Below are 53964 nucleotides of genomic sequence, written 5' to 3'. Positions count from 1 at the left end.
AACATAAATAAAAATAATAAGGCCTACCAAGAACAAAAAGTGTGGTGTTTTCTATTACATATAAAAAACAACTGTGTGGTAGGGTAGATACAAATCTGTTTTGGGGGTTTGACATTTCTATAGCCTGAAAATATAGGGTGGGATGATAGTCATTGAACTTTTTCTCTCTATTTTGCATGCATTAGTTAACATGTGAATCATTCTGCACTTCTGACCAACTTACACAAAAATAAAAATAAAGTTTATAGTTTTCACTATAGAAGAGGGGGGGGGGGTGCTTGAGCGTAAGGAGGAGATTCTACCTTCTCTTTGAGCATGGTGACTTCTTCCTTGCTGATCTTCCAAGGAAACTTCTCCGTGGTCTCCAGGCTGCTTCCTCATCCAGCATCCAGGGTTTGGAGAGCTCCTTGATGATTGTGTTGGTCTTGATCTTACCCAACCAACAGCACAGAACTCCATCTTGGGCAAAATCTTGTCCTTGTACCAGCCTTCAGAAAAAGAAAAAAAACCAGTCAATTGTTATTTAATGATCGTTAACTTGGTTATATCGTTAAGATCGGAGTAAACCTGAAGTTAACACAACCTAGATATACCTCACGGTATACCAAACGTTAAATCTGACACCGTGGCAGCAAGGAGATTTCCACCTCTCTATGAATATGCCTTTGAATGAGCATGACGACTATTTATAAAAGATATAGACATATATCATACTCGGCAATAGGGATAGTCAGTGGAAAGAACTTGGGACAGGTGTGTACAAAGTTACGCGCAAGACTCAGACTTGTTTTAAGCGAATTACTGAGAAGACGACCATAATTATTGGTATGAGGATACTTTTATTATGGAGTAGATTAACCATCTTGGTTAGGGGGATATTTTTTAGAGGGGAATTATGGAGGAGACTAACCATCTTGGCTAGGGGATATTTTTCTTAGAAGGGAACTATGGAGGAGACTAAACCATGCTTGGCTCGGAGGGTGCTTTTTTTGAAGGAAATTATGGAGGAGACTACCATATTGGCTTGGAGGATATTTTTTTTAGGAGGGAATTACTAAAGGGACTAAACATCTTGCCTAGGAGGATATTTTTTAGAAGGGAATAATGGAATAGACTAACCATCGTGGCTAGGAGGATATTTTTTTAGAAGGGAATTACAGAGGAGACTAACCATCTTGGCTAGGAGAATATTTTTTAGAAGGGAATTATGGAGGAGAGGAACCATCATGGTTAGGAAGATATTTGTTTTAGAAGGGATTTATTGAGAAGACTAACCATCCCGGCTAAAGGACATTTTTAGAAGGAATTTATGGAAGAAACTAACAATCTAGGCTAGAAGGACATTTTTTTAAGAAGGGAATTATGGAGGAGACGAACCATCATGGTTAGGAAGATATTTGTTTTAGAAAGGATTAATGGCTAGGAGGATATTTTTAGAAGGAAATTATGGAGAAAGCTACAACCATCTTGGCTAGGGGAATATGTTTTTAAAGGAATTAATGAGGATATTAACCATCTTGGCTAGGAGGCTATATTGTTTTTTTTCTTTTTTTGTGAAATTGTTTTATAGAAGAATATTTCATCAAGTATTAAATATCGTGACAAAGGACGAATTAGTTATAATGCAGGCTAGGGGGCTTACTTTGTTAATGAGGAAAAAGGATTTTGATATCTGAAGGAAGGAGGTTAATGGAAACATTTTCCAGATCCCAAACCATACCTGACATCGCACCCCCCTCCCCCAGCCAAAGCTAGATCCACCCCTGTTTAGGATTTCACGCTAGTTTCTGCTATAGTGAGTAGGTTTGCGTAATTGTGAAGTAAGTGCCCTTAGATTAGCCACTCATTATTTTCATGGGAATCGCCAACACTACAACAGACATTTTTGCATGACACTTAGAAATTACAGCTTTTGCAAAAGTGTAAACAATCAGTTACAGGGGATAACTTCTGTGCTTACAGGGATAGCGCAGGATTTCGGTGCTAGTGTGCTAGATCATCAGCACAGAATTGTGTGCTTAAACCATGAAATTGAGTCTATTGAGTTAGTAGTGGCTTTGTGTACTTACATGACAATGAGCTGAGCCTCCTGGGAATGTTGGAGAAGCAATTCACGGATCCGCATCTGTCTGTTGGTCTAAAAGAAAAAGAAAGATTTCAGGCGAAAAAATGGAGTGATTTATTGATGTTTAATAAAGTCGAGTTCCATGCACTTGGCAAATCAAATGAACTGAGAGTTGTACGGAAAAATGGATTGAAAGTGATCAATCTCATTACTGAAAATCACCCACCAGAATGTCAAAGGTTGGACACAATTAACAAATGTTGCAAGACTGGACTTATCACACAAACCAGGGACTAAGCGTAGAGTGGATACTGGGAAAGCTTTAAGTGTATTGTCTCCATGCATGGACAAAAGAGGGCGCTTTATAGTCAAACTAGCAGAAGCCGGAATGAGGGACACTTCACTGGTTCACTCATGCTGGTTATCGTGTATTTGGTACCAGCATTTATAAGCCATGATGGCGCCCAAACGGCCCTCGTTTATAGTTTTCTCTGTGGAGGGGGGGGGGGGGTGCTTGAGTGCAAGAAGGAGATTCTACCTTCTCGTTGAGTGTAGTGACTTCCTCCTTGCTGATCTTCCAAGGAAACTTCTCCGTGGTCTCCCCTGCTTCCTCATCCAGCATCCAGGGTTTGGACAGCTCCTTGAACCGTCTCAGGCTCTCAGTCCTTGGGCTTCTTGTTCAGGTCCGGGATGACCTCCACGTCCGAGCAGTTGATGCGGAACTTGCTGAGCATGTTGGCCATGTTCATTTTCTCCCTGTCCATTTGCTCCTTCTTGCCCGTGGTGGCAAAGACGCGCAGCTTGCATTTCTCCCAGTTGGATTTCAAGGAGATGAGGTTGGGATGAGTAGGGTCAAGCCTGGGGGTGGGGGGGGGGGTGGTGGTGGGAGGTGGGGGCTGAGGGGGGGGGGGGTTCACAAACAAAAATTATACAGAGCATTATTTCCCTTTGACATAAAGCATGTGTTTCCTTCGACATGCAGCCATCCAGAATAACCTGAGAGATCTCTGAAAGGCTCCCTGAAATGAATAGGACACTGAAACAAAATAATAAAGCCAACCAAGAACAAAACGTGTGGTGTTTTCTATTACATATAAAAAAAAAACAACTGTATGGTAGGGTAGGTAAAAATCTGTTTTTGGGGTTTGACATTTCTATAGCCTAAAAATATAGGGTAGGATGATAGTCATTGAACTTTTTTTCTCTATTTTGCATGCATTAGTTAACATGTGAATCATTCTGCACTACTGACCAACTACCTGATTCTACCTTCTCTTTGAGCATGATGACTTCTTCCTTGCTGATCTTCCAAGGAAATTTCTCCATGGTCTCCAGGCTGCTTCCTCATCCAGCATCCAGGGTTTGGAGAGCTCCTTGATGATTGTGTTGGTCTTGATCTTACCCAACCCACCAATCTAGACGGAAACCAATCAGGAAGGAAAATTTGAATGCATTTGCTCTAAATAAATTGTCAGCTACATGTAGGTCTTGGAAAAGACCAAAGTTAGCGCTGCAAAAAGCGAAAAACCTGGACAAATCTGGTTTAATGATCTTGTTATACATTTTGCAACTTTGACGTAATTTTTTAAAGACCTGCTTAAATTTTACTCAAACTGTTCATCAAAATTCATTCCGCAAAGTCTTTTTCAAGTTCTCAACTGTGAGTACACATTTCGGTACTCAAAATACTCATCGAAATATTCATTAAAATAATTCACCAGAGGTACACAAGACTTGTAAAACGGTACTCAACTAATACAAAACCTCAGGATTCATTAAAAACAAATGAATCGACTCATAAAGTAGTACTCAGTAAAAAGTAGTCTACTTGTCAAAAAAACTTACTCAACTCATACTCGACTTATCGCAGACTGCTTCACTCGTCAAGCAGACTCGACTTAAAAGACCGGAGTTATCAAACAGTACCTCAACCCATTTAAAACTGGTGTTTCAGAGTCCCTAACTTAACTCAACTAAACTCAACTTAAATAGATTCAAGTTGCAAACACGGGCAAAGTTTTTGTATTCATTTTCCATTGATTAGACGCTGGAGTCATTCTGAACGACTGCAACACTCAATCTTTGGACGACTTTTATGTGTAGTTGCTCCTCAATGTTTCAAACGTCAAACTTAATTCAACTCTTTGGAATAATTTAGTTCGGCACTTCTCTGAATGCTAGTCTGAAACGCGTGTAGTTGTCAAAAGGTACACAACTCATCAAAATGCAGAAAACTTGAGCTATCCACGCATACTCAGGTCTGACCCTGATCCCCCTCATAAGCCTACCTGCATGAGTGCCTGTGCCCCGGTTCTTAGCGTCGGGTTTGCTACCATGGCTGGGAATGCCTTGATCTTCTGAACATCCACCCATTTCTCCTGAGAGTCTGTCAGAAGCTCCATCCAATGTGGACTCTGCTCACCCTGTATGAAAGGCGGGACAAAATTTCCCCTTAAAGCTTAGCATCTATACTTTACTAAAGAAATTAATACTCTACTAAAATAATAATTAAAAATTGCCCAGTCTGCCTACCGTCAGTATTATAGCACAGAGACAGCTTTACTTAAGATAAGAAATGATTTATTAATGGCTATGGATGGACAACAGGTTTCTTTGTTAGTTTTCATTGATTTGAGTGCCGCCTTTGACACAATTAGACCACAACATTTTACTAAATACCCTCCAGAGTAAATTTGGTATTTATGGTACTGCTCTTAAAATGGTTTCATTCTTACTTGTCTGGTAGATCCCAACGACTGTTTCTATAAATGGTAATTTCTCTCAGCAATTTAACATTGATTATGGCATTCCACCAGGCTCTTGTCTTGGGCCTTTGTTATTTATTTTGTATACAAGCCCACTGTTTGACATCATTAAGACCCATCTTCCACAGGTTCATTGATATGCTGATGATACCCAGCTGTATATTTCTTTTAGCACTGACAACTCAGAAAACTCAAAGATTGTCCTTAGCAGCTATGGAGAGCTGTATTCAGGATTTACGTAACTGGTTGTTGGCTAATGGTTTAATGCTGAATGACAGCTAGTACAACTGAGTTTATGATTATTGGGACCCACAAGCAGTTGTCTAAAGTTAACCTTGATTCCATTCATGTTGGTGATTGTATGGTTACACCTGCACCCATTACTCGTAACTTAGGCTCATGGTTTGATGTACAATTGTTAGTCAATACAGAGGAAAATTAGTGAACTTACATGTATATGGAAATCTTTCCCATTCCGGAATCGGACTTTAAGCGCATTTTATTTTGTATACTTTCAGTCACTGCTCAGTTCATTGAATTTGAAAATGATTGTAGGTGATCAGGGAAAATATGGTAATCCTTACTTTTAGGACACCTCTATTTTGTACGAGTTCTGTTCAAAACTGACTTTTGCAGATGACTGTCCAGTAGTACCAAAGTGACTTTGGCAGGCTAAAGAAGTCTTTTTTCTTCAGACAAACTCATGTTAGTTATAATTTTGAAAGCACTTTCAAAGAAAATGTGACTTTCCTACCTTTTTTGCAGTTTGCCATCTCAATTGCTTTTTAAATTTATTTTCTGTTTGTCATCGTCGTCTTTAACCCCTCATAAATCAAAACCCTGCCCTCTTTCTACAAAATCAAACCTGCTGATATTCAACAGGTGTCATTGCCAAATTATCAAATGTGTCAATAAATATCAGAATGTAACTTTTGAGTGTCATTCAGCTGTTAATTTTGGTGAGTCTTTTAACCTTATAATATAGGAATGGGGTCCTAAAAAAAAGTAAGGATTACCGAAAATATTTAGTTGGTGGGTTTTTTCCAATTTGGTACAACTATAGAATGTAATATTGGCTCTTATCTGCTTTTTTTTTAGCAAATGTACTCTTCAAATGCTCTGCCTATAATGAATTGACTAATTGAAGTGTGAATAAAAAGTCTAGACGTGATGACTTACATGTACGTTATCGATCGAGTTGTCTGCTACATGAGCCTACTGCATGACTGCGGACAATAATGGGATATCATCAAACAACAGGCGGCGCCCTCTTCACAATTAACGGTGTGAAAAGTGACAATCTCATAACCCGTAAATTCCCGGTCGCATTAATTCCTTCCTAACGAAACCATTTCCCAATTCCTAAGCAAACAGAAAAACGGATAACGAAACCCACTTCCCAAATTCCTTAGCAAAAAGAAAAACGGATAACGAAACCAATTCCCATTTCCTAAGCAAAATGAAAAACGGATAACGGACTTCGAATCGAAAATCCATTCTCGACAGCAAAACGGATAACGAATAACGATTCCCACTTCCCGACTCGAAAGCAAAACGGACAACGAATAACGATTCCCCACTTCCCAAATCCTATCGAGAAAGGAATTTGGATTTCTCAATGCATGATGGGAAAATTCGGATTTAGAAACTTTTTCGCAACTTCGTCCCCAGGGATAACTTTATTTTGTAACTTTCTTTCCTGTATTAAGTACCTGTCAGTGCGTACCGCTCAACACTACGTAAACGAGATTGTATTTGACACCGTTAATTGTGAAGAGCGCCACCTGTCGTTTGGTTATCCGACATCAACATTATGGCACGTATGGATAATGTAGCGGTAGGCTAGGCCTGTACATCAGGTAAGTCTGGACTATTTACTTGTCAAAATTCAACTTCCTTTCGGCGTACTGGAAAGATTCGCATATCTGGACATTACTCAATTTTCCCTTCAGTGATTTATGCCACCATTCCTGTTTAAAACGTCCAAAAATATTGGATTTAGCAGGGAAATTTGTTACCAAAAAACTATAGTCGGAGTCCTTACTTTAGTTACCATCGCGGTAATCCTTACTTTTAGGACCCCGTTCCTATATAGGAAGGGAAAGACTCACCAAAACAGTTGACTAAATGACACTCAAAATTGACATTCTGATATTTCTTGGCACATCTGAACAATTGGCAATGACACCTTCTTGAATATGAGCAGGTTTAATTTTGTGGAAAGAGGGCAGGGCTTTGATTTATGAGGGAAATTCAGGGGTAAAAGACGACAATGACAACCAGAAAACAGACTCAAAAACCAAGAAGGCAAATGTGAAAGCTCGCTGCGATGAAAGCTCGATGCTGATTGGCTGATAAAAAATAAACATCTTAGTCCCTATTTATTTTTAGTCTGGTTCCCAAAAGATTCAGGGGTACAACTATAGAATGCAGGGCCACTTTACTCTACATCCGCGCCTCCGTACGGCTGCGTGGAGGTGTGGAGCCGCAGTCGACCTACCTCCGAAAATCGATTGCCGCAGTCGATCTACCTCCGAAAATCGATCGTGGAGTCGTGGGATCAAAATAAGGACAGCACATAAAAAAATAAAACAGCACACCGTGTAAACTCAATGGCGCCCCCAATCACCAATCAGTAGATAGATTTGTCACAGTAATTTTCTTCTCCTTTCGGGGAAGGGCAGGGTTTTAAGAAATCATCCTGCAGGGATATATAGTCTTTCAAAGTTTAATCAACTTGAACGTTACAGGGAAAATATCAGACTTTATTCAGGGGATGTTTTGGTAAAACATTCACTATGAAAAAAAAAAGTTGAGATTATTATAAAAACCACAATTCCCACATACCGCGATAATGGGGAGTCCACCTCCATTCGCACATTCCGAGCATGTCTATTTTCACAGGCATTTGAAAAGGAAGAGTTATACAACCTAAGAGACAGGACAATTTGGGAAGGTTGGCGGGCAATCTCTATTCCAAACAAGAAACGTGATAAGTACCGTGATAATACGGTGTTCCATCCTACATGCTTACTGCCACTGCCAGCATCCTATCTGAAAAAAAAACACCACGGAGACATATATAAATGTCCAGAACTCCAGGTATGGAATCTTTCTGGAGTATTTTTTAACCCTAACCCACCTCACTCCTCCAAAATCCTCCTGGCGGTTTAGGAGGATTCTAGAGGATTGAGGATGAATGGTGATTGAATCAAATGAGGATTCTGGAGGATTGAGGATGAATGGTGATTGAATCAAATGAGGATTCTGGAGGATTGAGGATGAATGGTGATTGAAGCACAAGAGGATTCTAGAGGATTGAGGATGAATGGTGATTGAAGCACATGAGGATTCTAGAGGATTGAGGATGAATGGTGATTGAAGCACATGAGGATTTTGGAGCCGGGAAGTTCCTCCATGAGGGTGAATGCATTTTGTGGCAGGACTGTCTGATGATTTTGAAGGATTTGGCGTTGGGTTATCCTTCATTTAAACACGAGTGCAAAATTTTGGGATGAGGTGGATTTTGGAGGATTGACGATGAATGCATTTTGAGGCAGGACTGAAACATTTTGAAACATTTAGGCGGAGTTGCAAAATTTTGGAGGATTGAGGATGGTTCTGAGCAAAAAGGGCCTAGGGGGTTATTAATGCTTCAATTGCATACATTGTTAGACTTTCTTTTTGTAGCTCCATGATTGTATAGTCATTCTTCCAGAACTGTAAGTGTAAGGGTTTTAAACTAAGTTCAGGAAGTATGGTCAGGCCCTACAGGCCCCATTTTTATCGTTTGTAAATTTGTCAATTTTTTGGGAAATTGTTCTCAAATTTCACAGTAATTATTGTCAACCAAATTCTTCAAACAATGCCCTTTCCAATAATAGCAGACGAAAACAATATTTGAACTAAACCTTATGAATTAGAAGGTTAAGATGTTAAAATAACTTGCTTTGCTTTGTTTCTTGAAGTTGACAGAGTTTGAAGGTTCTACCAAGGATGTCAACTGTGGAGCACATACAGGATGCAGAGCACAGTGATGACGTATCACCATGGCAACACGTATCGCTCAAGATCACTTGAATGAGATTGTACCGTACCTGACATCATTAATTGTAAAGAGCGCCACCTGTTGTTTGGTTATCGATCAACATTAATGCAGCAGATAATGCAGCGGTAGGCTATATAGGCCTGTACGTCAGGTAAGTCTGGACTATTTATTTCTCAAAATTCAACTTCTTTTCGGCGTTCTGCAAAGATTCCCATTTATCTGGACATCACTAATTTTTTCTCTACAGTGACCTATATCACCATTAAAAGGGATAATATGTCCAAAAATGTAGGATTTAGCAGGGGAAAGTTGCTACCATGGCATGCCTACTGAGAAAACATGTCAAAGGACATTTCCTAGTCTTTGTTGGTCAGTGACGTCTGAGGTATGGGAGTCTCTCCGGAGTATTTTTGAATGCTTTGCATACATTGTTGGGTAAGACCTCTTTTTATCCCTCCATGATTGTATAGTCATATAGTCAGCAGGGCCAGGGCCTATTGTTTTTAGTTCACCGCACCTACCCCAATTAACATGATTAAGAACCCAGTATCAATGCACACATATAGTGGTGTTCCCTAACGTGGCGCACTGCGACGTTTCTCCTGACTTTCCTCATGCACGGTTGCCAAACTTCTTTGTTGATAAACTTCAAATTCATTCAGTTATTACTGGTACTTTTTCAGTAGTGTTTGCCATTTTAACTTCTGTAAACAATTTCACTGTCATACAATTTTGAGCAAAATTTCAAAACGGTGGCGTTCGGAAATTCGCCAAAAATCAGCTTAGTGTTCCCTAACACAGCGCACTTGCATAAATCTTGGAAAATTCCAGGTTAACGCTAAAAAAGTTATTTAAAGTTAGCAAATTCTTAATTAATAATAAATATATCGCTACTTTACCCAACTAGAAGTATGTCAGAAAATTATTTTCTTATTTTTGGGTGAGAATATCAGTGGTGAGTTGAAGGTAGATTGTTTCTTGATTATAATTTGAGTTAGAAATGTGATTCGGGTTTGTAACTTCAGGGGTTGCCCTTCAGGAAAATCAAGTTTGGATTGATTTGGGGGTCAAAATGTCAAAGGTCAATGTCATTGGTCAAGGTCTAGGTCATTGTTTTGACCAGCAATTATCCTACTATACATGAACTTGTAATTTCACACCTTATATCAACAAACTCAGGCCGAGGGGTTTCAACAGCACCGCTATATTTTTTTAGGAAAGTTGCAGTAATGTTTATTGATTCATTCTATTTCATTAACAGCTTTGAAAATGGAGTTGAGGCCAGACAGACAGGGGGCATAGGACTGCATATTTGCTCGCAGGTCATTTTATGTAATGCATTTAATGTTAGACACTATTCGTTTGTGAACTTTTCTCCAAAAACCTGACAATGTTTATTGCCAATCGCCCTCTAATATTCAGGACCAATTTTTTTGAATTATTCTTGACCATTTATTTGGTGAACAATTTTGACCATCGTCTGACTAGAGGCGTTTGCATGTTGATATTAGTGCTCAGGCATCAAATTACGTCAGGTATCGACCACTAGTCTCGCCCCAACTTGCTCATAGTTGTATCTGTGGCATGGTTTAGCTGTATTGGCCCTTTTGGGGGAAAAAAACTTGAGTAGTGCAGGTGGGAAAATTATCACAAAAACCAAGATGACATTTTGTGTGTTTACGTTTCTAGAGTTACTTCAACAACGACGATAGGTTCAACTACAACTATGCGCAGGCCAAAGCCACAGCAGGCAGCTACAAGGAAGCACAGGAGGTAGGTTGGACTCCCGGACCCAATTTTCGTTGTTGCGCCCTCAATAGTTGGCCAGTCATGGCGCAGTGACTCGTCATGGTGCCTGAACTAGTCCTGGTGCCTTTCATTTGCAAACATCAAAAACCCAAACTACCAAGTTATTATGAAATACCTGACTGTTAGGGAATAATAGTCTCAAGCATCCTGTGAAATCACGGCACCTGGTGTGCTGTTATTTCCAAGACAAGTGGAATTTTGTATCAATTTCCACCGATGGTCGGCCCTGTTTGAGAGAGAAGCCTGACTTTCTGTCTGTTCTCATCCATATACTGTTGCCGTATACCTAAATGTAGAACAAAAAGATATTGCAATAGCTTGTTTTCCCACGTGCTGCATCTCTTTGGAATTCCTTGCTTGGTGCTTATTTCCCTCCAACCTATGATCTGTCCTGATTCAAGAGGAGTGTGGAGTGCTGTGGCCTCGTGGTTAAGGGCGTTGGATACGTGGTCTGCGGTAAAGCTGCAGGTTGTGGGTTCGAGTCCAGCCTGGGGTCATGGTGCGTGTGCCCTTGGGCAAGGCACTTTGTTACTCATTGCTTCTCCCCACCCAGGAGTAATAGGCTCTCAGCTTTGGTCCAAAAAATGGGCCACCGGTACCAGACGATCGAAAAGAGCAATGCTCATAGCGATTTTTTGAAAGGCACATCTAGAGTTGGAGAATGTGTGATAGCTTTGCAGTGTGAGTGGTGGCAGTGTTATCACTTTTGATTTTTGTTTTCAAAATTGCCGTCAATATGCTTGAACCGGATCAATTGTATGTTGTAGCAAGCATGTTTTAGCCACCATTTTAAAAAGGAAAAAAGGGATAGCACCCAAAAAGCTGCCACCGCTGCAATGCTGTCACATATTTTCTGACTAGAGGGGTGCATACCTTGCCAAAAATCACAATGAGAATTAGTCCCCTCATTTGATACTGACCAAACCCCCACACTGATGGCTTATAAGTGGGTGCCTATGAGGGCAGAGATGGTGGGGTTGATTTAGCTGCTTTGCTCCGACTTGTAGCCCTGTATATCTGGAGTGGCTTTTAGCCTTGTTCAGGGCAAATAGGCATAAAAAAACAAGTCTAAAACCCGGATGGGGATCTTTCTGTGCCTCTTAGACCACTGTTTTGGTGGGAACACTTTGTTTTACCATGATTTAATTGGAGTGGGTTTCGTTTTTCTTGTTTTGCAGATTTTTGTGCTCATTCAGAGTGAGAAGATCAAGAATGACTACACGTGTCTCTGGTTGGCAAGATGCTGTGAGTATTACCGTCAATTGTGAATGACGTTTCCTCTTCCAACTTCAAAGTTGCTAATTTTGGGAATGAATCCACCTGTTAAGCCTCAACTCATAATGTATTGACCACTCACAATTGTGACTGCACAACCAAATGTCCAACTAAAGTCACGACATGTCACGTGCATGCATTTCATGTACTGCTGTAAAATCCAGAGTGGCATTAGGGAGATGCACATGTTGCCCATGTGTGAGGTAGACTGAAGGGTCTCTAACAATGACATAACCAGCATGCAATCATCGCCCTGATCGTATATTAAGGATGTGACTTTGCATTTCATTTTGTAAACGTTAAGCAAATATTTTAAGAACCGTTTTAAACGTTTAGCCATTGACAGTGGCTTTTGCCTACCCATTATGTCTGATCTGCAGACCGTTGTGATTGCCATGATAAATCAACAATGGTTGACATAGTAAATAGCAGGCAGTCGTTGATAAAGTAAAAATGTAACTACGTGTTCCCCAAATGAAAGTACTACGGTGCTTCTAAGGTTTTGTAATTAAGTAGGTTTGAAAACAACGTTAATTATTTATGTGTGGTTATCTCCAAGGAATATCGCGTGAACAGAACTCCCTTAATAATTCTGGTTTTGTTTATGATGTTTTGGGAAATTTGTAAACGGATTTCGAAGTTTTTTTCGTTTATATACATGTAAACTTCACATTTTAGTCATACATTTGCCATGTTGGATTTGTTCTATCGTATTTTAAGCAGATTGTACGACAGAAATTCGCTACATTGAACATCCCTCTTGGCTCCCAAATATTGTACACAGTTACACTGAGCATTGCTGGCCGAAAATTGCTAAAACGAGCATCCACTGAACCGAACCATCTGTTGTGGACCCAATGTGTTTTCTTACAGCAGTATCCTATGTATTTATAACCTTTCTTTGTGTGTTTTCGTTGTTCAGACATCGTGAATCGTAAGGCCAGACTAGCCTGGGAGTTGTACCTTAAGATGGAGACGTCTGGCGAATCGTTCAGCCTGCTGTAGCTCATTGCCAACGACGGCTACAAGGTAAAACATCATCCCCTAATTTTGTATGTTTGGTCAAGATTTTGGCATTAGCCCCAAATTAGTATCTAGTCACTCAATCTAAACCTGCAGCCGATTTCACAAAACACATTTGTCACTTCGTCAAAACCCAAATCGTAGAGGAAATGTCAATCTAAATATAACACACTTGTAAAAAAGAATGCACATATCCAGACGCCACTTCAGCCGTTGTGTACAAAGTCTTTGGAGAGTCAAGAAAACTTTCCAAGTATTTCTGAACCAAATTGGAAATGTTTCTCAGTCCCAGATTCATGTTTGTGAAACATTTTTGCAATGACTGATCTTTATTGAGATGATGCGTGAAGACAAAAGTGGCGTCAGGTTGCAACATTGTTCCCACGTGTAAAATCAATGAGAATAAGTGACGAATTCAGGTCAAAAAGCGTTTGTGTCGCGAAATTGGTAAGCATGTAGAGGGCATCATAGAATATTAGAATAACCAAAAATCCCAAACTGTTAAAATATTGACTTTGGGACAAATTCATCACTTTGTCAACACGGTGGCGATATGATCGAAACTTCAGGCTTTTCATTCAAACTTCTGATTTTTTTGCTCGACCTCAAATAGTTATTGTCACGGTCTCTTCTCAATGTTTGATTTCTAACTTTTCTGTTGGTAGATGGGCCAGTTCCACTATGCGACCAAGGCTTTCGATGTCCTGGAAAGATTGGACCCCAATCCTGAATACTGGGAAGGCAAGCGAGGGGCGTGCGTGGGCGTATTCCAGCAGATCATAGCTGGTCATGAACCAAGGTGGGTGTCATCTCTGTCAATCAGCAGTGCACACTGACCAATCAGATCTCAACCTTTGGTCAGGTGACCACAGTACATCTATCAAACAGTGCGCACTGACCAATTACATCTCAATTAGTATATCACTCCGGTGCTCTACCAACTGAGCTATCCAGCCCAATGTTGGCGGTTCCCTAATTGTCAATGTCTCTGTCAAAGGGGCGCTAGTCAGAAGCCCTCAACCCGCATATGCCATGCAGCCAGGGATCACGCCCAAAGTCACGATGCAGACCTGGCAAATATCAAACGGGGATCACTCAGAGAGGATACAGCTTTTTATTACAAATTTTCATGAATACTTTTCAACTTCTTAGACCTCTAGTTCAAATTCATTTATCTCTATGGACTTTTCCTTTTTTCCCCTAAATTCTATAAACAGCTTTCATTTTCACTATTAGGTTTTGCCGTTCACTGACGTATAAACACTGTATACTCAGTGCGTTACCTCCCGAGTGAAAGTTGAAAATCACTCGGTTGGGACTCGAACCCATGACCTCCTGCTTTCTAGTGCAGACGTCTTAACCACTGGACCATCAAGCTTACAGAATTGGTTGCCTAGCCAGCCAACCAACCCTGTAAGCTCGATGATCGAGTCGTGGGTTCGAATCCCACCCAAGTGATTATTTTTCCAACTTTCACTCGGGAGGTAACACACTGAGTATACAGTGTTTATACATCGGTGAAGGGCAAAACCTAACATTGATTTACATCACCCCGACGAAAAGTCCATCTTGTTAATAGCTTTCATTTTCATGTGCACAAAACCCAGTGAAGTTCAAGCTACTATAGATTTTTGTCATTTTTTCCTCTACAGAGAAACACTGCGAGACATCCTCCAAATCTTGCACAACACCGGTAACCCACAGGTGGAATACATCATCCGTGTCATGAAGAAGTGGGCCAAGGACAACAGGGTACCAGTTTCCTGAGGTGGTCCCTATCCTATAGTCTTGAGATTGTTTAAATTTGTACATTCCAAAAAACCCTGCTTGCAAAGGGATTTTCCAAAAATAAAATAATGGAACGATACTGTTGATTAGGGGTGATTTAATTATTCTTGACGCATGGGAAATTTGCCTTGAAATATTTCTCTATTTAGCCTTGGCAAGATGGTTATGCAGGAGAAAACAACAGTTCTGGAGAGAGGCTAGTCTCTCATGGCATAAACAAAGTAGGCTTGCCTAGTTAAGCTGGACTCTGTGACTCAGTCAATGACTTGGTCAGTGACTCAGTCAACAACTCAGTGACTCGATCAGCGACTCCATGATTCAGTCAGATTCAGTCAGTGACTCAGTCAGTGACTCAGTCAACAACTCAGTGACTCGATCAGCGACTCCATGATTCAGTCAGATTCAGTCAGTGACTCAGTCAGTGACTCAGTCAACAACTCAGTGACTCGATCAGCGACTCCATGATTCAGTCAGATTCGGTCAGTGACTCAGTCAAGAACTCAGTGACTCGATCAGCGACTCCATGATTCAGTCAGATTCGGTCAGTGACTCAGTCAACAACTCAGTGACTCGATCAGCGACTCCATGATTCAGTCAGATTCAGTCAGTGACTCAGTCAACAACTCAGTGACTCGATCAGCGACTCCATGATTCAGTCAGATTCGGTCAGTGACTCAGTCAGTGACTCAGTGAGCGACTCGGTGACTCGATCAGCGACTCAGTGATTCGGGCAGTGACTCAGTCATTGATTCGGTCAGCGACTCGGTTAAGTCAGTGACTCATTGAGTGACTCAGTGGCTGTCATCAACTCAGTGACTTGGTCAGTGACTCATCGCGCAGTCAGTGATTCGGTCAGTGACTCGGTCAGTCAGTGATAATAGTGACTGACTCGATCAGTTAATACTCAGTGACTCGGTCAGACAGTCAGTCAGGCAGCATTGAAATGTTCATCATAATTGTGAATGTTCACGTCACAAATGTTGCTTACATGTAGGACAACTCTGCAAGTTTGTTTTCTTGGAGTTTCTGAGGCCTGTTTAGAGACAACTTATCGGCATGAGAATGGGCCAGGAATGGTTATTCAAGGAGGGGGGTAGTCATCTGTACGTAATGTAATTATACTAATTAATGGTTTATATTGATATGAATATACATGTACAAGTTTTCAGAGCACGTTTGTCAGGTAATTGGGGTGTAAGGTCCAGAAGGCAGGAAACAAATTGAAGATGAGTGATTTGAACTGAGCCCAATTTCATAGCGCTGCTAAGCACACAATTTCTGCCAGCAGAGCCTCTCCGTCTATCTATCACATTGTCAATACTATATTTTTTTCATGTACAATATTGGGAAAGAATGTTGCAACCTGATGCTGCTTTTTCTTCATATCATCTCAATAAGGTCATTCATTTCAAAAATGATGATAAGACATGAATCTGGGACTGAGAAATACTTAAGAGAAATTTTCTTGACGCTCCATAGACTTTGCACACAACCGCTGAAGTGGCGTCAGGTTGCAACATTCTTTTCCAATATTGTGTGATATTCTGACTTCATTTCTTTATTTCATCTGTAAAAACATTAAATGTTTACTGCCTTTCTTTAAAGGGAAGATACAAGATTTGCAAATATCACAAAACGAAATGATCAAATTATCGCAAAATACCTTACTGGATTGTTGGGGAATGACAGTCTAAAGCATCCTGTGAAATCGTGGCTCCTGATGTGCTGACATTTTTAAGAAAAATTGTACTTTTCCAACGCTGGTCGGCCGACCAGCATTGGAGAAAACTGGCTATTTTTCAAAAATTGCTCCGAATTTTTCATAATTAGTTATTCCGCATTTTCTTTGCAATTGATTACACACCTGTGAAGAGGTACAAGTCTGCTAGACTGATTCTCTGACCTTACAATTCCCCAAAGTCTATTAATTGCTCCGTTTTATCTTATAAGTGGGGTCACCAGACTGCAAATACATGTCTGGTTTTCTTGGCTTTTCCAGCATCTACAAGCCCAAATGCGAAAAAAGTCATTTTAACAATATTTGCTATAACATACTAATCCTCCAAATCCATTTATTTCTGAAAATTGCAGCAAAAGCAAATGTTGTACATTCCCTTCAAGTCCGATAAATCTTATCTTGCAGTGTAAATATTGTGTAGGTGAATTTTAAAAGTAAATGTTACTTTAAGGATTGTTGAAATGCTGTGCATAGTTTTTTGAATAAAGAGATATTAAATCATCACAATAAATAAAAGTGAAAAAAAATACCTGTTTGTTATTGATTTGTTTGTTTTCTTGGTAGTTTGTTTGGGATTCCTGAAAACAAAACTTAATTCAATTTATTTAAAAGATAAGTTTAGTAAATTTATGTTTGGGCATAGGGCTATAAAAAGTTGGGAAGGTAAAAAAAAAAAAGAATAATATAATTTCAATTTGAAAAAAAGTAATATAATTTCAATTTGTTTAAAAGTAAGCTCAGTCAATTCATTTTTGGGAAAGAAAAAAAAGGGAAGACAATTGAACAACAATACTATGGTGGGACTCGAACCTGAGTCGCCAGATTGGGAGTCCTACGCCGGTCCAGCAGACCATTGTCGCACTTAAACAAAGCTACAGTTCTGCTTTATCATAACCGTAAGATAGGCTTATCGTGGCTTTTCACGTTGACGCCCATGCACGCTTAGACGTAAAACACAGTCTGACGATGTAAAACATTCGTTTGATTTTTGGTGTAGCTGTTCTAATTGATCTAAATTTAATTGGAAAAGGGTAAAGGGTGTCAACTGAACTAAAATTGTGAACTTCAATGAAATAAAACTCGTACAATCCTTGGTTTCAGTACGAAACACACGTGTTCAACGGATGCAGAGAAGCCTATTTCTTTTGTTAAATTCCTTTGGTGGATCTGGCGTTAACAATAAAATGTTTCCATTGAGGGAAAAGGATTAAACGCCGCGATCTTTTTTCACGCTTGAGTGCCTCTGAATGGGGAATATTGAAGCGGAAAATCACGATTTACTGCACTTAGGCAGCATTTTATACCCACATTATGATACTTTTTGAAGAGGAAATTGCATACTGAATACATCTATAGTTTCAAAATTCAAAAATTCGCCGTATTTAAAAAGTCGAGGAAATTTTTTTGGAAAAATTTCACCAAAACTTTCCTCATCCTAACGTAGGCGGCGCTATATATATATTTCATTCTCAGTGCGCGCATTGTTAGCGCGATAGCCGCCGCCCGATCTGTGTATCACCCGTTTACCCAATCTTATTTTAGCATCACAATTTCAATTTATCTCACGAATTAAATTTGAATAGGTCTACAACTAAAACAATAGATAATTAAAGTCAGTGAAAAAAATACAATCCGAATAAAAGTCAACTTTAATGGAACAAAAGAGACGCGTATAAGGATATTAATAAAAGGGCCCCGGTATACACATGAGCAAGAGGGAGGCGGGAATTTTTTTGTCGTATGAGATGGGGGGGGGGGGAGGGGGAACAAGCGAAATATATTTATTAAAAGTCGTAAGTGGAAAATGTTTTTTAAATAAAAGGGCTATAAACTGTACATGTATACAAAACAGGCAGCCAGCCCCGCCCCCATCCCCTTGCAATGCCATACACACACGCTAATGCGCTAGCCAACTCTGGATACGGTGCACGTGCGAGAATGAAATATATATAGCGCCGCCTACGTTAAGATGAGGAAAGTTTTGGTGAAATTTTTCCAAAAAAATTACCTCGACTTTTTAAATACGGCGAATTTTTGAATTTTGAAACTATAGTTATATTCAGCATGCAATTTCCTCTTCAAAAAGTATCATTATGTGGGATAAAATGCTGCCTAAGTGCTGTAATTCGTGATTTTCCGCTTCAATATTCCCCATTCAGAGACACTCAAGCGTGAAAAAAGATTGCGGCGTTTAATCCTTTCGCCTCAATGGAAACATTTTATTGTTAACTCCAGATTCAACAAAGGAATTTAACAAAAGAAATAGGCTTCTCTGCATCCGTTGAACACGTGTGTTTCGTACTGAAACCAAGGATTGTACGAGTTTTATTTCATTGAATTTCAGGATTTTACTTCAGTTGACACCCTTTACCCTTTTCTAATTAAATTTAGATCAATTAGAACAGCTACACCCAAAATCAAACGAATGTTTTACATCGTCAGACTGTGTTTTACGTCTAAGCGTGCATGGGCGTCAACGTGAAAAGCCACGAAAAGCCTATCTTACAGTTAATTAAGTAGAACTGGTTGAGCATTTGAGTGCGTTAATGGTCTTGTGGACCGGCGTAGGACTCCCAATCAGGCGACTCAGGTTCGAGTCCCACATTATTTTATTGTTACTTAATTTCCTTCCCTTTTTTTCCTACATTCCCGAGACATAAATTGACTGAACTTATGTTAGAAAAATTGAAGTGTTGTTTTCAGAATAAAATAGAATTAAAAATATAAAATATTCTTTTTTTATATTGTTTATTCCTCCATGATTGGATCAAGAAATTCAAAACTATGGGAGAGACAAGTTTAGAAATAACACAGTGTTTCCTGAAAAGCAGTTAAAATTTTATTTCTTTCAACTCCAAAGTAACAGTCTATATGAATTTAACTTAACACAGAGTTATCACTGACTATGGTATTCTCGAACTAGTTGCAGAGCATTTTGTTACACAAAATAAAACAATCATATTTAACCAAAACATTTCACGCATGTCAGTACTGCATGCGTACAGTTTTACAAACAAATGATAAGGACTAGTAACTGGGTTTTGGCATTAAAGATGACTCATTGTCCAAAATCAAGTATTTTTTTCAAAATCAAAAAAAATATATAATTAATATTCTCCGGAAATGTAGTGTGTTAAAGCGCTCAAGATACTGGCGATCTTGAGTCAACTTTCATGACAAAAAGCAATGCAATCGGTTTCGAGAAGATAACTCAAGAAGTACTTGGTGCATTAATTTGAAATATTGCATAACGATTCAACCTGATATATGTATCAAATCTCTTGAATTTGTATATCAATTGTTGACCAATAATAAAAAATATACACAAGACAATGTGGCATGTAAGCGCGCAAAATACAAGGCGAATTTGAGTCAATATGTTTATGGAACAAAAACAACACACTCGTTGTTGAGACGACTTTTCAAGAAATGCTTGTTGTATTGGACTGAAATCAAATCTCCTGATAAGTTATCATACACAACACATCACTTGCGAATTTGGAGAGAAACCGTCAAAAATATAATTAATATACTCCGGAAATGTAGTGTGTTAAAGAACTAGCTAGCTACAAATAACTGGAGATTTTAGTCAACTTTCATGACACAAAACAACACACTCGGGGTTCCAGAAGCCACTCAAGAAATACATATTTGCATGAAATCGACATTTAATAAATTGATTAAACATACAGATGATTGAACAAATCTGTTGAATTTAGTGAGGAATCGTCAAACCGAGAGCGTTTTTGTGTCATGAACTTGAGGCATGGTTTTTCGTGTTGACAATACTTTTGTACTTACGTACACAGTACAGTGGTGACCAATAGCGCGCCCTCTTGTGAAAGAAAAATGAAAATGACATAAATTGGCGGGATTTTCTCCGTGTTTCCCCAGTACATTATTTTGGTTATATTGTTTTTATTGTCGGACGATCCCACTCCAAATTCAACAGATTTGTGATATATGTTACCTTTAATCACAATACGAAATATCGATTCAATGCAACACGCATTTCTTGAGTTATCGTCTGGAAAACGAGTGTGTTGTTTTTGAACTATGAAAGTTGCATTCATGCTTTCAGTTTAAAGACAGAACATTCTTTACGATGGTGACCACTATTTGTGTAGCGCGCCCTCTCTTGAAAGAAAATTAAGTTGAGTTAAATTTGGCAGGTTTTTCTCCGTTTTGACATAAATCGGTAAAATGAATTTTAATCTTAGAATTAAGTGTAGAAATTGAGTATTTTTGTGTTGATTTACGCTGGGGGGGGGGGGGGGGGGGGGGGGCAGCACCCAAAAGGGGCACTTGCAAACCAAAAGGGGCACTTGGGGGGGGGGGGGGGGGGGCTTGTACCATCTTCCAACATAGGGGGCGCTCTTCAAAACCAATGATTATTATGCTAAACATATATTATGTGCCCATTTTCAGGGCGTCTTGTATGGGATTTGGGACTTTGTTTTCATATTCCTCGTTTATATCAAAAATATCTCTACCATTATGGGATTGGGAAATGGTTACTTCTAAGAAATACTAAGATACTTTAAGGGCATTTTTTATTTATCTCGAGGGGGCACATTTATGGCCGCAAAAGGGGCACTTGGGAAAATCTGGGGGGGGGGGGCAAACGCCCCCCCCCACAGCCCCCCCCCCCCCCCCCCCACAGTTCCGCCGCCCCTGTGGTGCAGTTGACCAACGAACTGACTAGGAAGTCGAGAACCAGTGTAAGCGATTACAAGAGTCCTCCAAAACCAGCGTCAAATTGCGACGAACCAATCCATGTACAACATGAAAACAAAATCGGGACAATTCCTTTTCTTAATTTTCATTTTCATATTAGGGTCACATCAAATGAAAAAATAAATAAAATAAAAACATGAAAAAGAAGTAGTCAACAAAATACTAAAATGAAACATAAACACTCAAATTAGTCGACCACACATTAATTTCTAATCATTGGATTCTCATTGTTTCAAGTCACTATGTAACATTTTTGATGTAAGAGACAATACATGTAAAGTTCACATGTATAAAATTATTTACTACGTAGCCGCGCTGACAATTATATGAATCTTCGAGAATGAAAAATTTGACATGTTTACAAAGAAGATTTAACTGTCACTAACATTATTATTGGAACCCAACAAATCTCAACAGATTTTTGTTGAAGGACACATTAGGGTTTGAATCCAGCTGCTGGCCATATGCTGTGTCCTTGGGCAAGCCACTTTACCCCACTTGCCTCTCTCCACCCAGAGTATAAATGGTTCCAGCATTAGCTGGGGAGTAACCTGCGATGGACTGGCATCCCATCCAGGGGGAGTAGAAATATTCTTGTTTCATGCTACTGAAACTGGAGATAAATGCCAGCCTGATGGGCCACATTGGCTTGTGACAGACTGAACTTACATCGAGGTACATGCATCATGGGTAGTTATGCATAATTGTTAGGAACTTACAAGTTAGGGATCTCTTATACACGCACACCTTGCAGAAAAACTGCAAAAACATTCTTACTTTTAAGTTCGACAAATCACTCTGTCGCCCACTAAAAGTAGGCAACAGATCATTCAGAGTGAAAAAAAAATACACTTAGATTGAAAAAAAAAGTTTGAATAGATTTTTCTCTGTCAGAGTCTCAGGTGTAAAGAAAAGAAGAAATTTCACTCCGAGAGAAATATGGGAAAGAATGTTGCATCCTGACGTCATTTTTCCATCATATATTATCTCAATGAATCAGTCACTGCAAAAATGTCCAAAAGACATGAATCTGGGACTGAGAAACGTGAGCTCAATTTTGTTAGAAAGTGGTCTTAGACTCTCCATAGACTTTGTGCATAGCCAAAGAAGTAGCGTCTGGATACTGCATTCTTTCCAAAAGCGTACCATTACTACTACCTTGGGTTTTAATCTCGGGTTTAACACGTTTTCTCACAAATGCCATCCAGAAAAGGAAAAATAGGGATTGATTTCCCTACTGCCTTTATACATTGAGTGTCAACTGTACATAAAGTTCAGGGATAACTACACAAGTAAAAAAAGAAAATACTAGTAAAATAAAGACCATCAATCTCGACTTGAGACAGTTTTAGCTTCAACCCAAAATATAAAGTACTTTTCTTATTAAGACAAACATATCAATGCAAGATTGAACTGGCAACTCTCAAATGAAATGCCCAAAGTTCAACCCTGTCTAGTCGACACAAAAGTTTGCTCTATAATCTCTGAAATTTGGACATCTATGATAACTTTTCCACTCTTTTCCCTATCAGACATTGTAGTGTGAACCATTCTCCACAGTTAAGTTCTGTACAAAAATAGGTTATTTATTTATATATGATACATAAACTACGTCTACCAAAACAGAAAACAATTCTAATTTTCTCTACGATTGAAAAAAACAAACACCACAATGATCAGTTGCTTAAGATTTCCGTTATAAAATAGATAAAAGGTACGCAAGAATTATTTTAGCTCCATTTATACATTATATTCAAGTAATGTTACATTCGGTATTTGTATAATTATGATATAATGAATTATAATATCAAGAAATTATTCTTAAATTGTTCAGTTCCTGTGTGTTAAGGAGCGTCTTTAAAATTGGAATAATTAGCCATGTCTGAATTACTGGGCTACGACTACGGCTTGATATTACACATGAGCCATAGCTGAGTAATTCAGACACGGCTATCCTTGTTCTGTATCAAACAAATTACATGTCAATGGAAATGCTAGTTCCTGATGGCAACCTAGTATTTTCCCCATTGTGCTGCAAACGGTACCAGACTACTCTTGAGCAAGCCTTGATCAAGGCTGTGTTCAAATTACTTGACTACGGCTTGCAATCACACACACGTCTATGGAAAGCGGCTGAGGTCACTTCCCATAGACTCCTGTACTTCCTAGCCGTAGCCACGTCTATGGAAAGCGGCTGAGGTCACTTCCCATAGACTCCTGTACTTCCTAGCCGTAGCCACGTCTATGGAAAGCGGCTGAGGTCACTTCCCATAGACTCCTGTACTTCCTAGCCGTAGCCACGTCTATGGAAAGCGGCCGAGGTCACTTCCCATAGACTCCTGTACTTCCTAGCCGTAGCCACGTCTATGGAAAGCGGCTGAGGTCACTTCCCATAGACTCCTGTACTTCCTAGCCGTAGCCACGTCTATGGAAAGCGGCTGAGGTCAATTCCCATAGACTCCTGTACTTCCTAGCCGTAGCCACATCATTTGGAATTCACTGAATCTGGGGAACTTTTCAAGAGTTCCAAGTTGTATAATGCCTCCTTTTAAATACCAACAGACCGGTAATTTCTCATTTGGTATAATCAAAGGGAAGACATATTCTTAGTTGTTTCAAGAAAGAAAACACCAGACTGCCAAGGCTTACAAAGAACTAACAATTAAGAGATCTCGTCTATGGAAATACATAGCTTAATATGATGGAATTTAAAAAAAAAAAAAAAAGTACACAATAAGCCTTTTCGGAGTTCCAACTGCGCATTCGTAACCTGTGACAACGCGCATTGTTTGTCTCAAATGGCCTTTGACATCATCGCGCCACTGACTTTACAAAAGGCTGTTTGTGCATTGTGGGTACTGTCAAAGGGCATTTGAGACAAACAATATGCGTTGTCACAGGTTACGAATGCGCAGTTGGAACTCCGAAAAGGCTTATTGACATTATGCTGATATACATAGGACCACTCTCCAGAGGGCGCTATTCAATGTATCTGTTCACTGTACACAGAGTTCCATTGTGAGTAACCAGTATTGTAGTACTCATACTGATAGAAATGACTCATACTCAGACAAAGTACTCGTACTCATACTTGTCATGCCAGAATATGCGTACTCGTACTAGTACTCAAGGCAAAGTACTCGTCTTTGTATTTGAAGTCATGATGACAAAGTACTTCAATGTGTCCTTGTGCCCATGGCAACGTACTCATACTCAAACTCATGCTGACAAAGTACTTGTACGTGTACTCATCGCGAAGAACTCACACTCATACTCAACCACACGATGACAAAGTACAAACTGCAACACTATAAGTAACGCTACCACCTACCATGATTAAACCGGTTAGATAATTTCCACGTAGTTAGCTGGGAAGTATCCCGTGTGACCGTTTAACTCTCCATCGATCCAATTCTCGTCGATCTTACTGACGATGCTGATGATGTCGCCCTCCTGAAACCCCAGTTCACCCTCGTTTTCTGCCTCAAAGTCGTACAGTGCCTTGCAGCGTTCCTTCGTTGCCGTTACAGGTACTGAGAAATTGGAAATAGTACAAAATCAGTTGAAGAATTTGTTCAGTTTGCAAAAATCTGCAAGGTACCAGTTACAACTAATATACATCACATGACAGTTGACATGATGGTTAGTTGGTGACCTGTTTTTACTGAGCAATATTTTCTGTCCGGTTTGAAAGCCTATAGATTGCAAACCAGCGAATAAACTGCCATAAACCTCAGTGATAAATACCTGCACTTCTAAAGATCAGGACAAATACTCACAAGTCTCTAAAGGTGCTTGAGGCACACATCAAATTAAAGCTTATTTCATCATCTTTCATTTCATCAAGTTTCGGTGGGTAATCCAATGAGTTTTGGGAGAAAATTCCATCCAAAGATGATTACCCCTAAATAGTCCTGAAGTCCATCGCCATTTTGAAGACGATGCCTATGCTCCATTGCAAAATAGAGCAAATTAGGGCCTACTGGTAATTTCATCCAAATTTCGTCCTCATCACGGCATGGACCCTTCTTTTTTTTACAAACCCTCAAGTTCACGGCCCACAAAATGCTCCAATACATGTAGCAAACAAATTGAGGACATTCAAATCGTGATTTGGCCAGGGAAGGCAATTTTGGGCCTATTTACTGGCCTGCAACCTTAAGCAAACTGTGTGCTGAGCTGGAGCATGAGATCCCTGTTGACTTACCTGGTGCGTTGTAATCCACCGTTGACGGGTACGCGTCGGTGTCGTCTCCGTCACTGGAGTCTCTCTTCGTGGAGTAAGAGTTGAAAGTACTTCTGGGTTTGCGTTCTGATTTGGGTCGACTGCCTGCCTCCTCAACCCTGGAAAACATCACAGAACATTGAGAAGGATGGTAACTGACAAGTTTGGGTATTATAGTCGGTCAGTCACAAGGCCATCGCAAGGCCATCACAAGTCATCACAAGTCATCACAAGTCCATCACAAGTCCATCACAAGTCCATCTCAAGTCCATCTCAAGTCATCACAAGTCAATCACAAGTCCATCACAAGTCCAGCACAAGTCCATTACAAGTCCATCACAAGTCAAGTCATCACAAGTCAAGGGTGCAGGTGGGGATGTGTGGTGTAGGTGGGGGTGTGGGTGGGGGTGTGGGGTGGGTATCTGGGTGTGGGGTGGAGGAGTGTGTGGGGGTGGGGGTGTGGGTGGGGGTGGGTATCTGGGTGACCACAAATTCGTATCCTTGTGGAGACACACACACAATAGAGAACAAAACATTGTAAAGGTCTCCACAGGGCAATTTCCATAGATGAATAGGTCTCCACAAGGTTTTCACAAAATAGATATATGGGTTTTACTCAAAAACTAGGAATTTCCAAGGTGGGTTGATCCGTCGCAAATGGAAGAGTTTAAGAAAAGGGATATCAAGTCCAAATTTCAGCCAAGGAAACTAATTCTGGTTAAAATAAGAGCATTTTGAAACTTCACTTTCAAAATCGAACACTTTACTACACGAGAACAAAGAAATGTCTCCACAAGGATACAAATTTTAGAAGGTGTGGGGGTGGGGGTGTGGGTGGGGGTGGGGATGGGGATGGAGGGATGGGGGGATGGGGTGGGTGGGGTGTATGCTCTGGACCTCTGATGTTAGGGTTGTTTAACCTTTTATATTTCTTTCTGATTTAAGTTTCACAAATCCGTTGCATCGATTTAGAAAAAAGTTACCCCTACTTCTCTTCATTTTTTTTTGATTATCAAACATGGACACTTGTTGTGAGTGGGGGGGGGGGGGGGGCAGATTTCCCCTGTTGGCATACCTTTCATTGAGTGTTGACAGAAGGCTTTCCAAGACCTCTGCAGACTGTTTGTGGTATTCTAGCTGTGCCTCGGCTAACGCTTGAAGCTGTAACACCTGCTCAACCTGTTAAAGAAAACAAGGTGCATTTTCAAGGATTGCATTAAAACAATTAAATTACATGGCAATTTAAAGAATATCTTACACAACAGAAATAAATAGGAAACCGTCAATCTCTTCACCCATACAATATCGGTATAAATTATTCTTCCATGGTTGAACTGAGAGAAATATCAAATAAATGCGAAGAAATATAAAGTGAAAAGTTGTTCTTGAGACTCAAAGAGTGGTATCTGATTGAGTAGTAAGATGCTCTAGTGCATCTTGGCTCATCTTTGCTCCGATTTGTCAGGTACTTACATCACTCTCAAGGAGGTTCCTCATCCCATTCTCAGCAAGCTCCTGAGATTCGTGAAACTTCTCTTCTGCAAACTGGATTTCTTCTTCAGGAATTGTGCTTCCTGCAACACAAACAAAAACAAGATTGATGAGAACAAAAGTCAGACATATTGGCTCAGAATTATCCAAGATGCCAGTATTTTCCTGGTGTGGAAATGTAGTATAATTGCTGCATCATGCAAGCATGCATTAACCCTAACAGAACTCAACCCATCAAACCCCAACGGCATGTTTAGTGGGAATCTGTCAGGATGGGTACAGTACCCTTAAACTGACAGTCTTTTACATTGGGTTGGCACACCTCCAGAATCAAAGTCAGAAATATGTGTGAGCAGTTTCCCATATGGTGTTGGAATTTGCCAGGATGGGTATGGTTCCTGGTACATCATGCTAGGGAGTTAGAGTTAATCCGTCACCATGTACACAATGAGTCATAAAGAAAGTGACCAAATTAGAAACATATTTCAAAAAATATGTGGCTCGCTCTGTTTAACCCTTACTCTCTGAGGGTAGTTTACTGCATGTCAGTTGGTTATGCCAATGCCCTCCAGCTGCAGTTAATTGGAGGATAAACTATCTTGACTGTGAAGGCTCCAATTGGCAGGAGTTGGCATGTCTCTGTGGCATGTATTGGAGTGCCTGTCCAGTTACCCTTGAAATGACATGGCAGATATTGGAGGGCCATGCAAAAAACATAGGAGATTTTCTTGAGGCACATATTGGCATGCGTTGGAGGGTCTAGTAGGGTAAGGGTTAATAAAAATAGGGTAAAGTACTTGTTATTGACTAGTAACTGTGAAAATTTCACGTAATTTGCATACTCTATTCCCAAGTATGACTATTTTGATACAATGATCCAAAATTCAGTTGTCCACCACTGATCATTTATCATTCTGCAAACAAATAAATACCCATTAAATACCATGAAACATAAACGTTTTCCCACCTCCATGAGTGAATGGAAAAACGGACAAAAACGGACAAAAATTGCCATCAATATTTCAGAAAAAAAGAGTGGACTTGTTCCTCGTAATTGAAACACAAAATCTGACAGTAAAAATACTGTTTCAGTCTTGACTCAAATGATTGAAATCTCATTTGTTTTTGAATGCCTGTGTAATCTGTAATTCTCACTCAGCTCAATAGCTTCCAATGGCATTCCATGGAGCTACATTTTGTATACTTCATTCGTCTATTAAATTTGATTGCTTTTTAAGATTTTTTGTATTAATCCAGGTTTTTTTATCAAAATGGCGGGCGGAAGTGATTCAACAACTGCTTCACGAACGAACAAATCATACACAAACATTTCTTCCATGAATTAAATGCTGTTATTATCCTCGTCCAAGATGTTTAGATTGTTTAAAACGTGGCCCATGAACGCCAACTTTCGTGAAATCGATCGTAAGTTCATTGCGTGGCCGCGCAATAAGTTTGTTGCGTGTAAGTCCTACGCATGGCGTAAGTTACGCACTGTTTTGTGAAATCAGCTGCATAACAAAGTTCCGTACTTATTACAACTCACACATATTTAACACTTAGACTTTCTCAATTTTGTCCCCAGAAAAATTCACATATTTACACTTTTCCAAGTTTGAGTCCACACAAAAATGATTTGGGTCAATTTCTTTTCATCATCAATGCAATTGAATATTGACCAATAAATTGCGCAAACAGGCTCATAAATATGTATGAGATGTAATGAATATTCATGATACCTCCATATACAAATTCATGTTATTTCTGACAGAATCAACTACAACCAACATTAACTCTTTGCCAGTAATTGTCCTTCTTTAGTAGACAATAATTTACAACAGTTACAAATTACATTCTAAAACTTGTAACACAATATGTTAAACTAAAAACACTCTTGAAATTAACCATTTTTTTGGTCAATCTGAAGATCTTCCACTGCAACTTTTCTTTTTCTTTTTGAAGATCTTGTTGAGGTTTTATTGATAACATAAATTGTCGTATTTCATCACCCAGTAAAACAGACATTTTTGGTCTTTGGACTGTTGCTTGATTTGGATGTGCTTAAAATAAACTGAAAAAAAATGAAATGAAAACGGAATGATAATCTCCAATCAAGAAAACATAGCAGCTGGCTTAAACATGCAGGCAAAGTGAAAATGCTGGCTACGTTTGTTCTATGACATGCTGTTAGTGTTCCAAGCAGGATGTTTAAAAACAAAACATGCAAGTTTCATGAGGACGTTCACATGAAATGCCAAACAAAATAAAGGAAGTAACATGCACAAGCTAGCATCAAAACCAAAACAAAACCAAAACTGCAAAATGACAAAGTGAACTCTAATCCAGTTTTGATTTTCAAAAAAATGACTACCGAGCTTTAGAAATCTGGGATAATATATTTCAAAATAGCGGTGTTTGGTATAGCAACGTTCCACTGTATATGAGAATGTAATTTCCAGTAACCCTGCTTAACCCTTCTGTTAGTGAGCATTAGCCATGTCTGAATGACATGGCTACGACTAACACATATTGAGGCTGAGTGAATATGGTTGACACAAAGTTCAAACTTTTTCTCGACTGTCTAAACTAAGTCCTCAAAAAATCTAAACCACAATTGAAGGCTTGCAAGGAACACTATTTTCAATGCAATTTTTGTTTTTCTTTTAGTGCAAACAAATATTATACGCATTATACAGTATGTCCAAAAGAAATGTCCGTCTGACTATTTTTGAAATAACTACAAAACCATGAAGTCCAATGGGCAAAGGTTTGATTGTGCAAATACTCCCTATCTTGGCCTCAACCCCGATGAGTTTCATTTAATTTCAGTCACGCATCACTGCAGTGTCAGGTTAACAATAACACTTTGGAAGCCTGACAGTTATTTTTCTTTTAGTTATGATTTTAGTAATGTAAGATGATTTGATATGATGGAGTTGAGATAATCTGTCGCCTACCTTTTGCTTGCTTCTTCTTTTTGTAGTCAAAGTCAAGACGTCGCCCCTGTAACCTCTTCCGATGGTGCTGTAGAAATCAAACATTGGGGAGAAAGTTAATGTACTGTTTGACAAGAGACATTTGCACACTGCTGTAAGGCTCCTTATATAAATTATGGGTCAAAGTGTGACAATTTTCGAGTTCCTGTTATCTCTGAGCATTGTCATTTGCTGTTCAAGTATCATTAAGAATGACTTCAACAATTTGTTGGGTAGGTTGTCTGCTTCACATAATCACTCTTGGTGGACGACTGCATTAACCCTAACCTTCCCAAATCCTCCAAAATCCTCTTTGCAAAATGGAGGATTTTGCAGGATTGAGGCTGTTTAATTGGCAAAAATGTGTGGCTGATTTTGCAGGATGCAGTGTGTCAAGGTCTTGGGCCGGGCCTTGTGTTTGTTTATGCTCAGCTGTGCATAAATTATACTTGAAGTCCTCCGCACTGCTCCAGGATGTCACTGGCTCAGCCTCAACATATTGACAGTGATTGCTGGAGGATTTTGCAGGATTGAGGCAGTGATCATTCTTCCAAGGATCACATTCAAGAAATAATGGAGAATTTTGCAGGATTGAGGCTGCATGCAATTTTGACATGGAGGCAGTTGGAGGATTTTGCAGCATCATCGCAAAAATGCCCAGGGAGTTAGGGTTAAGAATGACTTTAAACAATTTTGTATTCGTTGTGTAGGTAGTTTGCTATTCATAATCACCCTTGGAGGACGACTGCATTAAGGAGTGCATCAGAATTATAAAATCACAGATGTCAGATGTAACAGGGACAGGAAAAAAGTGGACCCCAAATTTATCGAATGACCCAAAGTACACAGGCATAAGTTACAACCCAAATCAACCAGTAATCGATCACTTGTCTTGTATCAATTTTTTTCCAGATTGGCCACAATTTGTGCTTGAATTTCCCCGCAGGTGGCTGTGCAACACAGTCCTGCTTCTATCAAAATCAACCAAATTCTGTCAGATTCTGTAAGATGGAACTCACGTTGATCTCCTTCAGATCTTTGTTCTTGAGATGATCCAGGGGATCCAGGAAGTTCTGTCTGACGTTCAGATCGAAGGCGCCCTTGACTTCAGAAAGTTGCCTCAGTGATTCTCCCATCTCGACCATCGCCGTAGCTGTATCCAAAAAATAACCAAACAATTTTTTTTTTTTTTTTTTAATGATACCTATAAAAAACAACATTTTATTGTTCTGTTGTTTCCACCAAAACTAAACAGCTGTGCTAAGTATACCCTGGAAGCTGAGATTGTCTATGAAATGCATGGTCTATGAAATGCATTATTAGACCGAGTAAAAAAAAAATGGTTTCCCGTCTGCTTTTTTTTTCCTCCACCATGAGGTGAGGTATATGTTTTCATCGGCCTTGGTTTGTCTGTGAACAGGATAACTCAGGATAAATGCGGAGGCACTAGGCTCACGTGAATCACGCACACCGGACTCCTTCGACCAAAACATTTGTGAGCCTCGTCTTTAAGAACGCGTGCACGTAGTCGTGGCGCGACCTAAAAAATGGCCTCTAATTTTGTTCGCCGGATTACGCTAGATGAGAATGTAATTTCCAGTAACCCTGGTAAACCCTTCTGTTAGTGAGCATAAGCCATGTCTAAATGACATGGCTACGACTAACACTAGCCCACATGGGAAGTGGCTTCATCTGCTTCCATAGGTGCAACTAATGTATTAGCCGTAGCCACTTCATTCTGACGTGGCTTTACGCTTTCCCATTTTCCCTAATTTGTGCTTGAATTTCCCCGAAAGTGGCTGTGCAACACAGTCCTGATTCTATCAGAATCAACCAGATAATGGGTGATGTTATATTTTGTAAGATGGAACTCACGTTGATCTCCTTCAGATCTTTGTTCTTGAGATGATCCAGGGGATCCAGGAAGTTCTGTCTGACGTTCAGATCAAAGGCGTCCTTGACTTCAGAAAGTTGCCTCAGCAATTCGCTCGACCATCGCCGTACCTGTATCCAAAAAAACAAAAGGCAAGATTTTATTGTTCTGATGTTTCCACCAAAATGAGAACAGCTGGGCTATGTATACCATGGGAGCTGGGATGGTCTGTGAAATGCATTATTCAGCGGAAATATTTGGGAGAATTGTGCCTAAAGTTGATGATACCAGCATGGCATTTGGCACACAGTCAGAGTATGTCTTTAAAAAGGGCCAGCACAGATTTGCCCTTTGAAAAAATCTAGTTAACAAGCAATATTCAAAATTTTCAAAATGGCTGCCATTGGTCATTTTTCTACCTATAGTGGAATCTGGCGACCAGAATTAGCAGGTTTTTACTGCGGTGGTGTCTCACTCACACGCATACTGAACGTGTTCTTAAAGACGAGGCGCGCGCTCATTTTGGTATTCTTATTGGTCAAAGGAGCCTAGAGCACGCCCCCTACCTGAGTGCGACTCGCGCAAACATTGCGCCACCGCAGAAAATGGCTGCCATCGGATTTGTCTATATTTTTTTTCAAAGGACAAATCTGCGATGGCCCTATGGCCAAATATCTTTCTCGTGACATACTCTGACTGTGTGCCAAATGCCATGCTTGTATCATCAAAGGCACAATCCCATCGCCTATCTGCTGTACTAGTACATGTAGCTACAATATTGTTGGAAACAAATAAACAGACAATTGACAAATTTGCCAAATAAAGGGCGAGTAAAAAAACCAAAACACAAAAGGCTGGACCAATTTTTGATTGAAATTTTTCCTGTAGCACTTTCAAAATCCAGGATATATGAAAGCCCAGTTATTAAACTTTCTTTTAGTACAAGAATCATTCAAATCACTCATGTACTTTTCAAGTTACGAAATTTTGAACACAACCACCGTTTTAGAGTTCTGTCCACATATTACAAAAATAGGAAGTGTTCTTGCAGCAAAGTGATAACAATTCTCACAGGGATGCATGTGAATTGTTTTTATTTTACTGAAAGAACACTTACATTTTTGTGATCCATTCTTGTGCTAAAACAGAGCTCATTGATTGGGCTCTCATAACCTAGATTTGGAAAGTGCTACAGGCAAAACTTCATTCAAAAATTGGTCCTGCCATTTGGGTTTCATCTTTTTTGACTCACCTGTATATTGCAAATGTATGCATTTATCAATAAAAAAAATAAAAAAATACAAAGTGGGTGCAAAAAAGGCAGCGGGCAGCTACGAGAAACTGGTTTATTTCTTTACTTGGCCTTGCATATCTGAAGTGCTGGGCCCTACATAAATTACACAATACTCATGGTACTATGTTGGTGGATTGGAACACTGATTAGAGCACCTTTTTGAGAGCTTTATGATCAGTCTACCACAGAAGGAAAGAGAATACATCTTGAAGCTTGCTCACCAAACGTTGAATGTTCTCCTAATTCTCTGCCGTTCTTCAGCATGAATTCTCCCAGGAATCTTACGGGTTGTTGAGGCTTGGTTCCTCCTTTGTTCTGACCACGGACTTTACTCGTGGCTCTGGAGACTGTTCAGGAAAGACAATACGATTGATTAGGGTCAGCACACAAATAGAAGATCTATCTCTTTTTGGTTTGTTTGAAGTGAATACTTAGACCCGATTCAAACCGGTGTTCTATAGTCACCCCAAACGTAATTATTCCAAAGGTTACAATTAAAGGTAATATACGACATTTGCAAACATCAACAAACAAAACTACCAAATTATTATGAAATACTTTACTTGACTGTAGGTGAATGACAGTCTCAGACATCCTGTGAAATCATGGCACCTGGTGTGCTGTCATTTTTAAGAAAAGTGGAATTTTTGTATTGATTTCAAAAGATGGTCGGCCGACCATCGTAGGAAGAAACTGATTTGTCCAAATAGTGCCCCAATTTACCCAATTTATTTAGTCCACATTTTTTTTGCAAGCGGTTACACATCCGTGAATGGATGCAAGCCAGCTAGTCTGGTTCCCTGAGCTCAGGGAACATCACAAGATCCGGCCCAAGACCTTGACACAGTGCATCCTCATAAATCAGGCAGACATTTTTGCCATATAGCCTTAATCCTGCAAAAGCCTACATTTTGCAAATAGGATTTTGGAGGATTTGGGAAGGTTAGCGTCAATGATGTTTCAATTTTGGTTCTTACCTGGATTGGGCTGAAGGTATTCTATTGTCTTGTTCACCAAATCATCCACTGTGTGACCTGCCACGTCAATTTTCTAATGAAAAAAAAATACATTACCCAAAGACAATGAGAAGAATTCAATAAGCATAAATAATGTCAAGCAATATTTACTAATACTAAATGTCTTAAAACTTTTTTCGCTATGGCAGGAGAGATTCATACCCTGGACTCCGTTGCGTGTACACAACAGAGTCCAACCTGGGCTAGGACTAGGGCTAAGTTACACTTACAGCAGACAGGGCTCTGGAGTGCTCTGAAACGTGCAAAACAAAACGGGCAAAGAAAATGTCCTCAGTATTTCACCAACCAAGTTTGGAGACTCGATTCAATTTTCAAAGGAGATTTTTCTTCAATGTTTTGCACATGAGAGGGAAGTCAAGTGATTTCAAAATGGGACTAAATACTAGACTGGTACATGTCCAACCATCATGACCATATGGTCCAACTATTTGAAAAGACTGACCTCTTCATTCAGTGTCAATAGTCTGGTGGCTTGACTACGGAGAAATGTGTAGTAAATTGAGACTAGTTCCCGCTTCATGCCACACGTTTCTTTAATTCTTTTGGCATGGTTGATTGATGCAGTACTGAAGCTGTGTTTGACTGGTTGTTTCAGGTGCCAGTCTTTTTTCTTGCTTTGCATGTTTTCAATACCATAAGTTTTGGGACTCTCATACACAGTATTGAGAGTCCCAAATTTTCGGACTACACTTACAGTAGTCCGAGTAACTTGGACCATGCTTGGACCCAACTTATATCGTCTTTTTAACATTCAGATTTGACCCTCAAAATGGCCTCCCAATTACTAGATAGGCCACCTGAGGTACAAATAGACATCGATGATTAAAATGGTTGTACTGAAGTTTATTTACGATCCGGAAGAAAAGTGAAATTTCCCGTTCAATTCTGAGAGCTCCCCTTGCGATCATGAACACGTTAAATTTCCGACTCGTGTTAATGAACGATGTGATGTAGTCTTCATGCCCAGCGTACAATCAATGGTCCCCATATCCTGAGTGCGATTCTGTTACCGAGCGCGAAGCATCGATTATGATAATGAGTAGACTGGATCTCGCTTGTGAACACAAGTGGATTTCAAATGGTAAAAGACAATTGGGAACTAGCTTGAACTGCTTTCTGCCAATAAAAGCTGTCCTAGTTCCCGACTCTCTATTATCGTTCGAAATATACTTGTGTTTACAAACGAGATCCAATCTACTCATTATCATAATCGATGCATTGCGCTCGGTAACGGAATCGCACTCGGGATATGGGGACCATCGAATGTACAATGTACGCTGGGCATGAAGACCACATCGCATCGTTCAAAACATTAACATGAGTCTGAAATTGAACGTGTTCACGATCGCAAGGGGAGCTGTTGGGATTGAATGGGAAATTTCACTTTTCATCCAGATCGTAAGTAAACTTCAGTACAACCATCTTAATTATTGATGTCTACTTGAACCTCAGGTGGCGTATCTAGTAATTTGGAGGCCGTTTTGAGGGTGAAATCTGATGTTTTTGTGGGACAATGTTGGGTTTTTGGGACAAAAGAGAAAATTGTGTTGCTCGGCATATACGGGGATGAGCTTGGACCCCACTATCGCCAGACCATGTCCGAATGTTAAAAAGGCGATAAGTTGGGTCCAACTTAGCCCCATAAATGTGGACAATTTACTGGACTACCTCCGTAAATAAAGGCCACACTTCCACCATGTACAAAAACATGTCAAACTTTGTCAAATTTTGATTTGCACATTTAGGCTTAATTTGTAGTTTATTTTTGCTTTAGAAGCCTACTCACCCTCTTTATAGCCTAATCAGAAAGTGCTGCCTTTTTCAGATGTCTCTTTTTCGTGAAATTTCCAGATTCGTTTGCACACATTCGCGTATCAAAATTTCAACATGAAATTTCACGAAAATTAGACATCTGAAAAAGGCAGCACAAACATGACAAAAGTGAGCATGGTGAGTAACTTCTAAACCAAAAATAAAGTACAAACTAGGCCTAAATGTGAATATCAAAAGTTGACAAAGTTCAACATGTTTTTGTACATGATGGACATGGTGGAAGTGTGGCCTTTATTGCGGAGGTAGTCCAGTAAATTGGCCACATTTATGCCGGCTAGGGTCCAACTCCAAGTTAGGCTACGGTCCGCGGACTACACTTGAACCTTCAAACACCATGACCATGATTTTGAACACCCGAATCCCACCCGACATAGCTTGAGTAACTCCAGGTGACATGCTCCATATTCATTCACATGTTACATGTGAATGAATATGGAGCATGTCAGCTGGAGTTACTCAACTTCTCAAGCTAAATAGTTCAGTCGGAAAAGGGGGGTATCGTGCACCCTCGGAAATCAATTTCTAATCAACGTGTCTAGGTCAGAAAAAATGCGTAGAAAACGATTTGCTATGTTAAAAAATTCAAAAAATGTCCCACGTATTGTTTTTATGCAAATTAGTGCCGCCATTACCGAAAAATCTATTTTTAATTATATCTCAGCCAATATTGCTGATAACTGAACGAACTAGATGTCTAAACCCATGTTTTCAAGGTCAGAGATCACAATAAAACTATTCTGGAAGTGACCACATGTGTCTGTGGCATAGGAATATGCAAATTAGTGCCGCAAATACCGGAAAGTCATGTTTTTGGCATATCTCGGCCAATATAGCACATAACTACACCAGTAAAGTGTCTAAACCCATGTTTTGAGGGTCAGGTATCATTAAAAGACCATTCACGAAGTAACTATGTGTGTCTTTGGCATGAAAATATGTAAATTATAAAGTGTCGCTTTATCAGATATTTGATTTTTAGCCAATATCTCGGCCAATATTTCACATAACAACACAAGTAAGGTGTCTAAATCCATGTTTTGAGGGTCAGGTATCATTAGAAGACCATTCACGAAGTAACTATGCGTGTCCTTGGCAGGTAAATATGTAAATTCAAAAGTGTCGATTTATCGGAAATTTGATTTTTAGCCAATATCTCGGCCAATATTGCAGCTAATGTTGACAGAAGGGTTTTTGATAAGCAATAATGATCAAAGTTTATTTTAAGCCATCATATTTAAAATAAACTGTACTATTGGCTGAAATTGAATATAATATTGGCTAAAAATCAATTTTTTGATAAACCGGCAAATTAGAATTTACATATTTTCATGCCAAAGACACACATAGTTACTTCGTAAATGGTCTTCTAATGATACCTGACCCTCAAAACATGGGTTTAGACACCTTACTTGTGTAGTTATGTGCAATATTGGCCGAGATATTGGCTAAAAATCAAATATCTGATAAACCGACACTTAATATTTTACATATTTTCATGCCAAAGACACACATGGTTACTTCGTGAATGGTCTTCTAATGATACTTGACCATCAAAACATGGGCTTAGACACCTTACTGGTGTAGTCATGTGCTATATTGGCCGAGATATGCCAAAAACATGAGGTTCCGGTATTAGCGGCACTAATTTGCATATTCCTATGCCACAGACACATGTGGTGACTTTCAAACTAGTTTTATTGTGATCTCTGACCTTGAAAACATGGGTTTAGACACCTAGTTCGTTCAGTTATCTGCAATATTGGCTGAGATATAATTAAAAATAGATTTTTCGGTAATGGCGGCACTAATTTGCATAAAAACAATACGTGGGACATTTTTTGAATTTTTTAACATAGCAAATCGTTTTCTACGCATTTTTTCTGACCTAGACACGTTGATTAGAAATTGATTTCCGAGGGTGCACGATACCCCCCTTCTCCGACTAAACTAAAACCCGACATAGCCCCACTAGTGTGGCCGTCGGTACCGGTATGCTGCGCTGAACCTTTACACCCGACATAATTTGCTGACCTATCTCGAACACTCTATCTAGCAAGAGCATCATCACGATAACCCCTAGCCCCACTAGTGTGGCCGTCGGTATGCTGCGCTGAACCTCTGCAGCGCAGCATACCGACGCGACGGCCACACTAGTAGGGCTAGATAACCCCAGTCCAACCGAGGGATTCCTTCTGCCAAAATCGCTTCATTCTCCACAGCTGCGGCTATTTCCTTATCGAATATCACCTTCAGTTCCTTCCACTTTGTCATGTTTGTGAACAAAAATTTTGCTCCATCTGGCATGTCTGGTTGTTGTGTATTTATTTTAGCCACGCAGCGTGGCGCCACCTATTGTCCGATAGTGTCCATGATCGTCTGGTTTGAACAGCGCCCCCACTGGACGATTTTTTTTTTAAATATAAAATGTAATCTCAATGCCAAAACTGATCTGATTGTATGCGTACAGTCACCATTGGAGTGCCCTGGATATGCAGGGACAGGATAGGATGCGCATAGTTCACCGAAGTTCATGTTGTTTTGTCCTGGTGGATTCATTCCCATGCATTGTGTATGTCCTCAAAGTCCCTGTCAAAGCGGTCATTACGCCTAACCACTGATTTCCTGCTAAAACTTGTTGTTTTTGCAAACAATCCTGACTCTGTATTGTAGAGAAGATGCAAGTGTACAGTACACTATTTGTCTGGGGTTGATTGTGTGGGTGTGTGGGGGGGGGGGGGGGGGGGTGCTGAACCTCATTTGGCGCTATGGGGCGCTCCCATCCCGGCACCCCCTTCTATATAGATTTCATGAATCAATCGAGGGAAGGCCGGATGAGTAGCATCGATTTAAAACCAGTCGTCTTCTCTCCACTTCTGATTTAGTTATTCCAACTACTGATTTTGCTGCCGTGACCCCACCCCTCCCCGTCAGCCAGCCTTGTTAAATAAAAAAGTCATAACTCAACATTAGACCTTACACAATAATTAGACAATAGCTGGACAATTTAGTGTGCTAGTTCTATGTTGGTTTGTTCTAAAATGAAGTCCATTTTAACAATGTGTGTAACCTTAATTGCCCATTACACATAATTGATTTTCATGTACTGAATCAATTTGATGGTGACTACATACAAAACAAAAACACACGGAATATATACTTCTACTACCCTGAGACTCAAACCATAGAGTTATTCGTACAGCGCAAACTGATCAGCAAGTAAATCACGGCCGGTGTACGTCATTATTCTATCCACCAATCACAGTTACTCGGTGACTAGCGGTGACCACAAGTGCCGGGATGTAGTTTTGCGTGTCAATCACAAATCACGTGTTTTGGATTTGTCACCGACATCGATACAGTATCAACCAATAGGATGTGGCTATTTCAGTGTCGGTGACACAAGTTTGTATGGGTGACTTTAATAGCCTCAACGATATTACATGAATTTCGTCTCATTAATATGAAGCGAGTCGGTGATGTGTGATTGACAGTCCCTCAGTCACTGCTCAGGAAATCGATTCCAAGATTTAAGGCAGATGCGGGCCGCTTCTCCCCTCACAGCTCGTAACCTATCTCCTTCGGACGACAACCAGAGAGAGAACTGATTGCAAGAACAAGATTGTGCTCGGTGAGTGTTTGAAACAATTATGTTTTTTCCCCCGAAACAATGTGCCTTCTTGCACGTAGTTTGAATCAACTTGGGATTGAAATTCCGAAGATTATTGCTGACACTGTTTCCAAACAGCGAGCGTGGTAGTAGGCTTGAGCCTCGCTTCTTTGTAAGCTTGTGATGTGTAGTTGCTTGAGGAGTGAGGACTGAACAACAAAATGTTGATGAACAAATTAAATTGGAATTGAAACTGATCTTGCGTGACTATGATACCGATGCTGTTGCACGATAACTAGCAGCCAAACCAGCACGGTCCGAACCGCCACAATTAGTGATCGTCATTTACAATCAAATATTGTTGGATAAAAGCGAGACTAGTTGGAATAAACACTCTATAGCCTCACAGTTATAGGACGGAAATACTAACAGACCGGATGATCATGCACTTCGTACTAAGTGCATGATCATCCGGTCTGTTAGTATTTGCGTACGGTTTTATTCAAGTTCAAATTTTTTTATCTAGCTGGGTTCATTTGTAGAAATCATGCATAGAACTGATGTTTGTACAAGTTACTCAGATCAGTCCTTCTGCTCTGCTGTTCACCTTAAAATTTGAAGCAAAAGCTCTCGGACAAATTCAGTCATGTTTGCATGTAGGGTTCCACTCAGCATGCAACTGAGATTCTGTTGAATATTTTGGGACAAAGCAATATTGGTATTTGGCTTAATATTTCGAATGTTTTTGGTTGTGTTATTGGTACAGATTTTCACAAATCCCAAATGTTTAGAGTCACGTTTCAGTTGGCAAACAGATGGTGGCTTACTAGAGCCAAACCGGTGCGCTGATTTCCCATCCGGAATATAAATCTTTATTTAACGACTGTAACTTGACTGCAGTAGTCCAGCTGTAATGTTTGCGCCTCTACTTCCTTGGTATGAGATCGATTTCCGTCACTAATGCAGACACTGTATGCTCATTGTGATTCCTATAGCCACAAGTTCAAGCATCCTTGAACCAGTTAGAGGAACATAGGATCAATTGCTCACAATCTTAGGTATGATGCAGTACAACTAACTTTTTGAACTTTAAGCTTAGTTGATGCTATACATTTGACAAAAACAGATAAATTAAAGGGATTATTTTTTTAGTTCTTGTCACTTGATTTCGTTGCTACAATCCCGGCCAAAATGGTTGGGACACTTCCTGAGCCTGCCACGGTCACCCACTCCCCCGCTCCCCCGGTCAATGTTGTTCTCTCCAGCTGATGGAGCACACACCGCGCAATGAGCGACAACACTGAACGGGGGCCGGGGAGCTGGGGGCCCAGCGAGATTTGGCCAGGATTGTAGCACACGTTCATAGTCTGCCCAATGGCACTATGTCGAAAACATATTCATTTTTTTCAGATGATATATCAGGCTGAACAATTCACAGTGTATATGTGATACCGGTCTCTTCACTTTGAGCATCGCAAAGTTTCTGTCATTAAATCGGTATAGGTACTTTTTTCCCGGCAATTATATAATTTATTTGTGTGATAATTACTTCGTTTGATTCGAAAATAACAAAGCCTTCCAAAAGAGACATGAATGTTCCTCGCGCTTGAGTCCAGACAGGACCGTTGGAGAACGCATTCTGTTTGAAATGAATAATCAAACCAAATTAAATTTCACTCGACAGAGGCTTTTTTTGGCAGGGGGGCATTTACAACTGTTGAAATTCAGTTATGCCTCCCCACCATCCCCCAAGTTATCTCCTGGAGGATTTTAATGACTCATATTTTTGTTGGTATTTGTTTTCAGCCAGCAATCCGCTCGAGTGTTGAGGAGTGCTTCCGCAATAGAATTCAAGAACTGTGCTTAGGTGAGTGTCTGTTCGACATTTTCTTCATTCAAGCATCGTAATAAAGCGGTGATATGGTGGGAAACTGTATCTTTTTTTCTATTCATTTACATGTAAAAAGTTTTTGGTCACAGTTATAAACAGAAAACGTCATTCGAACAAAAGAACCGTGCAAATCTACACTCACTGTACAACTGTGCCTCACATTTTGGCCAATCGCTGCTATGAACACAGTCCAGGCGCGGTTCTACGGGGGGGGGGGGGGGCTTTAGCCCCCCAAAAATTTTGTCTAGCCCCCCCCCAAAAAAAAAATTCCATAAAAAAAAAAAAGTACTAGCAAAATGTAAGAATTTGACATACATGGGAACGGTCTCCCCCTAAATGAGAAGGGTGCATTGTACACTTTTAGTTAATATAGTGTGCCCGATTGTGGGATTTTATCAGCGCTCCCCGTTCGCTCGTACCCACCGCCCTGCAAACAGGGCGCTGGGAAGGGCAGATGAGCTTCTCAGAATCTTGTGAAGGAAGTGGGGATGGCATTCTGGGTAATTTATCATGACCTTTGTATACGAGCGAACGCTCCCCAAAGAAAATATGACACGAGCCTCCCCCCCCCCCCCCCCCCCCCCCCCCCCCCCACGTATTGAGTTTCAGAGGCCTAAGTGTCTGGAGAAATAACTAGTCAACATTTCAGCACGTTTCCCTGGAAAAAAAATCTGGATTCACCTTGCTAGCCCTCCTCCCCCCAAAATATTGGCTCTAGAACCGCGCCTGGAACACACCTTTTTGAACCGTAGCCTTTTTGTTCGTGGTCTTTGAATGAACATGCGATTCAGTTTCAAATTCTCCCTATTATAACTAACTTCGTTCGATGACGTCACAATGCTGAATTGTCGCAAAGACGTTTGGGGTCATTCAAAGAATATATCTGGCTGCAGACCAGCAAATAAACTGCCATGGACCTCAGTGATAAATACCCAACTTGTAAAGATCGGGACAAATACTCACAACTCTCCAAGGTGTTTGAAACACCCTTTGAATTAAAGTTTATTTCATAATCTTTCATTGTCTGTTCAATGTTTGCGGTATAATCCGATGACCTTTTTGGAACAAAAATTCCACCCAAAGATGATGACCCTGTAGTCCTGTAGCCTATCGCCCAAGGCACAATCTGCCACTTCACAAAACACTGAACACTCAGGTTTATTAGGACAAAAGATATTGCTCAAACAGGGGCGGATCCAGGAATTTTTGCAGGGGGAGGGTCAGGCTTCTAGCAAAAAATATGTCAGATTGTTGTGATAGGCGAATGGGTAATTATTATTACTATAATTGTGATATATTTGTGTGTGTGTTTCACAGCGAGGGCTAGGGGTGGGGGGTCGGCCCCCCTCCCCACTCTCTGGATCCGCGACTGTCAAACTATTTTGTCAAATTTTGACCTGAAATGCTTGTAATTTGATGTATGATAACGTCATGACGACGTCACTAAAATATCCACATCTTCACACTAAGGTTTATGTTCATATCAGGTTTCGTCTTTCTGCAACTTCTTTTTGCATTTTAAATTCACCTAAATTTGACCTACCAGTAACCCCGGAAGGAAAGGTTAGACGACTTTACCTTCGAATATCAAAAATGTGATCAATCTATAGTCAATCAGATTTCAAAGTGTGAACATGATTGTTCATTTTGTTTGAGGTTTTGCAGTGAAATTGCTTGTAATTAGATACCTGATGACGTCATTATGACATCAGAGTATAAAAAAGGTACACCTCGGAGTCTTGATGTTCATTCAAAGTTTCAAGTTTATACCATGTTCTGTACGGTTCAGAAGAAAAGTCGCAGATAATTATTGTCCGGAAAAAAAACAAGAAAGAAAGGAAGAAAGTAATATATTTCTTAATATATTTTCATTTCGCACGCTTAAAACTAAATTATTGTTCACATACTGACTGGTTTAGTTTTTGAAAAAGTTGAAATCTTGTCACTATAATGGATAGCACACTGTACATTCACGGAAAGTTGTATTGTCAAACAAAGGCTATCAGTAGGACTTTTTCTAGTCATATCTGATTGCAGTTTTTAGAAGAGTTTAAAACATCAAGTTCTCTGCTGTTTTCAGAATAGTTTCAACTGATTGTGATTAATGCTTAAACATATTCACGCACTATTAATACTTTAAAAAAGTGTCTTTCTTTGGTTTAAAGAAGACATATCGCGAAAGCTCCATCCTTTATAAATAACCTCACCCATAAAATCAGTATGATCAACCACTCCTTATTTTCTTCCTCATTTTGCCATTTTAATTTTATCACTTTGATTAGAAAACATGCGATGTACTCACATTGTTTCCCGGCAATCAGTAATTCAGGATCAACAGTTATGGGGAAGTTGGTCACGGAAGAACGTTTTTCAGGAAATCCGGACATCAAAAACATGCCTGTCTTATTGTGTGTTATTGCTCAAGCAGTACCCTTTCAACTTTGCCATTTCGCTAGAGTTCACAGTGCGCTTTGATCATCAAGTTTCATTCAATCATAGCATGCAGGATGAACGAGTCATGAATATAGAGGGCGCAAATACAAACGGACCGGATCGTGATGATACACACAGTTTTATACAAGTTCAAACTGCTTTATTTAAGTGGGTGAATTTGTAGAAATCATGTGTAGAGTTGGTGTTTGTACAAATTGCTCAGGCTTTCTGTTCGCCTGAAGAGATTGAAGCAAAAGCTCTCGATGAATTCACTCATGTATTTGCATGTAGGGTTCCACTCAGCATGCCGCTGAGATTCTGTTGGATATTTGGACAAACAGCCATATTGATTTTTGGCTTATTTTTTTAATGTTTTTGGTGATTGGTACAGATTTTTACAAATCTGAAATATTTTGTGAGACAAGTTTCAGTTGACAAACAGATGGAGGCTTACTAGAACCAAACCGGTGCGCTGATTTCCCATCCGGAAGAAAATCTTTATGTAACGACTGTAACTTGACTGCGGTAGTCCAGCTGTAATGTTTGCGCCTCTACTTCCTGGGTATGAGATCGATTTTCCCCACAAATGCAGAAACTGTACGCTCATTGTGATTCCTATAACTACAAGTTCAAGCAACCTTGAACCAGTTAGTGGAACATTTGATCAATTGCTCACAATCTTAAGTATGATGCAGCACAACTAACTTTTGAACTTTTAGCTTGGTTGATGCTATACATTTGACCAAAACAGAGAAATTAAAGGGATTATTTTTTGGGTTCTTGTCACTGAATTTCGTTGCTAACTCACGTTAATAGTCTGCCCACCGGCACACTATTTCGAAAACGTCTTCAGTTTTTTAAGACGATATATCTTGTCGGATATAACACTATACAAACACGAAATAATTCAGTGTCAAAAACAAAGCTGTTCAGACTCGACTGGTTTTGAATCAAATTTTGGGAGCATTTTTTTAAAGAGCTCATTACATCAAGTTCCCTGCTGTGATTCAGAATAGTTGAAATTGATCGGGATTCGCACTTATTCAAAATAATTCACGCACTTGTAATAGTTCAGGTACATTACTGCGTTAACATTTTGGTTTAAAGAAAACAATCTTGCGAAAGTTCGACTCTTTATATAGGTATGATCAACCACCCCCTGATTTTCTGCCTCGTTTTTTCCCTGTTTAATTTCTCATTTTAATTTTTAAACATGAAATCCTGATTCGATGTACTCACATTGTATTCCGGCAATCACTCAAACTAATTCAGGATGAAGAGTTATGGGGAAGTTGGTCACGGAAGAACGTTTATCAGGAAATCCGGACAACTCAAACATGCCTGTCTTATTTTGTGTTATCATTTATGTGGATACTCAGTATCCTTTGAACTTTGTTGTTAAACTGTGTCATTTCGCTAGAGTTCACAGTGCGCCATTCCGGTTTGATCATCAAGTTATATTCAAGCACTGCAGGATGAACGTGTAACTGAATATAGAGGGCGCAAATACAAACGGACCGGATCGTGATGATGCACACAATTTTATTCAAGTTCAAATTGCTTTATCTAGTTGGATTCATTTGTAGCAATCATGTACAGCGTTGATGTCTGTGCACATTATTCGTCCCTTCTGTTCTCTGTCAAGGGCGGATCCAGAACACAATTGTTTGGGGGTAGCCCCCCCCCCCCCCAAAAAAAAAATGGTCCCCGGAAAGTGGGTCCAAAAAATCACGGCGTGGGGTTCAGGGCCCGCTTAATCATGGGCCCCGAATTTTTTGTAATTGTAAATGCTCTGTGGCGATCTGAGGAAATTTCTGACCACTTTAACCATTTTTGTTTCGAAAAGATGGTAGTGTACCCAGTGCCTGCCTTTATTGCGACGTCACTTAAAAATCAAAATTGTTGGGTTTTTTTTTGGGGGGGGGGGGCATGGTCCCCCCCCCCCGGATCCGCCTTGTCCGCTGTTCGTCTTAAAATATGAAGCACAAGCTCTGTTTGCATGCAGGGTTCCACTCAGCATGCCACTTAGATTCCGTTGAATATTTTCTTGAAATGGCGATAGTAGTATTTGCTGAATACTTTGAAAGTGTTTGGTCAGTTGGTACAGAAATAATAATAATTTTTTTTTTTTTTCGTGAGAAGCAACAAAATGGCTTAAAAACTTAAGAAGGTCGCAACTAACCTGTTGAAGTTTCAGCTCAGTGGATACTATCATTGAGAAAAAAGCAGAGAAAACGTATGCACTATTTTGTTGGATCTCGTTACTTGATTCCGTGCTTTATAACACCTGAACTATATTTTTTAATTTTAAAAACACCTGCAAAGTTTTCAACCGATATATCAGGCGAAATACTTTCATCGGGTATTTGATACCAGTCTTATCTTCACTCTCAGCATTGCAAGGTTTCTGTCATTAAATGTACTTTTCCGGGCAATTGCAAATGATCCTACGTGGCCTTAAATTCTTTTTGCATACAGATTTCTCTCAGAAAATCTGGGCATTTGTTTTGGCAGTTACTGCGTTTGATTCGAAAATATTAAATCCTTCAAAGAAGACATGAATATTGTTGCTCGTGTGTGGGTCTGTTCAGGGCCGTTGCATGCAGGACGCATTCCGCTTAAAATATATATATAATCAATCCAGATCACATTTTGATATGGGGTGTTTTACTTGTGAAATTCAGCTATTCCTCCCCCAACAGCCCTAAGATATCTCCCAGCGGATTTTCAATGACTCATTTTTGTTGGTATTATTTCCAGCTAGCAATCTGCTGAGTGTTGAGGATTCCCTTCGTGATAGAATTCAAGAACGTTACATCGAGGTGAGTGTCTGTTATTTGACATTTTCCTCACTCAATCATCAAAACAGAGCAGTGATTCGGTGGGAGACTGTATTTTTTTCTATATTTATACACCTTTTGGTCAAAATTTTAACAGAAAATCGCTCGAGTGATATTCCCTCCCTATATTAAACACCCATCGTAGAACTGTGCCAGACATTTTGGCCTGCAGTCTTTGCAAATTCCTCGTTAAACTCATCAGGGTGCCTCGAACTTATAGCGGAAACACGCTGAAATTTCCTTCACATTATTTTTTATGCAGGTACATCAGTTGGCAAAAAAAGAGAACTAAGATGAAACCAAATATTGATCACACCAATATTTAGTAGCTGTGTAATCAGATTCTTTGGAATCTGTCTTCTTTTATTTATTTTTTTAAATCGGAATTGTGTTCGCAACCGTTGTCCTAATTCTTTCTTGATCGTTGATCACTTTGTAATTCGTTTGTAATTGTTTATCAACTTTGGGAATCATAACATATAGGTTTTCCCGTCCAATTTCGCAACTTGTTCGTCCAATCTGAGAGACTGTTCATTACATTGAAAAAGGGTCGCAGTTAACGCATTTGATATTTTTAAAAATATTTACACCCACCAAAGCGTGTGGGCAACTTTGTCGTGCAAAAGAAAATCCATTTCTTTTGTTGGTTTTCGATTTTGCACTGAGTGTCGGCGAATTTGTAAGAGGAAGTATTCATTTTCAACGAAAGTGCAATGGAATAAGGAGTCCATTTAATTTGCAATTCGCAAATCGCCAATATTGGCCACAAAAAAAACAAATTGATATGATTTTTTTTTTTACTTCCAAAGAGGGATTACAACAATTAACAAACTGGTGACTTAATTGTCCTTACATAAAAATCTGTATTTTCACATAGTATTTTATCGGCGAGTGTTCTAAATGTATTTCCTTCTATCACTTTGACACTTTACATTGATACAGTTCTGTTCTGCTTTTTTCATATTCCCTTCCCAGGCATTCCAATCTTTGAAATAGCTGTACATTCCTTAATCCAAACTTTTCAAAAGCCATGTCATTTTATACTCTGTTATATCACTATAACACAATACCTTGATAATGCAACTTCCAAATATCATTGAACTGTGTTGCTTTTGTAAACGTATGCATTAAAGTGAATCCCGAGCGAGACTGATATTCAAATCACAAGAAATTCAAAGCACAAGTCACGGAATTTGCTGCTTACTTTTCACGCGTGAATGAAGAATACCCTGAAATATTTTAAGCTTGCGCTAAATTCAACCGGGTGTGAAAAGGTCTGCATGTTTTATGCGATTTTGAATAAAAATGTTTTTTATTATTATTATTATTAGCAAAGTATGAAATTGGGCGGGAAACCCTATAATATTTCATAGTGAATAAAAAAGTTCATTTCTGCTTTAAAACTCATAGTGAAGTTAAAAGTAAATTTGCCTTGACAAGTGCAACAAAAGCTTAGAATGCCAACAGACTTTTGACCGAGTTACTAGTGTCTCAAAAAAGATACAGGCCTTCACAAATATTAATTTGAAAAAAAAAATCGTTTCAATAATAACGTTTAAACAAATTGAAAGCTTATTTCAAGAATCAGTCAATTCGAGAGAAATTGAACAATGCGACATTAAAACAGGTTGTTTTTCTTGACGAATTCAGCCGAGAAAAATTATTTTAATTACTTGACCGTAATAACTTGGTGAGAAATTGTTCCTGTTTTGGGGTGGCAATGTATCCAAATGAGAAAAAAATCTCACTCATTTATCTTAATTGATAATAAAATAGTATTAAAGTGTAAACTTAACCAGTCTTCGTTTGTATGTTTTTTTTCAGCCTACACTGAATTCCTTGTGATCTCTTCTTGGACCTGATCTTCAAGAACGAACCATCGAGGTGGGTGTGGTGAGGTTTAATTAATGATTCTATCAGGACCTGGGAAGGGGCAAGATGTGCTTCGCCCCCTCCCCCCCCCCCTCCAAAAAAAATACTACAGCTCCGGAACGCTTCGCCCTATCGGAATGCATTTTGGTGACCTTTCTTAAATTTTATTGGCAGGCGAAATAAAACAAAATCGATTCGATGGGTTGCCATGACAACCGGTTTTATAAACTAGGCTTCTCATAAATGTTAGCCCTCATACGCCACTGTTATATAACAAAGAAAACATTCTTCGAACAATGATTCCTCCAATCTCATGTTTTTGGGGTTTCTTCCCTTCAAATCTGACGGCGGATTGTCATGAATTTTAGACTAGTTCTCTTGTTATCAAACCTCAATATTTTTCACTACTCTTCCCTTTTTTAAAAACTATTTTATTGAAGAAAAAAATCTCACCTGATTTGGTTTAGTTTCATGCTTTGTTTACGTACAGAATGAAGATCTGCGTGGCAACCGTTCTTTCAATCGCCCTCCTTCTGGGTAACTCCGTCAACCTCCGAGCTTCCGTTACTGGGCCGGTTGCCTCGGACGGTGATGGTCCTGCGTCTCAGGCGTGTCCGATGTGCTGCCAGGGGTCGGCTGCAATTCCCGGAATACCAGGTTTGCCTGGGTCCCTAGGTCAGCCAGGGTCAAAGGGCGAGCCAGGTCAAAAGGGTGATATTGGATCGATTGGACCTATGGGTGAGCGTGAACAGCTGGGCCTCAAGGGGACGAAGGCATAGGCCAGCCCGGAAAAATTGGTCCAAGAGGAGTCCCAGGTGTTGTAGGGCCAACGGGGGAAACTGGTGTCAAAGGTCAAAAGGGTGAGCCAGGGGAGACACCAGACGACTCCAACCAGCGGGTAGCATTCACCGTGGTGAGGACGAGCAGCTCGGATACGCTTAGCCACACCGTTTGCCCTTCCAGGCGACCGAGACGCTTCTGTCTGCCGGGTACCAGCTTCGATCTCGAGACCGGCACGTTCACGTGTGGTGTGCCGGGCACCTACGTGTTCATGTTTTCTGTGTGCAAATATTCTTCCAGCAGCGACCTATACGTTCATCTCCGAAGAACGGCGACGTGGTTGTCTCTGGCCGTAGCACTGATTCAAGTCACTATGAGCAGGTGTCTGGGAGCGCGGTGGTGGTTCTGCAGCGTGGAGATACGATGTATCTCACAATGTACGGTAGGGCGGATAGTAGTTCCAATCACTACACCTCATTCAGTGGCTTCCTCCTTTACCCCGAATAAACACAACAATCCACACATAAAGATACACGAGCATCATGTTGCTGATTTTTTTAATCGCTTTCCATTGTTGCCGAAACATTAACTAATGAATTAAAACAAATAATGATCAAGGACAATGTCACAAATATTATTATAATGTTTTTTGCATTGCGCATGCTCTGATCTATATACTACAATGGATTTGCCAATTTTTTTTGACTTTTTGCAAAACAAAATATTTAGCTTTATGCATAAGTATTGGGATATAGTGAAAAGTATGCGTTAAGTTTTTTGACAACGATTTTTTGTACCCATTGTGGGCCTATCAAATAGTATTTGGATGGAATATTTTTTTAAAGCAAGCTGGGTCATCATTTTTTTTTAGAAACAAAAGTTTTGCAATAAAGCAGTGCCACCATGTATCCAGAAAAGTAAACAACAATTAAAAAAAAATTGTGTTTATGGTGTTATCTCGACCAACCTGGATTTTTTAGGCCATGTTTCTGACCGCCATTTTTTTTATTGCCACATTTGGTCAACATATAAAATAACGTGTTTTTCCCCGAAAATAAATGCAACTTATTTGTAGTATTGGGTATTTAAAACAGATTAATTAAACACAATAACTGTATCCTAAAGCAAACAAAGTTTGAAAAACATACAGACAAACAAACAAAATATTTTGCTACCTACCTGGATAATTTTAGGGCATTTACTGTAACATGTTATTTTCTCCGCCTGTATGCCCAGCACAGATGATGTCAATTAAATCAATCCCATGTATGTATCAATGAAAAAGTCTCGAGTGATTGAATCTGATTTTCTTATCGACTTTAAGCTTGGCATTTGGATTAACAATTGTTTGAAATATTCTAATGCTATTCCCGGCAATTAGAATACACTGGTTTTTATTAAATGATTGCATTATTTTAAATGTTATAATATGTGAGAATTATATAAAAGTAACAATTGACTGGCTATGAAAACAGTATGCATAAAACCTCATTCTGAGGATTACCAAAGTACCACCATTGTTGATAAATACTCTCTTTTTTTCGCTTGGGTTCGTTATGAAAAAAACAACATGATTTTAATTACTTTCAGTTGAAACAGAAACGTGCCTACAGTAATGAAAAAAGTGGAGTTGGCTGTTGTTTTTAAAGCCCGCAAAAGTGCGACAAGTGTTTCTTGATTAACAGACTCCAAATTATTTGAAGACTGGTATTGTTCTTAATCAGTATTACTTGATTGCATTCAAGAAACTCACTTTGAAAACATCAGTGAAAGTGTGAGCCCGTTAGATGGTAAAGAAACAATCTTAACGAAATCAATCAAAACAAAGTACAAATTCCATTCAAGTGAGGAGGGTCTTTCAACTGGTTGGAATTGTCCTTTGTCACTTTATCATTTCAAGTGAATTTCTTTGTATTGACTTTTATTTGGATGCTATATTTGGCATCCCTGCTGACAGCATATCCTTAGATAATGTCTCCAGCCAGCACATGTACATGTAAGCTGAACAAGTACGCTTCCTGGGATAGGTAGACTTTTGCAAGAAATCAAAGAAAAGGTTTTAATGGACCCTTCCTGCACGTCAATCAACAGTGCACACTGACCTATTCACCACTTTTGATCAGGTGACCACAGTAGCTCAGTCAGACTGGGTCACAAGCACTGTTAGATCTATTGCTCACCCCGCCCCCATTTTTTGCACCAGCAGTTAACACCCCCCCCCCCCAGTATTCTGTAAAGAGTGCCCTTTTTACACAAGTAACTTTTAGTTTTTACACAAGTGTCCTTAGTTTTGTTTAAAAAGTTTCTTGTTTCGCCAGCGGCTTTTAAAGAATTTTTTGGTATTTCGTGTAAACGTCAGCAATTGTGCCGCCATGAAAAGCGCTACCCATTGACCTACCCGCCGTTTGTGAGTTAACCACGCCCCATAGACAACTCTATAAGCCTTTTCGCTGATACCGCCATCTTTGAATTTTTTTTTTCGGGGGGGGGGGGGGAGGCATTACAATGAAAATACGTCTCATCATGCAACTGTAGCTGAGAATGATGGCATGACTTTTCAATGTAATGCCCCCCCCCATTTCAAAGATGGCGGTATCCGCGAAACGGCTCATGGAATTTTGTACGTTAACTTTTGTTTGTCTCAGATTTTGGCGTTCTGCGTCCATTTGTATATCATGTTTAGACAATATTTTACAAGCTGCGTTGACGCAATTCCACCGTGACAGGTTAATTGTCCGATAGTGGCCATTATCGCCGGTTTGTACTTACATGACAATGAGCTAAGACTCCTGAGAATGTTGGCGAAGCAATTCACGGATCCGCATCTGTCTGTTGGTCTGAAAGAAAAAAAAAGATTTCAGGCGAAAAAATGTTGTGATTTATTGATGTTTACTAAAGTCGAGTTCCATGCACTTGGCAAATCAAATGAACTGAGAGTTGTACGAAAAATGGATTGAAAGTGATCAATCTCATTATTGAAAATCAGCCACCAGAATGTCAAAGGTTGGACCCATTAACAGATGTTGCAAGACTGGACTTAAAATCACAAAAACCAGGGACTTAGCGTAAAGTGGATACTGGGAAAGCTTTAAGTGTATTGTCTCCATGCATGGACAAAAGAGGGCGCTTTATAGTCAAACAAGCAGAAGCCGGAATGAGGAACACTTCACTGGTTCACTCATGCTGGTTATCGTGTATTTGGAACCAGCATTTATAAGCCACGATGGCGCCCAAATGGCCCTCGTTTATAGTTTTCTCTGTGGAGGGGGGGGGGGGGGTGTGCTTGAGCGCAAGAAGGAGATTCTACCTTCTCGTTGAGCGTGGTGACTTCTTCCTTGCTGAACTTCCAAGGAAACTTCTCCGTGGTCTCCCCTGCATCCTCATCCAGCATCCAGGGTTTGGACAGCTCCTTGAACCGTCTCAGGCTCTACTTCTTGCAAGGCTTCTTGTTCAGGTCCGGATGACCTCCACGTCCGAAGCAGTTGATGCGGACTTGCTGAGCATGTTGGCCATGTTCATCTTCTCCCTGTCCATTTGCTCCTTCTTGTCCGTGGTGGCAAAGACGCGCAGCTTGCATTTCCCCAGTTGGATTTCAAGAGATGAGGTGAGGGATGAGTAGGTCAAGCCTGGGCGGGGGAAGGGGGGGGGTTTTCACAAACAAAAATTATTTGAAACATATATTAAAATAATAAGGCCAACCAAGAACAAAAAGTGTGGTGTTTTCTATTACATATAAAAAAAACAACTGTGTGGTAGGGTAGGTAAAAATCTGTTTTTGGGGATTAGACATTTCTATAGCCTACAAATATAGGGTGGGATGATAGTCATTGAAATTTACTTTTTTTTCTCTATTTTGCATGCATTAGTTAACATATGAATCATTCTGCACTATTGACCAACTTGCACAAAAATAAATATAAAGTTAATAGTTTTCACTGTGGGGGGGGGGGGGGGGGGGTGCTTGAGCGGCAAGGGGGAGATTTTACCTTCTCTTTTGAGCATGGTGACTTCTTCCTTGCTGATCTTCCAAGGAAACTTCTCCGTGGTCTCCAGGCTGCTTCCCTCATCCAGCATCCAGTGTTTGTGGAGCTCCTTGATGATTGTGTTGGTCTTGATCTTACCCAACCAACAGCACAGAACTCCATCTTGGGGCAAAATCTTGTCCTTGTACCAGCCTTCAGAAAAGAAAAAAAACAGTCAATTGTTATTTAATGATCGTTAACTTGGTTATCGTTCAGATCGGAGTAAACCTGAGTTAACACACCTAGATATGCCTCACGGTATACACAAACGTTAAATCTGACACCGTGGCAGCAAGGAGATTTCCACCTTTCTATGAATATGCCTTTGAATGAGCATGACGACTATTTATAAAAGATATAGACATATATCATACTCGGCAATAGGGATAGTCAGTGGACAGAACTTGGGACAGGTGTGTACAAAGTTATGCGCAAGACTCAGACTTGTTTTAAGCGAATTACTAAGAAGACGACCATAATTATTTGTAATGAGGATACTTTTATTATGGAGTAGATTAACCATCTTGGTTAGGAGGATATTTT

At 39.8% G+C, this 53964-nt stretch overlaps 2 protein-coding genes and 1 long non-coding RNA gene across 4 annotated transcripts; 1 reads left to right on the top strand and 2 right to left on the bottom strand.

Moving 5' to 3' along the window:
• Window positions 1–3440: 3440 nt before the first annotated feature.
• On the bottom strand, window positions 3441–6247 carry LOC119739450. Of its 2 annotated transcripts, none has more exons than XR_005272574.1 (3): window positions 6010–6247; window positions 4354–4488; window positions 3441–3480 (listed from the first exon to the last, which is right to left on the bottom strand). It is a non-coding gene; the product is annotated as an uncharacterized LOC119739450 (long non-coding RNA). The 2 variants fall into 2 exon arrangements; XR_005272575.1 differs by lacking the exon at window positions 6010–6247 and adding an exon at window positions 5282–5366.
• Window positions 6248–12973: 6726 nt separating this feature from the next.
• Window positions 12974–14884, top strand: LOC119734081 (intraflagellar transport protein 56-like). Its single transcript, XM_038207448.1, has 3 exons — window positions 12974–12991; window positions 13651–13784; window positions 14638–14884. The coding sequence occupies exons 2-3, from the start codon at window positions 13651–13653 to the stop codon at window positions 14750–14752; spliced, it is 249 nt and encodes an 82-aa protein (XP_038063376.1). The 5' UTR covers window positions 12974–12991; the 3' UTR covers window positions 14753–14884.
• Window positions 14885–24136: 9252 nt separating this feature from the next.
• On the bottom strand, window positions 24137–34150 carry LOC119739442 (endophilin-A1-like; the record flags this gene model as incomplete). Its single annotated transcript, XM_038214400.1, has 8 exons — window positions 24137–24781; window positions 25456–25592; window positions 26549–26652; window positions 26947–27047; window positions 29922–29988; window positions 30959–31092; window positions 33328–33453; window positions 34084–34150. Coding segments are annotated over 8 exons (924 nt in total), but the record flags the coding sequence as incomplete, so codon positions are not given.
• Between the last annotated feature and the right edge of the window lie 19814 nt (window positions 34151–53964).

The sequence above is a fragment of the Patiria miniata genome, unplaced genomic scaffold (assembly GCF_015706575.1).
Source record: "Patiria miniata isolate m_02_andy unplaced genomic scaffold, ASM1570657v1 HiC_scaffold_10, whole genome shotgun sequence".
NCBI classification, from domain to species: domain Eukaryota; kingdom Metazoa; phylum Echinodermata; class Asteroidea; order Valvatida; family Asterinidae; genus Patiria; species Patiria miniata.
The sequence above is the reverse complement of the archived record's forward strand: the minus strand, read 5'-3'. Positions and strand labels throughout refer to the sequence as shown.

What these genes read in the sequence shown, in the direction of transcription:
- LOC119734081 (XM_038207448.1), top strand. Translation starts at nt 13,651, where the DNA reads ATGGGCCAGTTCCACTATGCGACCAAGGCTTTCGATGTCCTGGAAAGA. An exon ending in ATAGCTGGTCATGAACCAAG is followed by an intron (nt 13,785 to 14,637) that starts GTGGGTGTCATC and finishes TTTCCTCTACAG; the next exon opens with AGAAACACTGCGAGACATCC.